Raw genomic sequence first — 72,089 nt, forward strand, 5'->3', positions numbered from 1 at the left:
ATAAACGGTTTGCATACAGCTTGTGCATCCAAACAGCACCCCTTGTGCAGAGGGAAATCGCTATTATCAGATGCACTGATACAGCTGGAAAAACACGCTTTTGAACATGCAGGTCCCTCTCAGATTTAACACGTCACACAAATAAGGTGCCACTTCCTACCCCGATACGCTTCATGTATCTGTTTGCAATACCTCCTCCCGCCCCCTGGGTCTGTCCACGCTCTCTGCCAGTGTTGTCAGCGCAACGCCTGTCGCTGCCGAGCCCGGGTCCTGGCCAGAGCTGCGGTACTGCGAACGTTAACGAACGTCATTAACAAGCAACACGTGGTGCAGGTGTTCATGGGTGAAAAGCTGTTGCAATCTGACCGACCTGGCGGTGTGTTGTGCTGGAACAAGCACAAATCGATTCTAACACACTTTTTAGCTGCACGGAAAAAAACAGACAAGTTGTTTTCTTTTCTTTGATTGCCACTCACACAAATCCTTCTGTCAAGGACTTAAAACCACACTCGTAGCCTTTTTGTAAGAAGTTCCCATTAACCAAGTTACAAACATAAAAGTGCAGAAAAAATTGAACAAGCAGACAGGACAGAAAAGTTGAATGAGCATTGGCTCTTCTTATTTTAATGAAGAAATATTTCAAGTTAATATCAGTGCATATTTAGAAATAGCAAGTGATACTCCCAACGCCAAACACATCAGCAAATTACAGTTTCAAAACTTTATAAATTAATGCCAAGAAAAAAAAATAATTAACATAAAGAATAAGGTTCAAAATAAACATCCTGTTTGTTTGTTGTACTGTAACAATTATATTCCTGGTACCTAAACAGCAAGAGAGATCCAGTATTTTGTGGTAATTAGGCTCTCCCAAATAGCAGTTATTTTTCTACAAATGAATTAAGCAGTTTGCATTATTTTTTGATGTATAATTAAATGTTATTCTCTGCTGTTACAAAGAAATTTAGTCATGTCAGAGTAAAATTTCATTCCATGACTGAAAAGTCACACTAAGACAGGACCGCTGCCTTCTGGTTATACCCACTGGAAACAGTCAGCTGAGAATAGGAAGAACTACATGTGAGCATATTTGGCTGTTACATAAAATGGCTTCTTTTTTTCTGGTTTCGCAGCCTCATAACAATACTGTTTTTCAACATTGTTCCCAGTCATTGTTTTTAAAATGGTTCATCAACATATCCTGAATCAATCACCGATATAAATAACTCCAGTGACAAAATCCATTATGGAAGGACACAGAACTGCAAACTGAAAGTTGTACCGAATGATTTTAAGGTGGAACTGTAATTACTCTATAAAATTCTGTAAAAAAATACACCACACAGGAAAAGCACTATCTTCAATTAACTGGCAATGGTGGAATCTGAAAAACTGAGTTGTAACTTTAAGAGACATTTAACTCACAATGGACTCTAATGCAAGACGTATCGTACTGAAGCTAGAGAGATGCACATTTAAAGCTTGCAAGTGAGATATAAAAATATTCTCTAGTTCTTTCATTTTGATACAGGGAGTCCAGTTCCCTAATGGAAGAAGATAAAATACATCCTCTTTCCTGCCCCACCGCTGTACATATAGACTATTCCCCTGGTATCAGGAAATGGCATTTCCCCAACAAAAATACCAGCCATGGGAATCGCAGACTTTCTGGCAGTAAGGGTTTGTGGATTTTGCTATTCAAAGTGTATTTTCAAGCAGGTGAAGTACTGATAGGATACGCATTTCTTTCACTATTAGTCGACCGTGCAAATTGTATACATCAACCCTGTACCTTCAATCCAGCTGCAGTCTGCATCGCCTAGAATGACTGGAGAATCGACTGTGATGCTACAGCACAGAGACGACGGCCAGATTATGAAACATGAGGCTAAGTCAGACTAGTAGGAAAAGGCACATGCTTCGGATTTAGCAGGAACATCTGAAGGTTCCTCGTTACCGTACCCTTACGCTCCTGAAGTCACAGTAATTCTGTGTGTTACCCAAACGGCAGAGTTTGCTTCACAGAATCACAGAACGGTTGGGGTCGGAAGGGACCTCTGGAGATCATCCAGTCCAACCCCCCTGCCAGAGCAGGTTTGCCCAGAGCAGGTTGCACAGGACTGCGTCCAGGAGGAGGGTTTTGAATATCTCCAGGGCAGGAGACTCCACAACCTCTCTGGGCAGCCTTTTCCAGTGCTCTCAGTGCTTCCAGAAAATTGTGAGGTAACAGGAAACTTCTGCTTATGGCACACGTACACATGAAGGGTCTGTGAGCTCAGCTGAAACTCTCGAGGTGCTCGGGACAACGCAGACACAAGGTAGGCTACAGTCTAGTTAGGCCAGAAACAAAAACTTAACATTTCATTATACTGCATACATTCCTTTTATGCACAAATACAGGGTGCGTGAAATAAGCCGTTTGCTCAGTAAAATTTAATGTTTTGTGTATGTAAAATAATCAGCTAATACTGTGATATAATAAAAAATCATGCACTAGATAAACAGAGCTTCTTCCCCATGAACAGTAGTTCTCAGGAACGTTTTATTCTGCTTCAGGTAACATTTCATGATTTGCCAGCTTACATAGTCCCTTTTAAAGAATACAGGATTTAGCTAAAACTGAAAAGCAAAATTAAAAAGGAAAGAAAGAAAAGTTTTGATTTTAGTTGCGATATAGCTGGGATAGACGCAACTGAGCTGCTGCAATGCACCACAGAGTAACGAAAATTCAACATGAATATCAGAAGAATAAATATATACCCTAAATTAATCTCTGTAAATACATTCACAGGTCCACTTAAGACACCCTTATGCATAACTCATACTTCATCGAATCTGCAGATAAAGATGGATGTTAGTTCATGGGGAAAGCAATTTATCCTATGACTCAGTTTATCTGTCATTATTCCAGCAAAAATCAGTAGCAAATTGGAAAAATCTACATTTATTTTCCCCAGACCAACCACACAGAGGCTTAAGTCACAAATTCTATTATTTCCAATGTTCGATCAATAAGGCTTTTATTTACACTTACTATAAAGTCAGGAAAAAGTTTGGTGCAATGTGCAAGAAAAGACTGCACATTTCACTGATTGGAGACTATCATCTGCTTACGGTTTAATGCTAACCCACAGGCAGCCAATTAAAGTCCCATATATCCATGTTTTTACATAAAGTTTCCTTCCAGATTCTGTCAGAAGCATACTAGCAGTCAGGCCACCTAAAAACAGCAAAGATGGCAAAGTTTTCTTGAGGCTTAGCTTGGAATGAACGCTTTTCCCAGGGAACTTATTTCTTCTTTTGGAATCCTTCGCATCGTAAAACTCTATTAGTAACCTACAAGCAGACAAAAGGAGATGGTAGAAGTTATACATTAGCCTAAATAGTTTTAAGCAACTTACTTTCATCCAATGCCTACTTCTAATCACACATTATTTAACAAATTATTTCAACAATATGTACCAGCTCGTCTGTCACAAGTTGAAACAATCAGTATGCCTTAAGAACACGATGCATTCAAAGTAACACCGAGTACTCCGCCTGAACCCTTGTAAGCCGTAAGAGCAGATTTTCCTTGGGGACCAATTTTAACATTGAATATAAAAGTTGAAAAGAATCCTTTTCATTCAGCATTTGGCAGATAATCCCACAGTACTGGGCAACACCGTTGGACAAAATATCACACAGTTAATCACTGAACACCAAAGGAGGGAGAAATAGTATCTTCATCAAATAAACTAATAAATAACGAGGGCTCATGAGACACTAAATATTTTGAAAGCCCAATGTGCAAGAGTAAAATGCTACACTGCTGGTTTAGTAGTATAATTTCTCCTCCTATTTTTGAAAACCAGTATTAAATGGACTTGAAAATTCTGGGGTTTTGTTTTAAGCATCTCTAAATTCGCCTGACAGATGCCTTTGGTCACAGGAAAGATGTTCCAGTCCACAGGAGTCTACAGTGACACATAGATCATCGGGGTTCAGTTTTGCTGGCCTTCACCAGAAGACTACTTAGGGGACACTGGACAGCCTTTTATTTTATGTATCAGTTCTTTGTCTATAAAATGAAATTCAGACTTTCTTCCTCTCAAAGGTGAAGAAAAGAAAAATTACTTAATGATCCTAAACTTTAAAGAGACTTTAATAACAGTGCCATGTTTACAGACAGTCATGTTAACTTTTAGATGGATTCAAAGATCACGGGACAAATTAATTTGTTTTTTACTTCTATGGAGTGTGAGACTGGCAGAACAATTTTAAAGCAGAACATACCTGAAGAAGCAGAGAAATTTCTCTCCCACACAATGCATTCAAGGATTTAGAAAGTAAAGAGATCCGGCTCCCTTAAGCTGGACTTCAGACGTGGCAAATTAAACCATCATCTCTCAAACAATACCTAAATCCCACATTTAGGCACAAAGTCCTTCCAGAGCACAAGGCTCTCCAGGATCTCTGGCAAACGCCCCCTAGTGACCTTATCTGGAGGTGCTGGAGGGAGCCAGGCGCTTTAGTTCTGCCACGATTCAAAGATGGACAGACACAACTTCCACTTCACCCAATTTCCCCAGTGAAGGCAGGGTCTCAGGTTACTTGTGGTTTTATCCCACAGCTGTCTGATGGAAGATGCATAAACAATTTTGGCAGAAGAGGTTAGATAAAGGCCTGCCCCTTTCTAACTCTAACCTAACACTGGTTACGAGGCCAGAATCAAACTGCTTTTTGCTTGCTTGCCTGCTGCAGGCATCTTACATTCCCGGCTGTGCATGACTCGGCTATGAGAAGATACATGGAGAGTATTCAGACGAACGTGAGTCTTGCTTGGAACACAGACTCACAGCACTTCAGTCTAAAGCAGGTCTAAAACTCAGGAATCCCAGCCTCCTGAGAAAAAGGTTTAACCACAAGGTTATTATACAAAGCATGCACAGGAGCACCAACACCACCTCTTCAAACAAAGTTCTGCATATTGCTACTCACTTATCCTTTATTTCAAAACGTTCATGAAGCCACCTTCTCATATACATCTGCTCTTCTGGAATGTCCTTCAGTTCAATTCGATCAATGAAAATATGAACTCTTGGGCATTCCTTGCAAAGAAACTCTACAAAGAGAGCAAAACAACAGGACTGAGTTACAAACCACTGTAGGGCATTTGTCTAAAACACACTGAAAATCTGACCTTGTAGCTGTTAAGCGCCTTGGAAGCCTAACTGCTCGAAAGCCTCCCGTCTTTATGTTTGATCCTGGGCACTTCACTTAGAAGCCATCTGGCCTACACACTTTTGAAATGGTGGCCCATTTCCATCACGTGCAGCATGGAAAAACTGTTCTAAAATGCACCCTGCTAACTGTAAAATGCTGTGATTGAAAATGTTACACTTCTACCTCAGCAGCAATCTACTCGTTCTGTAGTGCAGGGATGCAGTTAACTTTGATGTCATCAAGTTATCCAGCCTGCAGTTTTGATTAAAGTTTGTAATCCTCTTTGCTTGTCCTTTTTGCTGCTGGATGACAAATCAGAATTACAGTGATCTCTCAAAGTACCTCCAGGAGGAAGTGGGCTTCAGTTTAAGTAATAACCTATAATTAAAAAGTGTAACAGGGCAAAAGACTCAGAACAAAATCCTGCTTTTCGTTTTGCATCCCTTAATTTTTCTTCCGTCTTACAAAGCTTGAGACAAACCTACTGCAACCCTCCTTCCCCATTTCCTCTATTTGTCCCTAGAAAAATTTAGCAAGCAAGCGTTAATTACACACAGAACTCCATTACTCAAACAGCCTTGTGGGATTTCTTGCAACTAACAAGTGGCAAAAATACTGCACATGGGATGAAAAGCCCACCGGTATCTATGTATTAGTAATCATTTGCATTTATCAGTGGCAAGGGGTATTGCAGTAACCGTAGTAACCCTGTAGAGATATGCACGATGTGAGGATGGAAGTCCTTAGAAATTTGGACAATCTTCATATTTTGAAAAGGGACCAGAGCTGCCTTCCTACAACACAGACAGGCAACAAATGTAACAGACTGGGCGGTCCCTTTAGGTTGTTGACATTTTTTGGACAGCAGCGGAGATGTACAGAAGACTTCGCCCCATAACTATTAGGGGTATCTTGAGGAATGACTGTCCAAAATAATTGTTACTGCATGTACAACTTTATTATTGTTTCCCAAAGCAGATATCCTCCAATTTGTTTTCCTTCTTTACAGGATTATTGATTTTTAGGGACTTTGCTATAAAAGCAATCCTTACCATAAACTAGCAATTGCCCTAAGGCATCTTAAAAGCCTGCTCATGCAAATGTGTTTGTGTGCTTGCAGAGGGGGAGGGAAGGAGAAGAGACAACGAGATCAGTAAAGTCTTGCAGCATTTTGATGCAGAAATTTCCAAGGTGCTGGGTGCAGCTTTATCTAGTCCTCAGGCAAAGACGGCCCTTCACCGAACCGCACGGTAGCGTAAAGGGAGCTACACGGCCCACACATCATCAACTGAAGAAATGGCCGAGGGCTCCATCCAGAAACAAACCCAGCTCCTGGCCATGGGGCAGCAAACACAACTGTTGCTTAAAACTTTCTGGTAAAACTGTCTCCTAGCTACAGCTATTAAATGGCAGGCAAGTCCAGAGTGATGGTACGTATAGACGTTGTCTTCAGGTTTTTATGTGCAATGCTTTTACTAACCACAAAGAAATCAGTGTTCAGGTATCTGAAAGCAGGTTTTTCCTCTTGCTTTTAATGGGAAGAAAAGATTTTCCAGGTCTGTTTCTCTGAGGACACTATCCAGGCCACTGTACGAAGGTCATTCACTATATGACCACCTAAAAGCACACTATTAACATTTTACAATGACAGACATATTATCCATGTCTTAAATGCTTATAATGTTCACTGATGTACAAATCCTCTTTTTGAGCGGCATTAACAGTCTAAAAATATGCAAAACTCTAGGAAACAAATGCCTGGAAGCCAGATGATACAGTCTTTTTTGTACTCAACTCCTGTAAAAAGCATCTATGCTATGCATATTCAGCTAGGGCTGAAGATCTAGCTTTAAAAGATATTTCAAACAGTCTGTGCATTGTACAGCGTAGGTTTCTTTTGCTTCATAGCACACAGGTGGTTCTGTATAGGAACAAACAACTCTTTCTGATGTTATTCATAGTCTCCGTTATAAATTATTAAGGAAAATTATAAACCAAGCAAAATTCTAATACATATATAATGTTATGCTACTTTTAAAAATATTGATATTTGGTCATTTAAAGACAGCAACAGAGTACATTATCAACAATAAGCACTAGTTAACAAAACAGGAATAAGACGTAAGTATTTCAAAAGAAACACCTTCCCCCACCAAAGCTGAAATGTAGCAACTCTACAAATCCGCTTAGAAACCAAAAGACCCTCCACAAATATCTAGGTGTTGCTGCTGCTTTTCTACCTTATGCCCAAGTTCCAGTGCAAGTTGTTTCTTGCTACTTCCCACACCGGTCTTCTTCAACCAGTCTAAATTCAGGCCCCATATGTGAAGATCCTAAAACTTTGTCTTAATTTCCCGCCTTTGTAAATCCTAATGCTCGTATCTCCACAGCCTTCCTGCCCCTTGCAGTCTGAGACTTAGTACAGCCTCACCAAAGGCCATGTGATGTGCAGCTCAGGTGCTCCCCTAGAAAAGATCACAATTCCCACCCACTGATTCCAGGCCATTTTATCCAAAGCCTGGGCATCCAGGACATCTGCAGATGACATTGTAATGCACATGATCAAGCTAGTCAGGGAATCTGACTAGTCTTTAATTCTGCAATTCACGTCAGGGTTTAATGCAACTAATCCTTTTTTTTTTTTTTTTTTTTTCAGATGCACAACATCACTGCAATCACACAAGAACACTAGTGGATAAGAACAATATATTGAGAGGTTGTTTTTGAGAAGAAACAGCTGGATTTTATAACCACAACCTCTAAAGGTTTGTGGTGGTCCCATGACCCTTAATTTCACATTAGCTTAACTCCCAAAAGACTTATGTAATTAAGCTGAGAAACAAAATCTTCTTGAAGCCATTTATTATGTGCAAATTACATCCAACTTCAGGGACACTACCCCTTAAGGCCAACATCTGACAGGCTTTTCAGATCCCTAAACTTGCCAGAATTTGTTGTAATTAACAGCAGGAACAAACAAACCTGAACTTCTGTTCAAAAGACAAAACCTAAGTGCAAATCATGCACTATAATCAAACATTATATTGGGGACAGCATTAGTCAATCAAGAACTGAATATGATTTGGGTTAAATGAACATTAGCAACTTGTATGGGAGCCAAGTGGACCGACTTTTGTGTGGGAGATAATTTCCTAATAGAACTGTCTATCTGGCTAAATAACAGATAAAAGAGCAGAATGTTTATAACACTTCTAGTGACCAACCACAGCAGAAGGAAGGAACTGAAAATAAGGTGGACTGAGCATTTTTTTCTTCTTAAATTGTGACACTGTGGCCCTCCTGCTGCGGCACAGGGTTACAGTAACACAGGACTGAAGGATTCTGTGTAGAATGAGGATTAATGAACAGGATGCAATAGCCTACAAGCAAGGAATTGGATCCACAGAGTTTTTAATTGCAAATGAATGTTTTGGAAGGGTGTTTTGCTCTCTAAGGCTTCCACTTTCAACTCCTCACCTTCAAAAGCCAATTAATTCTGTTCTGAATTATCAGCATTATCAGGGAAAGTGAGGGAAGGAGAGAAGCTCCAAAGCACAGACATACCTGTAACTGAGAAGGAACATGCAAATGGCCTCAGACCACCTTCCCCTTAATGCTACCATGGAAGTTCATTGCACCACTCCAAATTATTGCCTTGCCCCTTAAGAAAGTTCTGGCCTTACACTTCTGGCGTTACACTTAAAACAGATATTCCAGTTTTCAATTACTAATGAAGTCTATTTTTATACGCACTTTAAATACAACAGCAATAAAGTAGCTCAGATTTCAACCTCCTACATTGGCTCTTTTACTGCAATGTAATTATTGCCAAAGTCCTTCAAAATTAAGAAAGGACAAACTCAAGTGTCCACTTAAAGTGCCCCGAATTCTCTGCTGTTTTAACAGACTGCAGTCATGTTTGTGATAAATTGAAAGTGATATCACAGGAAACTGAAATCTGAATAATGTGTATTTGTTCTATGTAACTAAGTATTTCAAATGTGGATGAATACGTCTCTTCAGCAACAGAACAGTACGTGTTGTGGTGCGTATAGTTTTACAGGCAAAACCATGCTAGCAAAGACATTCCTCTCTACTGTGGATGGTTTCTCCACTTTTTAAATTCTCACTAGTCTGTACTTCAGTGTTCAGCTACCAAAGCAGTTTGTAAACTATCTCCCTCCTCCTCAAAGAAAGAGATCCCAACTCTTCACTTTCATTTGCTTCACACACCAAATTAACAATCGATTGGCAAAACAAACCTAAATTTAAGTGCTGTGCTGTTTCTTGGCTTCGCGCTTTCCATCACCTCAAGCTGAGCTGACAGGCAACTATTTCACAGCTTGCTCTAACAAAGTAAGGCAGTGGTACAGCAAAGCAGTGCTAGACGGGAAAGGAAACATCCAGGGAACAGCGAAGGTTGTTCAGATGGGTTAACGTGGGGAGCAGTGGAGGAGCGGGCAGGGCCAGTACCTGCTGGTACTGCTGATGTAGGGGAGCACGGAGGGGATGTGCAGACTGAAGCTTCCAGCCAGGAGACAAGCCCGGGACCTGAGGAACAGGCGCTGTCAGAAATACTGCCAATCCCCTGCGCAAGGCCCGAGATGCACACAGAGATCAGAGCCTCCACGCGTGCACGGGGAGCACAGCGTGGGGAATAAGCACCTTAGGAGCTGGGGGACCTTTGGAGAGGAGAAATGGGATGCACCTGAATCATTATCAAGCCAGCATGCTGGCAATGGAAACTGAAAAAGTTGAGAGAGCATTTCAACTGCCAATCAGGGAAAGCTGAAGGTCAGCAAAAGCAACCTATTCAGATGGATGAGGTGGATGGGGCTAAAATTCAATGTGAGGGCAAAACTCAGAAATGCCTCCGTACCAACATGAGGAGCCTCAACATGAACACAGGAGAACAAGAATTACTGGCACCAAGAGACTACCCCTGTAAGGCAGGTATCCTGGTGGCCCTGAAGGAGCATGCCGTGTTACCAGGCTACCAGGTTTATGGGAACGACAGAACAGGTTGTACAAGTGAGGGAATGGCAGTGTGCGTGGAGGATTATATAAAGTATCATAGCTTTACACAGTAAGGAGAGAGAAGCACAATGAAATCCTCGTGGATGGAAATCCCAGGCTCTAATAATAAAATATATATTAGAAAGACACATTAAATGACTTCCTGATAAGTTTGGTAACAGTGACCACAAACTGTGAAGCCAGACTGAGAGCTGCAAGTTCAGGACTGATAGCAGGAGTGTGAGATTCCAGATACCTTTATCAAGCTGCATCGATGCTTCATCAGGATGACATGTAAAGGGGGAAAAAAAACCCAAAGAAACCCAAACCAACCAAACACCCAAAAACACCAGAGAAGAAAAGAGAGATTGTTTCCTAGAACAACTAGTAGGAAAACCCACAAGAAAAGAAAAGATGCCATTCCTGATGTGGTCACACAGTGTTAGTGAGAAGAGCTCTGCAACCACAATACAATTAATTCAGCACTGTAGAGAAAGAGTGTTAATGAATCCAGCACATAAATGCAGAATAAACGAACTATATAATGGGGGGGGGGGGGGCAAAGTGTAAAAACACCCTAAAAGAAAAAGTCCAAAACAAGGCAGCCCAGAGGCTGTTAACAAAAAAAAAACCCAACCTAAATACCAAACCCAAAAAAACCCTTGTATTAGAAACCCACATAAAAGATGGATAACACTGCAAAAGTCTGTGTGGGTCTGAAAAGCCACCTGTGTGGGAAAATTAAGGAGGCTACCACTATATTCCTACCTTCTTCTCTGAGGAATGGAAAGATTGTCCAAATAAGGAAAAGCCACAAAACCACTCATGCCAAATACAAACATAAAATTAAGAGGACTAAAAAGAACTTGAAAAACACAAAGGATACTCTCAACAATTTTAACTTTTTGGAAAATATTAAAAGCAGTAAGCCAGCGAAGGCATTGGTGGGACTGCTGGATGGCAAAGGTGTGAAGAGCAGCACTCATGATAAAGTATAAGCCCTTGCAAGAGAAGCTCAAATATTTGTTTGCATTATTCTTTCTTGTGGAAAATAATTCCTACACCCCTTGCATTCTTTGTACCAGATTGCTCAAAGGAACTAGATCAATAAGTAAACAGACAGAAAGTATTAGACTAAATAAACAAGTTAGATGTCAGGAAGTCACCAAGACCAGACAGCATTCATCCAAAAGCTCTCAAATGTGGAATTTAAAAACAAAGATGTGTAACCTATCATCACAAACAGCCATTGTGCCAGAAAAATGGGGAGTTTCCCTTCTACAAATGAGGGCTTTAGAGCTGATGCTGGGAAATACAAACCAAAGAGTCTTACATCCCTGGGTAAGATAGCAGGGTCTATATTAAGATCACTAAGCACAGAGATAATCACAGTCTGTTGGAAAAGAGCTGGCGTGGATTCTGTAAAGGGAAATCCTGTCTCACCAATTCGCTTGATTTCTACAACAGTGTCAAGGAGCAGGCGGATAAAGGGGATTCACTGGACATGATATATTTGAATTTTCACAAAGCTTCTGACAAGATTCCACACTGAAGGCTATTAAAGAAATTAAGCTGCCATGGGATTAGAGGAAATGATGTTTTATAGACCGAAAGCCGCTTAAAGGAGAGGAAGCAAATGGAGGGACTTAATGATCACTTTTCAGGATGGAAAAGACCCAGCAATTTGGGTCCTCCAGGGATCAACACCAGGGCTGGTTTTATTCTGTGTCATGACCAATGAGCTGAAGAAGGGAGCAAACAGTGAACCCTCCAGTTTTTCGTATCTTTTTCAGAAGATCGTAAGCTCTTTTGGGTAGCCAAACACTGGCTATACTCCAAAAGGACCTCAAAGCTGAGCAAACAGGGTGAAAATCTGGCAGCTGAGCTTCAGTGTAAACAAACATGGGGAAAAATAATGGAAACACTGATTGATTATATGATGCTTAACTTGGAGTTGGAGTCATTGACCCTTCTGTGAAACCATCCTCTCAATTGTGCAGCAGCAGCCCCAAGTCCCCCCAAACACTGGGCAGCATCAGCAAGGACACTGAGAACAAGACACATGAGTCACTTTGCAGATACATAAAAAGATTGTGAACCCCCATTTTAAATACCATGTGCAGTTCTGGTCTCTGTTATCTGAAGGAGGACGTAGTGGACTCCAAGCAGGCCACAGAAAAGGCTGACTAAAACATTTAAGGAGAAAAAGCACCTGCATTACAAATAAGGAGAGATTAAAAGGGCTGAATTTTCAATTTGGAGAAGGGAAGCAGAGGGAAGGCTATGACAGCTTAAAAAAAAAAATAAAGAAGCCCTGAAGATAGCATGTAAGAAACAAATCCTGTAAATTCAAGAGTAAATAATCACATTTTTGTACCGTCCTGAAGATGCCCAGATCTAAAGAATCTTTAAAAATTATTATTAGAAAACAGTATATAATTATTAGAAAACGGTACATAATTATTAGAAAATGGTACATAGAGTTTTCTACACTGGTATTAGCACTGAGAGCAATGGAGTGTCATTGAAAGCTGTCTTGCTGAAAACAAGATGGTATTTGATGAAGACCCATAGTATTTGCACGTTGTAGTTCACCAAAACAATCTTCGAGTGCCTTTAATCTGTTATTCTAACAGATGCACTATAGCCTTTGTACTGCTCTATAACAATTTGTTAATACTGTATATTGGCCAAGCTAGCAGGAGGTTTCCTACAGAAGCACAACAGTTTTGATCCACAGGCTGCCAGCAACAGAACCTGATCAGGTTAGGTCTGTGGACTACATCTAACGGGTATCCCACCACTGGTATCTGAAAAGGAGCAAATTTAGGAGATACCTGTGTCTTCCTTGGAACATTTTTGAAGTTTCAGTAGTGGAAAAAAAAAGAAAGTTGAACTACGGAATTAAAAAAAAAAAGAGGCAAGAAAATGTACAAGGACTGGACCAGTTCAAAACAATGTACTCTCTAGCAAATAAACAGGATCTTTAGGAACTAGGCCAGTGCTGCTAGTATTGATGTGTTTGCCTTTCTTTCAGCCAGTCTGTTTTGATAAACAGAGAACAGTAACAACACACAGAGTAGAAGAAAATGACTCTGATGCACAAAGCAAGCAAAAAAACCCAACCCCACAGGCTCTCAAAGCAGCAACCTGTTTCTGGCCAAACCCAACAGTGTGAAGAAATTAGAGTTGTTTTTGTTATCCTCAGGGCTTAGATACACTTTTGCTTAAAGATCAGGAGTTCCTTGAGCTGTTGTACACAAATGCTGCCTGGGGAGCCGAATCCTTCCTCTCACATGTGCATGAAGCCCAGGGCGCAGGGTAATTTTGTGAATCTCCAGTGTAAATGCTTTCAAAATCCTCTTTGCGTAGCAGAGGTTTTCTGATGACCACGTGCTTTCTGACCACAAATTCCCAATGGGAAGCTACAGATACCTACCTTCAGCAGGAGCTGCTTGAGAACAACCGAGATACACAAGGTCCTAGTTTATACACTCTGGGCTCAAAGGGATGCTGAAGGGCTTTATGACCCCCATCGAGTGGATGTTATAACACACAGACACAGCACCCACAAGTGTTTGTGATTTGGGAAAAGAAAGAATCATTTACGCTTGTCTTATTCTTATGCTCCTCCTTAGGCATCCAAATTTGGTGGCTGGTGGAGACAAGAAACAGGGCTACAGGGATTCCACATTCAGTAATCTTTATGTCCTTGTTTTGAGACAGTTAAAGCAGAAGAGGTGCTACTCGTGCTCAGACTGACCTCCATTTTCTCCAATTTTTTGGAGTCCTGTGAAGAACTACATGCATACATTCCCATAAACTGATGCTGCTCCTCAGTGAAATGTTGTTATTTTTGAGCAGAAATAAATGTTTAATCATTAAAGTATCAAAATACTTCTCATTTACCCAGACCGTCCTTATCTGCAGAATATTGATGCACATGTCCACATCGGTGTTCGAAGTGCAATTTCAAATAAGTCATCCACAAGCTAACAGATAAGCTTTTATGTTACTCAGACTACTTTTAATAGGAAATTACAGGGGTTCTAAAATGACAGATCTAGTCCTACAGAGAACAAGTGAAAACACATTCAGTTTAAAACCGAATGATAGTTTACTTACTTTGTGGTACCTGGTGAAGTCATGTTATTAGAAAAGTTCTACTTTAATATTTTACACAAAATAAACCCAGGGTTTTCCTTTAAAGGAAAAATGTATGATAGAATATTACAGAACTATGTTGCCAACTAGTGTTGTTATCCAAGTTCCTCCAAATATTCCAATGTAAAAATCTTATGTTGTGAAATATGAAAGGTAGTTACTTAAAATTTGCTTGAACAGATGCAGAACGACAAGTTACTGATGTGAGGTTTACTACACATGTTAAAACGCCATCCTACACTTCATGCAAATTTCACCAATGCTGATGTCCAGCCTCAGTTCTGATCTACATCCTTTTTTCAGTTGCTCTAAAATAATTGCCATTTACTTTTCAATATTCTTTCATGCAGTAAGAACGTGACAGCTAGCTGAGATCTGGACAGATTATTAGTCATTTCATCACTATAAATCTTACTTTGGACTGTTTCACATTCCTGTTACTGTTTATCAGTTTATTAATTTAGTTTTTTAATTCTTTCAACATATATAACCATGTGCTTGTTATCATTCTTTGGACCTTGAAAGACAACGGATGTGATCAAATTTGGGCCACAGTCCAGACAAAGACGGGTTTCTATTGCTCCAGATTCTTTTCTATTGTCCTCTACTTCACTGTCTAATTGGATCCTAACAAAAGTGCAAGCATTTGGAAAAGTGTAATTTCCCCTAGGGAAGGTAGGCCAGTCTGACCTCCTCAAATTATACCGATCAAAGTGATGTACGGATTTTCAGAAATGCACACATACACAGGCTTTTGAAGTGTTTGTTCTGGAGCTGATATACAGCAGAGTCAGTAATTCTCAGGAATTCCTCTGACTTCTTTAAGACAGTCTACATGTACTTACTATTTTTATTCAGTGTTTATCATTGTCACATGCTGCTATTTCACACACTCTTTCATCTACAATGGCCAGATAAATACCATCTGGTTATGTTAAAGCCTTCAGGCAGAATAATAAAGATGTAGATGTGTACATAATGCTCTTTCAGGTGCAAGAATGACAACAGTTCCCACATCCCATGAGACCTGCCCCTTAACACCAGGCAAGACTGGATGTGAACACTTAGGTCATTAATTCAGAAGTGGGAAAACCAGGTTCTCATTCTCTCTTCCCAAGCTTACTTCTACTTTTTACCTAATGACATTGTAGTAAAACAGTATCAACAAATCCAGCACAAGAGTTTCTCCCTCTCTTTTTCCCTTCTAAACAGTTCTTCGAGAATTCAGTCCTGAGATGCACTTCAGCTGTGCCACAGTGCCCAGATTGATTATTTGCATCTTATTCTAATGACCACAAATAAACACTGCCTAGCAGCACGGTCCTCCCTAAGTAGGACCATCACATTCTGTCATTAATGATCTGGACAAACCATCTCCAGTAGTGAGAGGGGAGAGGTCTGCGGGAAATTGCTATTCTTTGGAAAGGCTGCGATGTCCAGGACAAGCTTCTACTGGAAACATACCAAGATCCAAACTTGTTGGAATGAAAAGGAATGAATAATTAATAAATGCTATTTATTGCATCCATTGCAATGGATGTGAAGCAACAGCAGAAAGCAACATCCTCATCTAAAGCTAATCTAATCTTAGTCCCTGTCTAAGACTATTCGAATTTGATGTCTTCTAAAACAAACAACTTGCAGCTGGCAAGTGCCAACGAAACGTTAAAATGCATAAATAGCAACAAACAGTTCAACACATTTGAAAGGATATACTACAACGATTTGCCTGATCTCAAAAGGTATCATGTTATTAGGTATGCCTGGCATTCACTGTTCTTCTCAAAGCACTAATGCAGAAAGGATGGTGAATGTCTATCTTCCAGTTGCTAGTATACTATGTTTTTTTTTTTCTGTTGAACAAGTCAACGTTATTATATTTAAGCTCGCTGGACTGAAAAAAAAATATCTAATTTTGCTAAGAAAGTCTATTTACACGAAGAGTTCCGTATTACAAAATTTAAAATGAGATTCATTTTTTCTTCAGAATTTTTTTTCCTATTTACAGTTTACTAACACAGTTTCTCAGATAAATGTGTGGTATTACTACTCAGTCACTGAAATGTTCCTTTTAACCTGCTCTGTTTACTACTGGAGACAGCAGCCACGAGCTGACCATATCCCTGGGCAAGTATGTAAGTGGCACAGGCTCTTCTGAAGAATTGAGATTTATAGAACTGAAAGTAAAATGCATTTCAAGGAACACATTATATCTGTGTGGAATTCAGATTTCATTCACATGGGAAATGTCCTACTATGAGAAATACAGTCCTCAAGTAAAGTTGTGTTTATCATAAGTTTGTTTTCCATGCAATAAATTTCAATCAGAGTTGCTAGATTTAAAAAGACATGTCAACCTTATCTTTTAAAAATTACCAGGATTGCACTGCCATTTTATTCCGATGAGAATGAAAAACAGAATTCTCATTCAGCACTGACACAAATATGAGAAGTTCGTATGACATGCACACATGAAAATGACATTTTAGTACTCTAAAAGAGCAATAAGGCTAAAAAATCTCAAATGCCTAACAACACGTAACTCAATTCTTGTTATATTATATTCCTGAACAGATCAGTTGTTGGACTTCTGCATAACAAATAGTGAAATGATCTTGACCTCTTAGAACAGAAATTGCTTTTCTTCCACTTTATGTCTGGAGGGCCTAAAAGAATGACAACTATGTTCCACACTGTAATTTGTAAGTGTCCTTAATCTACATAATTTATATTATAGGGAATACATGTGACTGCCACAATAGCGTGGAATGCCCTGGATGGATATTTCATTTATCTACTCTGCAACGGGTTAACAACTGGTTGGTTGCACTTCATTCTGTGTTACTGCCTTTATTCTTACCCAAGCCCTGACAGTTAAGGGTGGCTGAAAGATACACCTGGACTGCCTGCTGTGGAGGCCCCAAAAGGCTGGATGTGGAGTAGCCACCCCAAACCATCCGATTACCACTTGACAATGGAAACAGCCAACAGGGAAATTCAGTTTGTTGGGTCCCTTCCCGTAATCATATCACGCTTCATGCAATGTGGAAGGTTCAATAGGTGAAGAGGTCTTACAAGGAATTTGAACGTTTGCCATCTTATCATTAGGTAATGACATTTTAATAGTTTAATTAACCATCAGGCAGCAAGATGTCCAGCATGAGAATGGTGGAAACTGCCTAATAATTAAGTCACGAAACAAGATACGCTGCAGGGAAGGGGAAACAATTGTATTTGTTTTGAAGGGGGCCTTGAAAAGGGTTGGGTGACAGGACAAGAGGGAGGCTGCCCAGTCTTCAAAGGAGCCTGTAAGAAGGTCATAAGGTATTAAAAAAAAAAATTTAAAACTTTTAAATAATACAATCTGTAAAATCAAGTTCAAAAGAAAATTATAAATAAAAATGTTAAATCCTAAAAAGCAATTTTGATATTTAGCCATAAAAAAGTGTCTGTTGGGAACAAAATTTACATAAAATAAAACTATCCTAAGACCTTACTATACAACACAAGTGTTGAGTTAATACACAGTGTTAACAGTTTTGTTGCTCAGCTATCCAGAAGAGTTTTAAACAACATGAAAATGTAAAAATAGACAACTCCAGAACTTCTAAGCAACTACCACCTGGAAGGAGTTCATGTGAACTTCACACCACCTCAAGGAGTTACACCTGCTAAGGAAGTGACATGGGAACAGCCACACTACAAACTATTTTTAGCAGAAGGAACAAGTCCCACCAACACTGGGCCAGCTGAGGAACAGGGAGTTAGCTAAGAAGCTCCCTGCAGGTCCCTCAGCCAAAACAGATCCCTGGCCCAAAAGTCGGAACAGCTCTGCAGAACTCTTGTGGCTTTTTTTTCCACTTGGTATCAGCAGTGTGAAAGACTCAAAAGCACCACTTTGAGACAACAAGCAACAGGCAGTTGTGCACAGATGTGGCCAAGTAACACATCAACTACAACTGGAAAGAAAGATGACGTATGGTCTCCCAGTGACAGTGCCAGTAAATGAATTATTTAATAAAATAAAATTAAAAAAATCATCAATCCACCACACAGCATAATCATACAACAGCAAACCCTGAAGCTCTCTGTCCCAGAGTTTTCCTCCAACAGAAACCCCAGATCTTATTTTCTGGTTAGATTACTTCAGGAACATACAACTAATTTACCCCATTCTCTGCAGAGATACTTTCTACAGCATTCTCTGTAGAAATACTGTGCTGTAGGTAGTTTGAAATACTACCGCAAGTGAAGCCCATGTGTTTAAACTGCTGTTGAGTGTTTGTAAGGTTACTGGGTATGTGTAGCAATTTGAAAAATTGCCAATAAAATACTAGTACACATTTTCCATTTAAAATATGTGCATTTCAGCAATTAGATCACATGTACATGTATGCAGCTCAGCAGAGGGAAAGAGAAAAGAGAATTTATGATGATGACAAATCCGAGTGCTAGAAGAAACATGAAGGTAAATGGCACCTGCCTATGGCCCCAAGTGTGCACTACAGCCTCCAAAGAGCACTTGTGTGCAGAATTTGGCTACAGAAATATTCTCTGTGTGGAATAGGGAAGGGGAGGGCAGGAATGTCACAGGTAACTATTGTAAAGCCTAGGCACCGATGACTGATGCCCTACCAAGGTGTGGCAAGATGGCTGAAGCACCGTGGAGATTATCTTCAGAGCATGACAAAGCACCCAAAGTTGGTTCTGTATATTAACAAGCATATGGCCGTAGCATGTCTAGTATACATCAACTCACCTGTCATAGATGGTGCCAGTTTTCTTTGCCCTTTGTGGTCCACAGTACCTTCATAAGCTACGGTCACATCATACACTGCATCCAGATAGTCTTTCATTGTGTCAATGGCTACATGAGTTGCCTTCACGCGTGGCGTTAGCACATGCTTTAATATAGCGAGTCCTGGGGGGCGAAATAACAATTACAGTGTTTGAAAACAAACTGGACTACATTCACAAAAGGAACATCATGCCAAGGAACTTCAGCACCCCCAAACAAAATCACAAAAGGTTTATTTTTAATCTCAATTCTCAGTGGAGAGCAAGTGAGCTCTACTGAACTCACGTAGAAAATGAAACAGACATTCTAAAGGATATCAATGACAAAAAAGCTGCTCAACAAAAGAGTCCTTTTCACAGCTCCTGCTCTAGAAGCAGTGATGGTTTTAGTGTGGCTCATATGTGATGAAATAGCACTTCTCTTAAGTCCAACAAAAAAAAAAAAAGAGCGAATTAACTGAGAAATACTAAATGCACAGGGCATCGCCTCCTGAAATTCTGTATCAGAAACAGATTTGGTAGGTGAGGCGTAAGCACAGATAGTTTTAAGCACATCTAATGATCATCTGGTATTTTACTTCCAAAGGACAAATGAATTTTGTCAACATACTGAATCCTAATGCTGCACCACAGTAACAAAAAAGTGGGTGTCTTAAACTACACATGCTTAAACAGGATGCTCTATTTCTCCAAAACTACCACGCTATCAAATTTCAATTATGTTTTGTTATTTTCTGCTATACACTCTAGATTTCCCTGCTTTTGCTTCCTTCTAATGGCACAATCTGGGACGTTAGACAGCGATACTCTGAAGGTCCTCACTTTGGGGAAGGACAGGGGAAAGCAGTTAGACTCAAGACAGCGTCAGCCCGCTGCAGTGATTTGCTGCTACAGAAAATGGGACATTCCACTTTATCCTTGCAGTTGTTTCCCTTACTACACTTTTCTGCATCCTTGCTCCTGCTGCTAACCTTGTATTGGGCACCTCGCTCCCACCATATTGAACTCACCATCCCAGCAGGAAACTAAGCAGAGAGGGGGAAAACATAGCACTAAGAACCCACAGCAAGGAGGAAATCTCTCCCTGTGAACAACCTATTACAAATGACTTGGCTACTAACAAATCCATAGTCACAGAAATCAACTGTTGTCTTTAACCACTCAGGCCAAGACACAGAGATTGTTACGTCAAGGACACCAGCACGTCAGGTTGAACAGCACTCTATAAGCCAGTATTTCATGTTTGCTTCAGCTGACCACTTCCATAAAGTGGTCAAAAGTACAAACTTTATTTCCCAAATTCTAATATACAAAGACTTTCAAAATAAAAACAAACAAACAAAACCCCAAACCTTTTCATGATCTGAACACAGCTCTTCCACACTTGAAAGTGCTTCTAGGAAAAAAAAGCGTATTATGCAACAATTTTCACTATTCTGCTATAAGACATCTATCTTTCTCAAAGAGAAATATCAGAATAAAATTGCAATTATTCCCTTCTAGTCTTATTTTTCATTGGTTTACTCTTCAGTCCATTTCTAAAGAACCATCTGTTGGTGCTATTCGTTCCTGATAGATGAAGCAGAAATTTTGCTTTTGGTATCTTTCTGCTTGCAAAATCAACTCAAAATATACTATATTATGTCCTGATTTTGTACCGAACTTCTCTCCCTTGTTGGGCAAAACATACTTTGATCTAAAATTATGAAAATGTCTACTGAACACTGTAAGATAATGCTAGTTTCTAAACCGCTCTAGTATTCTTAGATTTTAAAATTTCAGTATAAATAATTACCTTGATTTCTTAACAATCCCCTTGTCTGGACCCAGAGATAAAAGGTTATTTACTAGCACTCCTGCTGAAGTCATTGTTCTAAGCTTTACCGGCAATAGCGATAACTGTCTATGCAAAATGTTATATGGATCATGTAAATATTTTGCAGCGTAACACCACGGTAGTGTTTTCTTAGCTTGTGAACTGTCACATCAAACAGCTAATTATGTTATGTTTCCAAATGTTTACTCTGTAAATGAAGCACTGAATATTCTAGTGTTGTGTCAGCAATGATATTAGTGTGGACATTACACTCCACACAACTCTTGCTGAGCCAAATTCCCAAACATATTCTAAAAACACTGCCAATCCTTTCCTGCCCAACTCACCTTCCCCTTAATCAAACTATTACTGAAGGGAAGAAAAAGGGAAAACGGGTTTCAGTGAGAACTGAACCCTCTAGACAAATTAATTTAGGTATCCAAGACTATTCAGCGCTGAGTTTTCTGAATCCATGTCCAGTTTTGGTGATGAAGATGGTCAGTGACAATCTGTGAAGTGCAACTGTAGAATAAGACCCTCTAACTCCACGTGCTACCAGTGAACTCCTGAAGGTTTAAGTACAGAATAAGTATGCAGCTAACTAAAATCAATAAAGTCAGTCCATAATTCATTATTCAGAAACACTCCAGCACATGACAAACATGCAGCCACACCAGGAGTTCAGCACATCCTTTTAAAGAATCTGTTTTATAAAAACAATAACCACACATTCTTGCAATTACTTGGTGATCTTTGCTAAAATCAACATAACAGAATTTAAACCCAAGTAGTTACAGTATAGTTACCTTGGCAAGCTGCCTGCATCCAAATCACAAAACACACTGTGCTTAAACTGTTTTTAATGTTGTGCAATACTAAGTTAGGACTCTCTGTCAATGTATTTGAGGTCATGAGATTTTATTTTAAATGCCAAAGAAAATGAACTAGATGTCTACTAATGTACCCTACCTTAAAATGCTATAGCTTTGCTCTTCTATGTTAGCTAACTTTTAAAAGATAAAACAGACACTAAAAAAAAAAAAAAGGTCAAAATCTGAAGCAATGGTACTTCAAATATCATCCATTTACTAGACTATAATAAAATGCAGAATTACTTAAGAAAGTCTGCAGGAAAACTGAATGAAATAAAGTAAGGTTTTAGTTCGGGAAGTACAAAGGCCCAAATAATTTATGTCTATAGTATTGACTTTCTCATCTAAACACAAAAGAACAAAAGATACTAAACAAAATATCATTTATCTAACCTCTATAGATAATAGCTGAGTACAACACTATGGAGAAGATCGCTCTTCCTCTTCCCTTCATCCAGGCCAAAAACTCACAGAGCTGTTCAGTGCAGGCAAGCCATCTACATTTTCAGACTTGGACTCCATTAGTCATATTTGCACCCCTGATGTGCACACACCACATTTTAAAATGAAAACAATAAAGAAACCAGCTCTATATTAAGAATACCCCGTGTGTATTAGATTAGCATTACCACATTTCATCCACAAAAGTTGCGTGCTCACTGAAAGTGGATGTCAGAATTAGTTTGAGATTTTCCCCCCCATAAAACCATGTTAATTGACAGCATATGTATTAACAAAAACTGAAAGCAGGGTGAAAAACAATTAATTGATTTCAATACCAATTAGTTCTTTCTTTCCTTATTTCTCCTTTTTTTTTTGGTGTGTGTGTGTATGTGTGTACAGCAGCGATACTAGCCTGAAAGCTTTGCAGTTACATGGTATGCCCCAAGTACTCGCCCAACACTGAGTTCCCACCAGCCTCTGGAATGGCCCCAGTGATCAAAGCCTTACTCAGTGAAACCAGAGTCCAGAGTTAGACTTACAAAATGACCTATGGTGGGAGGGCTAATCCATTTGTATGCGGGTATTCCATCAACTTACATAAACAGGACTCAGCTGACGATAGTATTAAAAAAAATGCATGCTCTTTTAAAAGTGTTTTCTCTTACCGTGATCTAAAGTACAAGAAATGCGAGTAAGACCATCCTATAGCAAAACACGGGAGACACCACACTTTGGTACGCTTTCTTCTGTGATGGTATCTACAGAAATACAAGGTAGCTTCTTGCTTTCCTAAACTTAATTTCCTAAGGATGACTTTTAATAACAGAAATCCTGTCTTCATCCTAATGGTACATCTCTCAAATGCTACTCAAGGTCCACACTCCACTCTTTTTAAAAATTGTATTCTCCTTTCCACATGTCACTGTGCACTTTCAAGTCAAGCTTACTTACATGAAAGTGTGTGGAAAAAATATCACCAAAAGCTATTTTCTTTAGAGAAACTTCCAAATAACATTTATGGATATTAAATACTTCAGATTGCTTTAAAATACAATCTAAAACCAATGCCAAGATCTAGAAGGGAAACATTTTCGATTAGCTCAGTTGAAATACCTCTTTTTCACATGACCTGTAAAAGCAATTTTGAGATAAGCATATCCTGCACGTACAAACATCTTAGCAGAAAGCACGATACTAGTCAAGATAAACTTAGCATTAAAAAACATTTTCATTTGTAACTTTTCTGCATAAAAACAAGGGAGATAATAAATGAATACCTGAAATGTTTGCTTGATTAAATGACCTTTGTTAGGAATCAGACACTAATACAAAATTCCATAAATGCCTTTCACCAGGGAAGATTGTTTTGTCTTCATTCAGCAAAAGCAAGCCAAGTTAAATTTAACAAGCCTGTTATGCCTTTCCCTTTGGCTTTTCGGAGTTAGTAACAGTAGGAGTAGGAGGGCTTTGGAGTATTCCTATTTATTTTCAAATTCGTAAAATGTCATTTCTTAACATTTGGATAAAACTCATTCTATTAAACCAAAGAAATTTCTGGTTGTCTGGAACATTATAGAGGTCTTAACTACTAGAAAATGATCAGAAATCTATACATATATATTTTAACAACATACAAATGGAACAAATTTTATACCAGAAGCTGGTACAAAAATTAATCGTAAGGTATTTTGTGGGGCTTATATAATTTTTTTCCATAGTCCAGTACCATTAGAAAGACACAGACCTAAAAGATGTACAGTTTGAAAGAAATACATAAAATAAAAATTACCACTTTAATATTATGACAAGATTAGAGTTAAATCCTTATGAAAATATGAGTGTCACCTACATATTATAACTCCCTGGACTCGGCAACTTGAGCCCACTGACTAGTGTGGAAGAATCACCGCACTTTTAAGATGGCTAAACCAATAGATTGGAGCCTAAAAGGGGTCACCAATATGGAAGTCAACTGAACACGTCAGATTTTGAAGACAGGAATCACGTTAGCTGACTACTCCCCTACAATGGAAAACTAAAACGAACTCTAAGCTAAGATCACTGACTATATACTTAAATATTGGAAACTGGAAGGCAAAAGCTCAGGAGACAAGGGGGGAAAAAACCCACATGCTGTCACATTATTAGATCTTTGAGAGCGTAGAGGAAGGAATATGTAATTTGATCACAAGAATCTTCCAAAATGTCCCATTAGAAACACATGAGTCACCAACCATGCTGAAAACACGGCGAAAGAGAGAGCCCGTCCTGGTAGCAATTGCTGGAATCATCTCACACAGCCACCTGCTTTCCATCAGGAGAGGACAACTAGGTGTATGAAATCCAGCCACATGGCACATATCCCTATCAGCTTGGAAGTGAGGGGTTTCATTTGCCTCTGACAGAACCTGACACATGTCTTCATTTGATACTCCGGCAAAATTGCTTCTGTGGTTTGCGGCTGCTGTGAAACTCCAAGAAATACTGCTATTTTGGCCAACGAAGATAAATACCGGATTAATTTTCTCAACTCCACAGATTTTAACTTGTTCTATGAATAACCCCTACATTAATCCAACCACAAATAACCAAACAACTTAGCCTTAGAGAGGTAATTTCTGCTTTTGTTTTTAAACCTCAGGAAGCGCATTTTCTTCCTTCCCCAATGCAATCAAACAAATGTATTTTGAGTTTAAAATGCTTCCTGTTCTATCCTGGGTAAGAGTCTAATCTGACTGGAATTTTCTGCTGCTTGTAAAATGGGTAGAATGAGTAATCTTCAGTTTCTGAGGGTACTAGCATTACCCTTAGATGATAACATTCTGAGTTGATCACCATAAAAAACAGTATTCTTGGAAGTAAGCAACTTTCTTTATCTCGCCGAATACAATTGTGGACAGAACTTACAACAGAGTTCAAATTAATTAGAATAGAGTTTTGCTGTGTCAAATCTATCAGTGCTGAAGGCGGATACACATGTGTCAGTCTCGAACATGAAAACAATGAATATCAGGGTCTCAATTTTATGAATTTTACCTCTAGATGTCTTTGGCATTCTTTGGTTTTAATAAACAAAAACCTGACAGTACATTCAACTTGAACTTGGCAAGGTAGTTTATGACAAATTTGAAAAACCAGTCCATGGATTTAATTTTTTACTGTATTATATCCTTTATTTCTTTCTAAAAATGGTAAGAAAATACACAGTCCTACTCCTTCCCTAGAAGTTTCTCTGTGGTTTATACCTTTCAGTCTCGACTTACTCATACCTAGACCTACCCAGATCTACTGGATCTACCCTGTGTGTTTGATTTGCCTGTGTTTCAGAAAAAGGAAAACCATCTGCTCTTGTTAGGAGTCAAGCTATTGTGTAGAATCCAAGTCCTATGGCAGAACAAACTGTAACATGAAGTACTATCGTATTTTAAAAAGTTGCCTCTCTTTCAAGGCAATCTCAATCACCTTTAAATTCTTTCACTGTCTGAAATCCTTCCATCCTGTTCATAGACAGTGAAGATTTATTTATATATTCATATCAATTAGGAAAAACACAATAATTGAAAGTAGCAATGTGAAAATACTCCTTTGGATGTCAACCTAAGCCCTTTTTATTTTATTTATTTATTTATTTTTAAAACTTTCATTTTGTTGAACTGGTCCTAGGACCAGTTGTGAAGAGGCAATAACTGTGTCCAACACTGGTATTTACTTAAAAAGAACATCAAGATATGAGATGCAGATCATCAGCTGGTCACACTAAGACCAGGTAATTAAGTTCAGCCCAATAATTCTGCTTAAACCAACGAACCTTCTCTAGAAGAGAAATCCAGTCTATGGGGAGTTAAAAGTAAATACAAACCCCACAAAACGTTTTCAGACTTCCTCTGCAAAACTACTAGAACATACACACACACATGTCAAAACCAGTATTTCACACAGCATTATAAACATGAGTTATGCTTGTGCTCTAGGAATAGCTTTGTTATCTTTGCATGTACTATCTCTGGTCCTAACATGAATTTGAAGTTTAATTCTTCTTAATTAAATTCCTTTTCCAATATTACACTTGCACCATTTTCTCATCATAAAGCTACAAAAATGTAGGGAAAAAATAATTACAAAACTTACATTTCAAGGTACGGACCAAACAAAAAAATTCCCCTACATGTCTGTAAAGCCAACATTGAAGCACTGTGCTCTGTAACAAATACACTAAGATGGCAAGACCAAATTATCAGACTCCTTTGCATCCCCATGAGGAATGAAATGCAAAATTAAAACTATAAGTTACAGCACGTCCTCATTCCTCTGACTCGCAGAACTACCGGGAATTACCACCTTTCCTGAAACTGTAGGAAAGAGAAGCCTCCAGGATCTTTTAAACAAGCATGGAATTGTGTGGGTTTAGTGCAGCTCAGCAGCGCTCAGCGGCGCCAGTTAACAGCCCCCACGCGCTTCCAAGAAGCGTGGCCAGCACTGAATCTGCACGTGACCGACTGGTGAGGCGTCTGGTCACGGCTCCCATGCTGCAGCCCCAGCACATGGCCAGCAGCCAGGACTGTGGTGGCACTGGGCTTGCTGGGTGGAAGCTGCAAAGCCAGGTCCAGCACTGCTGCACAGTGGCGTGGCAGGACCCCGGGGAGTCATTGTCGTCTCCTGCTGGCGGCCATGCAGAGTTCCCTGTCCTCGCAGCTCCCCGCTGCACTGCTATGTGCCTTGTACTGGTACGTGCCTTGTGGCTCTCAGCTGTCAAAATAGCTCGGTATACAACTTGTGGTGGCAGCCACCCCTGCTTCTCAGCACGCTTCTATGAGGGATGCTTAATTCAAGTATCAGTCTTTGCAGGAACATGCAGAGGAGCAGGGTCCCATGCAGACTGCTTCTCATTCTCTCCATACAAAAAGTTGAAGAGCGACCAACAAAAGAATTTAGAAGTGGGGAAAAACAGATCAAGAGGATTCTGCACTAGAATTGGAGATGCTTCACGTTTAATTTTTGTCTTGAGAGGAGACCAATACCAGAGGGAAAAGCACTAGAAGAAACAAACAGGTGCTCTGAAAGCACAAAAGCAGTGTTTTACTGTTTTGCAGACTGTAGAGATACAATTAAGAGACTTATTAAAATAATAATAATGACAATGAGAGCCCTTTTTTTTCCCTGAAAAAGGAGGAGAAAAACCCACCCCTATTAAACACCCTCTCTGAACTCTCAAAGAACCACCAACCTAAATGAAACACTTGACTTTCATTTCCAACAGGAAACTGAAGCAATGAATAAATACATTATGACTTAAGTTCTCCTGCTCGTACACGCAAACAAATTCCATTCTTCCCAAGGAGGAGAAGAAAAGCATATATCCTTTTGGACAAGAGTTAACAATACTTAATAGCTTGATGATATCAACAGGCTGATTCACAGACTTGTGAATTCATTTCAGTGTGTCACAGAAATGAATTTACCAGACCTATTTGTTATTCTTTGTTTACCTTCAGAGTGAATTATTTCACTTTTGGTCAACAGGAAAAAACAAAACCAGGAAACGTGTTCGCTGAACTGTTGGACTTAAAAGTTTACATGTATTGTGCATATGATGTGAGAAAAAATGAAAAAGCTTGGGGCTCTTAGATTTTTTTGCAAGCCTTTCCAAAGATAAAGTAATTGCATCTGTGGTTATAGAGACGGCGCCAACAATCAAAGCAACTACAGAGTAAAGTTCAACCACAGAAGGGTGAGACTGGAAGGTGAGAGAGACCACCACCAAAAAGCATGGTAGTACTTAACGGTAATTAAAAATGAAGTGATGGAAGACTTTTTCTTTTAAGGCACAACAATCTCTATGCCAAACATTCTTCATATCAAGTAACAACTGTAACTGGAGTTATAATGTCAACTGAGATACAATGGTGCCCTGATCTAGTGTAGGAAATTCTTATATCCATGAAGGAGCAAGAAAAGAAGCGTCCACAAAAACACAGATACAGACAGAAACTAGAGAGAGCTTTCTTGAGAATTAGTACTCTTGCACAATGTGAAATGCATGAAAAGTCTATAGATAAGCTATTCTCATCTTACTCTGTGGTAACAGAAACACCGGTTTATGTTATTCTAACCCTTAAGTATCAATCAGGCAGGCTTAATAGTCCAGTTAAGTTGAGGTCATCTTCATATTATATAACAATTTTATATAACATATGTTAGCACTGTAACAAAAGAATGATTTCAGAACCTTTTTAGCTTACCTTCCTTTTCAGCAAATGATTGACTATCTGCAATGACTTTTGGTATTTCTGGATTGTAACGAGTCCCCTCTGGAAAAATCACTAAATACATCTGTGGGATTAAAAAGAAACAAAACAGACAAGTTCTTATAATGAATGCAAGCTGATTCCTTTATCAGAAATTATCATCGCTTGATAGGTCCATACCGTATTTCGTTCACACCGCTGATTACTGTAAGGATCCAAAGAAAATCAGAATACTGGAGCCAAAATTTCTTAGCTCTAAGAACTAAGGTTCAAAATAATTTTCTTTGAACGTACACCAGAGAAAGTTGCCCAGGTGATTTAGGAAGGGAGGCAGCATGCGTTAACAAAAGTGAGCACATCAGGAGCAGCCGATATCAACAAGAGTATTGGTTTTGTTAAGTGAGTAGGAGGAGATTTTGAAGAGACAGTCAAATATGTCACAGATGACCTAAATTATGTTTTTTTTTCTATAATACTGATCTTGCATCTAGTCTTTCCTTATACTGAAACATACATTTAATTCCATTCATAATCAGAAATACTATTAATTGAAATTATGACAGATCAGCCACCTTATGTGTCTTTACGCATCTCACTGTATTTCTATTATGAACTTAAACTCATAGTTTAGCATAATTTGAACTTTAAAGTCACATTCCTTTATGCCTGCATGTCTGCAAGGCTAGATTTCCCAAGTAAATTAGTTTGCTTGCCTATTCAGCAACAGCTGTCTATGGGTTCTCAAATCATTACACAGGTAAAGGCTGCCTAAGTATCTGCATATCTGAGTGTAAAATTATGTACCCAAATAGAAGCAGTCAAATTTGATGACTTTTCCATTTGCTTTTGAAACAGAACAGAGATTTCCATCTCCCTCTTTTTTTTTGCGTGTGCGTGTATATCTTGCATGATCTCCTACAAATAAAGTTGATGGCAAACATCACTTAAGCAGTGAGAATTTCATATTGGGGGCTCATCTGCAGAAGAAAAGGCTACAGCCACAAATGGTAACTAGCATGGAGTTGAACATGACACATCCACAGCAAAATCATGCCTGCTGTGCCTAGACTAACTACTTAATTTGTTACCTTTGCAGAAATGAGTCTCAAGAAATATTTGAAAGAAGAACAGATAGTGGATTTACAAAACAGTCCAAGGAGGATTATCAGTGAGTACAGGAAGACACTGACAAGTGGGAGTGTACATCATGAAAAGAAGCAAAGTTAAATAAATCTCAGAAAGAGACACACAAGAATATAACTTTGTGCTTATGGCCCACAAAACATCAGAGCGTGCTGGTATTTGCACTTAATGACTGCAGAACAGCTAGAGAAAAGGCTGAATGAAGAAAGACAGGACCCAGCAAGCAAACTCTCCAGAATCACCACACAGTGAGGAAGGTTGAAAGGTGCACTAAAATGCAGAGGAGGAAAGAAATCTAGGAACTGTGCCAATCAGTGAGCCAGCAGGAGGATCAAGAAAGAGAACTGAGTACATAGCCTTGAATCTGGCAGGGGAAAAAGAAAAAAAAAAGGAAGAATGGCAAAACCAATGTCAGTAGAGTGGAGTAAAGAGAGCTAAGGAAAGGCTGTACTGGTCATGGCATGCTTGGAGAGGAGGAGAACTGGCAGATTGCAGAGGCAGGTGAAGTCCAAAAATGTTCAAGGACTGGCAGAAAGCCAACATGTATACAGATTTGGTGGGGAAAGAACAAAAGAAAATGGGTTTAAGAGGCAAGGTGCTTACATTTTTGTAACGTGACAGTAGCATGAACGCAGGGAGGAGTACAGGAATCCTGAGACCCAGCTGCAGTCCACACTTCCCCCAGTCACGTATACATTTAATCTATGAAGTACACTGTTGAGATACTTCAGTGACTAAGACGTAGCTAGAAAGGGCATAATATTCAATTCCAGGCGCATTTTTTTTTTTCATAAATGTGCCTATATTCAAACCACATAATTTGGATCCTTAAAATGGTACTTCAAGATGAGGTTGATCCCCCCCTTAGAGACTGAAATGCTCAGCTCTAAAGGGTAATACAGCGGCTGTAACAGGTAGTAATTGACAGAGCAAAGAAAGTGAAGCACACAGGATAGGAACACCATTCCTGGTACAGAGGTCAGCGCTTTAAAAGCATGCAAAATTACTGGTCTTCAAAGCAGATAATCAGCCAGCAAAAGCTGATTACACAACAGACAACAGTATCTACTTACTCTAGTCCTACGTGCGCAATACAAAGCAGGGGCTGAAATTATACTTTAATTATTCTTGCAAACCTCAAACACACGCAGCTGAACAGGTTTGTTGACCAGAATCTGAGTATCTCTGGATTGAAAGCATACCAACAAGACAGAGAAGTAGCCTTTGCTTTAAATTCAGCACATATAAACCTAATATGTAGCTCTTTAGGATTACTTTACCTGAGTAAAATTAATGAATGTAAACAGATATCCTACTTATACTCACATACTTGTGTCCTGCACAAGACAAAGATATTCCGCAGGTGCAACTTAGCTTACCAAATCTACTTGTATGACTAGCTTTTCTCTTCTCCCACCACAGGCAGCAGAAGCTAAATCCTTAAGCACTATTTCCAAAGATTGTAACAACTACAAATCTCTAAGATTTTAATAACTAAATAAGCTCCCCTGAACTTGGATTAAGAACCATTGAGCTTTAGCAGCATTTTAATCGCCTAGAAACACGAGCTGCAGCTAAGGCAATTTTTTATATAGGATTTTTCATTTAGGGCAATTAGCTACATAAAAGTTATGCACTTTATCACAGTGACTGCATAATACAGTGCTCGTGTTCAAAATGGCACAGAGAATTTTGCATTACCATAGTCTCTCATTCATTGATATAGCAATTTTAACCCAAGCAGAGTAGGTCCCTGTGTTCAGTTACATGGTACTTTCATGCCCATTTCTGGGTAATGGGTGGGTGTCAAGGCACTCGCTATCTCTCATCAACTTGAAAGCTTCAAGGAGTGGATCAGGATTCATTTAGTAGAACCCGACTGATTCTTCATGGAGCCAGAAAACCAGAAAAAAGGCACGGGTTACCCGCAGAGTCCCCAGTGTAATGTCAGTGAACTTGCCACAATCCACAAATGAAATGAATGGATAATGATAACTGCTTTCACCCAAATAGCAATTCTATTCACTTCCCCACTGTTGTCAAGGTCCCCTAGGCAAAAAGAAATAGCAATGGCACCAAGAGGGGCCATGCTTCCAGAAGAAGTGTAGAAGAGATGTTTCAGGCGAACTGGACGAAAAACACTAACACTCAGATCAGTAACTGAGAAAGATACGGTATGAGAAAGATATCTGGTATAAGTGGAATGAAACAAAAGGTGATGTGTGGAAAGTGGGCAAGGACATCCAGAATCTACAAAGCAGCTGTCAGGGATTTGCAAATTAGTGACTATACGACAAAATAACTTGTATTAATGTATCTGTCCCCTCCAGGTTCTTACTGTTTGATTAGCACTGCTTCACACGACAAAGATTTATTCTGTGACTGAATGAATGACAAAACCAAAACACATAGTAACCAGCTAAATATTGGCTGTACTAGGTCAAATCCCACATCTCAGAATGCAGATTTCCTACTCTCGATGCATGACAAAAGGAAATGTAAGTTACATTTTCAGTGACCTGCTGTTCAGAAGAGGTAACTTTCTTATAAAACAAGCAGATTTTTTGTGTGTATCAAGTGTCAACTGGATATACCATTACATTGAGAAATGCATTTATGTTGTTACAGCTTACATTAACATTAACACAAACATGTCCTTCAAACTGTGTGACAGTCTCTCCTCTCACAGGACATAAGACTGAAATTTGTTAGCAATCAGCCAGATTTTAAGGAATTTTAAACAAAATGGCATTGTTTCCAGTGAGTTTTGCCAAAAAAAGGCCCAATACCGAACAATTTGAATGTATACTTCAATGACAGTTTGAGGCAAAGTAATTTCCAGAAATAAATACGAAAATGTATTAGTTCAAGATCTCCACTAAGAAAACACAGGTGCACCAGCGTTTCAGTCTAGCATCAGTTTTGTGCATGTCTAATACTGCTGCACTGTACTGGGGAAGAAGGGCGGCCAACCACGAAGAGCAGGACAGGAAAAGGGGCTGTTTAAGGCAGGCAGGTGGGTAGAAGTTGTAAGACAAGGTGAGCAAGGAGCATCATGCAGTCCCCTGTCCTGACACAAAATGAGGCATACCAGATCACTAATCTGGTTCCACTGTGAATATAAGAGGCCAAGAGGCAGCCTTATTTTTGCTGTCATGTTCCACCTTCATTTTAGTCTTCAGTTAAAAAAAAAAAATAAAGAAAAAAGAAGAAAGAAAAAAAATAAGGACACAGTAAAACAGTAAATGTCTTAGCTTGCTCACTACTGAGAACAGAAGACTGGTTCTGCCTTCTTACATGTCTTCAGTTTCTTAATGGGAACAGGGATAGCTCCAAACAGGCTGAACATTAATCATTAGGATTCTTTTGTTTAAACTGTATGTGGAGAGAAACTGTAAATAACAAAGTGACCCTTAACACAGATTCCCGTCCATCTCCTCTCTATTGGCACATAATTCTTTCCTTAGCAGCTGAAAGGCAAGCTTTTCTCTAACAGTACATTAAAGAAAGAACGCCACCACGTACAAGCAGAATGACTAAGCAACAACAGCTGCTCACTCAACTGAGGAAAAGCCCACCCTGAGCTGTAGCATCCAATGCATAAATTTTAATAAAAATTCCATAGCAAATTAATGATTTACACATGAAGCTGATGAGTTCAGGGTGTACTTGCTTTACTGATTAAAATGTCTTCATTTTAAAAGCAATATGGTTGCTTGTGAATGTCATGCTAAGCTGCAGAACTGCAAAGTTTCTTCATGAATAATGCAGTAAGGACACAGGTTATCACATTCTTCTCTCAGCAGTAATTGTAGGTTAAAGGGCAATTACAGTATCTACATTTACATTCTCAGATAAAGTGGATTATAGAAAGTTTAGTCTTCCCTCAAAGGACAACTCAATGGTCTGTGTCTTTTACCCCAGCAGATGCAAACATTTGTCTCAGTTAATAGGCTTTTGACAGCTTTGGTTTTGTAAAATTCAAGTGTCACTCCCTACATGGTCTGACCGCAGGAGATTTAAAACAGTATGCATCTCTGCAGCAGTTACACTTATTTCTCTTCTATACTGCTACCCTACAAATACAAAGAAAATGGCAACAACTGGACGTGGTAGGCATGTCCAGGTTCTGTCCCCATTTCCAACACCACCAAACTTCCAGATAGGCAAATCACATCAAAAAATAAATGTACCCAAGTGGTCCCAAATTAATTTGGCATTAGCTTAGATACGTTAGGTACAGGCTTTCGATCCACACACAACTGAGGAAGGAGAAGAAACACGATTCCAGAAACAAAGCCTTCTGGATTTGTTTCATTTACTAATCCCATACAGACATACACCATGGAAAACAGAACCCACAGCAGATGTAGCTTTAAAGAAAAGCTTTGTGTTTAAACCTCCCCACATATTCCAGGTGGGCTAAAATCACACACTAGTCTGTCCAGTCAATTTATAGCAGTGCAGCAAGACTGAACATCACTTGCAGATTTCCAAAGACATGCAGAATTAGATGAGATGTATCTTCCTCAGATGATTTAAAAAAAAAAATTAAAAAAAATCCATGTTTCTATAAAGGAGACTAATCCAATGCAGGGTTCAAATCAAGACTCTTACCACAATCAAAAACTTATTATTACAACAAACCCCTGTATTTTAGGGGGTGCACAGGGAAGCCAGAAAGCCAGACTCAACCAGAAGCTGCCTCTTCGGCTAGCAAGAAATCCATGGACCTATGCAGGAAAACACCCTGCCGGGACATTTCACTCCCACTAAAGCAAACTTAACCAGCACTCTGCAGGGGGAGCAATTGCTTAGGGGGATGACTACAAGTATGCTTCATACATCCTGCAATTTGTCTTTACTTATTCTATTACACCGCAAATTTTACAGAAATTAGAATTGTTGCTACTGACATACAGAAAATAACTTGACACAATGCAACCTTTTCACATCCCAGGACTCTCTCTGGTAATGCAGGCACAAGTTACTACACTGAATATTACCACTTTCTCCATATGGTCATCGTTAGGTTAGACACTGGATAGCAAAAGTTTAGTGGTCATAATGTATTTCTGGCCTTTCTAACTTATATGCTAAAAACTTTATCTTAATCAAAACACCCAACACCCCCACCCCCACCCCCCCCCCGTTCATGCTAAATCTTAGTCCGAGAGAAAATTAGTTTGAGCACTGTCTTAAACAGGGACACTCTACTCATTTAAGCCTCTCAAGTAAGCTTAAGGCCAGTTTACGTTCTCAACACATGCACAAACATAAACACACCATCTCCAAAAAAGAAAAAAAAACAACAAACCAACCACAGCCAAAACCCCCCAACTATTATGAAGGTCAAAACAATGTATGCACTCCTTTTAGTCAAGCCTCAGCTTATAAAATATTTGCCACTCGGTATTTGGAGTGGCAAGTCCTAATCACATCATCTTAAAATGAAAGTGTAACTGTTCTATATCAAGGCTTGCTGAGTTGGTTTTCTTAAGCCTAGCCCAAAAGGCAGAAAACATTTGAAGTCACAGCAAGTAACTGAAGCGAAGCACAGTGATTCTAACCACTGAGCCACAAACCATACAGGGAGTCATGAGAAAAGTCACTTGGCACTAACAATCATTCTTCAAATAGAAAATTATCATGAGTTCGGGCTTGCCTTTTTTTTTACTCCTCGAGGCGTAGCAGACAACGTTACTCAGCTCTAGGACACCACTGCTATTAAAAATGATTGATCACTGGGATGACTAATTAAGATTTGGTAAGAATGGTTCTTGATATTCAGAAGTCAAGAATACCAGTCTCTGACAAGCATACAGTAGTCAAAATGGTGTCTTTTGAAACACTGGGAACACTGACAGGAGTTTCTCAAGGAATGTACTATAGCTTATGTTCTAAGATTTAGTCCAGATCCCCCCTGCCCTCTATGGACAGAATCATCAAGTTCATAAAGGAATAGCCAAATTTTCTAAGTTTAATTAGCGGTATCACTCTAATCACAGAGAGTAACTGTAAAAATACAGAAAGAAAACAAATCCATGATTATCGTCTTGTAGTTGTAGGTACTAGGCATGGCTCATTTCTCCAATAAGCATTTGCCACTAAAAAAGTCAAGAAATGAGGAGAAGAAAGGTATAATCTTACCGGAGTCTCAGCTTTCATCTGGGCCCGTAACTTCTCTCTCATTTCTTTTTCATTAAATTTGGCACTTCTTTTTACATAGACTCCTCCATGCTAACAGAGAAAAAAAAAAAGAAAAGTATTAAATATTTAAGTCATTTAATGTAGAACAGTTGATAGAAGAACAAACAAGACAACAACGACAAGTCACCTTCATGACTCATGCTGCAAATTCCCACAAGACATTTTATCCTAGGATGAAAGGATAAAAACTGAAACTACTTTTACATTTGCATGTACTTAAGTTCACAAAATCTGTTTAAATAAAGATCAGATCTAAAAAAAAAAAGAAAAGCAAGAGACACTTGAAGTGTCTTATTTAAAGGTGTTAAATAATTAACTGGAAGATGGCATTGGAACCAACCCCAGGGATCTATCTATTCCCAACAACATTGACAAGCAGCTTAACTTGTATATCAAGGCAAAATCAGACAACTGAAGTAACTCACGTACAAGTACTTATAGGTCAATGTTTTCAATTTTACGTGCCTGCTCTTAAATAGTGACTAATGCAAATACTGGAATTACAAGTACCGTACCTCCACATACAAAATTAATCAACAGCACAAAAGTAACTAGCATAGGTCTTGAAAACCTCCATACACTTTATTAGAGAATCAAACTTTTAATAAAGAAGTTATAGACCGAGATAATAATTGAATAAGTAACACAAAATCTTTAGAAGGCAAAGTATTTTATAAAGGTATCTTCACTGAAAACCATTATAAAACATTAGATCATTTCCCTGAAAAAGATTCATTTTATAACTTGCTCCACACAATTCATCACAAAACCTTCAGTAAAAGGACTATGGCAAAGTACACGCAAAGAAAGAGGGTTATAAAGAAATAAAATTTGCCTCATCATTTCCCTCTTCCATCACTCTGTTTTAGCTACAGTGTAGCTACAAGAGGATGTAAACAAACATGCTCCAAAATGAACTACTGATACAACAAATTTTTCCAAATAACAGAATTTTGGTTTAACGTACATTGTTTTCATGGGTTTTCTAACTGATTCCCCAACTTGGTAGTACTCTCTTCTGCCCACCATGACTCTTGGCATTAGGATTGTCAGATAATTTTTGCCCATTTATGGTTTTACATGCTCTTAACAGAAAGGTGACAGTAAGATTAAAACTACTAAGAGCTGAATCTCATTGAAATGTCTTATCTCAGGAAAAGATACAGTACATTGTAGAACAGGGGTGGTGGCGTGTGTGTGAGGAGCTGTTATTTTATTTGCATGGCACGGACAGGAATAAAGTTTGAGGGGTTAGGAGGCAGGCAGAGGAGGCAGCTATGCAAAACGCTTTCAGCCTCTGTTTTTCATGGCGTGCAGAGATGGCCATGCAGCTGCTTAGCTAGTGGTATCTGATGTGTCTTAAGTTGTTCTCCAAAAACTGCAGTGAAAAGGAACAGAAAATCAATGGTACATTAACTCCATATTAAATATTCTGTCTTAACATTACTGTCTGTTGTTCCCTTACAAGGTGAAGTAGCCAGCTGCAACACTCAGCTGTGCTGCTGTGGCTGGCAGGACACCAAAACCAAGTACAGAATCCCCCAGTCCACTGAGCTCGGCCTTTAGCAGGCTGGAGCATATCAGCATCATCCCACAAGCAGTTTACCAGTCCCAGACAGATAACAGCATGAACAGAAAAATGTTCCATCAGCTGTGCAGCAAACACAGAACCATGCGTTATCTACACACTCCACATGTAAGACCGTTTTAAGGATCTGACACCATTAAAGGGAAGTGTAAGTCTTGTTCTGTACAGTGACACCACAACCACCACTTTCAGGAAGGGCAAACTCAGTTTGGTATAAAGAAATAATGCACCTACTATACAAAACTTCCATGTAATTGGTAATTCATCATTCTGTGTTGGCTCAACTAGGTCAAGCTTTGATAAATGAAGGAAGGCTGGGATCAAAGTCTTCACTTATTTGTCAAATTACTAACCAGCTACAGTAAATTCGAAAAATACTGAACCACCTTTTCCTTGTGTAATTTGTGAACTTGGAGAAATTAAGTTGTACAGTTTGCTTAGGGACACCACAAGACAGGTTTGGTTTCCCACCTCAGACTTCTTAATGCCCAGAAATAGATTTGTACTTCTCAAGTCAATACGAGTATACAGTCACATAATTTAGGAACAGACAAATTACGTACTTTAAGATCACCATTTGCTGCATACAACCCAACTACATAAGTATGTCAGCTTCCCTATGGTGCAGGGTTACAAAGCTAAAGAGAAGCAAGGTGCCATACTAGCTATATATTTACACAATTCAGTAATAACCAAAAGGGAGCACAACCTGATGCCGAATAACAGAAAAGACAAAGACATACTTCCTATGTTAAAAAGTCAAGCAAACTCTGGGACATCAAAAATATTTATCAAAATTACATCCCAGCCTCACCAGGTGGTATAAGATCAATAGGAGCTAGCTGCATTTTGGTGGAGAAAGATAGGACAAAACAAAATTTCAGATCCACCCAAAAATAATAAAGCCAGTTTTATGAAAAGAAATAGCTCTACATAATAAATCAAAGCCAGAACATAAGAGGTTAATTTAAGTCGTTCTTTTCTTTTCTTGCTATTAGATAGCTGCCTCCAAAGAAGAATGCTAGTTATGCAATTGTATATAGCTGAAATTCCCCAATTTGTATTGCATTTCCTTTTCAGTAACAGATCAAATATATGAACGCTTTTCAAAACAGGTTTCTGGAAGTACTGTTTTTAAGGTTTTAATTTTTTTCCGCTGTACTTTAAAAGCCCCTCTCACAGTCAACAATGGATTATGTTTACAAATATACTTCCTTTGTGCCTGAATTTCGCTCTCCTGGACATCCAGACCACGTTTATTTCCAAACAGGATGTTTACCTGAGGTAGGGAATATGAATTCCGTGAGCATGGCGTAATTACGTGGCTCTGGAAACTTTTAGTGGAGTGTAAGTGACATCACTAACAGAACATCAACAGGAAGGGCAGGAAGTGTTTTATGTTTTTGCACTGTTTGGTGTGATAAAAACAATAAAAATACCTATTAGCTTGCACTGCAGTCCTGCTGCATCCCGTCTCAGTCATTTAAACTCACATGCATGACCACTGTTAGTAAGCTGCCCTTCATTCGTGTCACTGAATTAAATATATATATATATATATATATATATAAATATAATCATCCCCCACTAAATCTTGTAGAATTTTTATATTTTCAGGAATCCAAAGCTGAACTGACTTTATTTAATATCTATGTTTTCATTAAAAATGCAGGCTACGTTCAGATTAATTTCCACAGGAACCTCCTTTTAACAGTCAATATAGCAGTCAGGAAACTGAGCACCGGATATTCCAGATAGCAGTAGTAATTTTCCAAAATCTTGAAAAAGAGAGTCACTTCTGGACACCTAGTGATAGCGGATGGAATATATATCCTGTCTGTATTTTAATTAAAGCAGACTTAAAACACCACCAATGTAATGACTATAGGCAAGGACAAAGAGCAAAATATTTCCATGCAGCAGACTGGTCACTTTAGTGGAAGAAAAACATAGAGAACCAGAGTCATTACTGGGAATAAGCATTAGACAACAGAGAAGTCCATTTTCTCCCAATGGGTAACCTCAGTGAGGTATGACAGGGTGTGACAGTCCGTACTTATCTAGGGGACTGGGACAGCAAACCCACAAAGAAAAAGAAATTATGAACAGTTTTCTTGTTTTCTCTGCAGCATATTATTTTCTAAATATAGCAATTTTAGAAGAATGGATGGCAACTACCCATGCTCCAGCCTAGACTTACAGCCTACTCACTGTCTAAGGCGCTCAACCAGAAGACAACAAACATTTTCAACCATCAAGCTGAAAAAATTGGACCTGGATCTCCCAATATCTTGGGGAACGCTTTAACCTCTTGCAGACTGAACAGGCAGTAGGAACCTCAACCACTACCTGTACTCTAAGATAAGATGGTGAGACAGTTCACACCCCAGAAATGGGCGTCTTTTGTGACATGATCCAAGACTGTTAGGTACCTACACCCAAGCTCGAAGGCAACATCTGATCGCTGGGAAAGGTCACTCTTTAAGGCACTGCCACTGCCAATATTAATTAGGCAGTTCGTGGATCTGTACCTCCCCTTGCCCGACACTCTCTAAACCCAATCCAACTTACATTAGCTTCTTGGAGTCAAAGTTTTAGTGCCGACAGCCACATAAGGGCTATCCTGCCTCCTCCCCTTTTCCCAACCATGGCATACTTTCCCCCTTTTGCTGGTTCTACCAATCAACTGATCTGACTTGACTTACAGATGCAAAGTGCAAGCAGTGAGAGAGAAAGGAATGTGCAGCCAAGGATGGGGAGAGAGTAAAGCCTCCTATTCAGACACAGGTCTGTAGTTGCCTATTCCTTTACAAACAAATACATAGTTCAAATCATACCCAGCATAGTATTTCTCTCAATATCCCCCATCCTCTTGGACAGGGCTGACAGTCAATGCAATCAAACTGTCTAATTCGATTAGAAGTATTTTTCCAAGTGTCTTTTGCTTTTCTTTGTCTGGGCGGGGAGTTGGGGGTGCAGAAAGCAGATTAATGTTTAGGGAACAGGTAAAGATCAAAGACAGAAACCAAAGGAGAAAAATCTTACTGAACAGGCACTTTGTAATAGTTATCCAAAACTTAATCCATTTCTATTCTAATGACTAAGCACCCATCTAAATCCTGAGATAAATACTGTGAAGCCATTTCTGATCACCTAGCAAAACATACCAATGCTTCCAAAAACATTCCCCTCTACATTTTATTTCATTTGTATATAGAAACAGTCCTGCTTTCAGAAAAAGCAAAGAGCAGGCATAACAAATTCAGAGAGGATTTTAGGGAGGTAAAGCCATCTATAGACTGTTCTCTACCATTTTAGATTGAAGACCACATCCACCCAGTATGTTGGCTGTACAGTGACCATGGCCCGCTGTTTCTTCAGTAACTGTACAATTTTGAGTTACATCAGGTTGAGCTCTAAAACTAAAAGGAACACGAGGAGCATTATGCAGGAAGAGGAGAAAGTAAATTAGTAATAGGAATACTGTTAGACTCAGGTTTTTGCTTAACTGAAGTCCAACGCAAAACCATCAACGCTGTCATGGAGACTGGGATCTGCTCTTCCTCCACACTATACTAAAGTCCAATTTTCCTCTTTTATATTGTGCTAAGACCAAATGATTAAAAAATAAGTAAGTACACCACAGCAATGACAATTCAATCCCAATTTGTAGCATGAGAAAAAAAATCCCATATACAGGAAAAAAGGTCTGGTTACAGCTAACTGCTAAGTGGGGTTTTGGACTGTAAAAAGAACGAAGTTCTAGAATTTTCAGAAATTCTTCTAACAGACTCTACAGTTTGAATTCTAGTAATAAACACCATCCATAAGACGTATTCATTCAGAAAAGTAAACTGATTATTTAATAACTGTCTTTCAACTAAGATACACATCTAACTACAATGAGTGAAACCGTCTATTTTCATGTTCAAATAAACAACTGCCAGCTCAGAATTCGCAGCATGTATGATAAATGGAGGGGAAGTATATCTTAGGTATTTGACCCACAAACAGCAAGGAAAAAAAGTGAATGGGCTTACCTGTGAAAAATACCACCCGTAGAGGGGAAGCCATTTTAACCCATCTTTCAAGACATACCGGACATGCCCGAGAGCATTCTGTCTAATTGCCAGCATGTCCGCAATAATCCAATCAACTGCAAAGACAAAAGTCCAAAATGTTTGGGTAAATGAGGTTTTAATTGCCACTGATGAAACAGAAAGCACATGTTGTACATATAAATATAATTAAATGTTTCTGAACTAGAAGTTCTTGCTCATTAGGGCAAGGTTGGAAAGAGACACAGTAAAGAGACAAGTCTATTTTTACAATCTATAAAAGTGCCAAGACAAAAAAATTTACAAACCTGTACACTGATGATTTGATAAATATATTACATTTTCTTTATTTTTTGGCAAATCCCCGTAGATTATTACCTAAAAAAAACCAACAAAACAAACCATAATATTACTTTATCATTTATTTTCATTGCATTAGGCAGTGACGATATCCAATGCAGTAATTAGCTATTTACTAGGAAAACCGTCAGCGAGTTAGCACCATTGACAGAAAAACACCCCAACACTGCATCAGTACCCATCACGCATACAATTGACATAACAATGCAGTGAATATTGATTAATGAGGGCTTAAGAAAGCTATTATGTTCTTGTGCCTAAGCCCTACAACTGGATCCACAGAAGCTGACCCGCATCCACCAGATCCCATAGACATGTACAAAACCACTAGTTAACTTTATACATCTCATGAGTAAGGCATGCTTCAGCCAGACACTCGTTATCATTCAATCCAAAATGCTAAGTTTTCCTGGATTAGATCAAGAACAAAATCTCATCTTGCCATGATTTTAACCATCAAGAACAGACAAAAAAGCATGAGGTTGAGGGGTGTCTTTAGATTGGTCTTCAACCTCCAGCCAGCAGGTTTCATTATGATTTTTTTTCTCCGTTATATTAAAGACAGTCTTTAACCTTGTAGTTTCCTGCCTCTGAACGGTAATTGCCTACTAGTGAAATAACCTTCTGAAAGCATGACTACCAAGCAAGATGCTGAAGCAGTAACCCAAGTCATCTTTTAAAATGGATTAATTCAATTACTTTTATTTCAAATACAAAATGAGAAATTTATTAAACAATTTCAATTGCAGACGTTTATCTTTAATAAATATTTTCATTATCTAATGAAGTTTATTTTTTCCAACCAGCACATTCTAGGTAGCATTCCCCCTTGCTGTGCCAATACAAATGGCTGTACTCCCTGTTTCTAGAAGTTAGCTGCATTAAACATACACTCTTCTTTGAAGTGATTCCAAAAACAAAAGTACTATTTGGAACATTTACCCACTGATTATCACCACTTCCCTAGTCTGGGAATTTTATCAGGAAGATCTAAATAATATTCAGATCTCGATTAACATCATTTAGTATGCTGAGTCACTATGAGCATCTCTGGAAAATCTGTCCACCTCTCAGTTAACCTGTTATACTGGATGGGCAACGCCTTGTATCCTAAACCGAGGCAAAAACCCCACATAAAGCTGTACGTTTTACATTCATGATGTTCCTTCTTTGAAAATGCAACTGCACTGTTGATCTAATTTTGCTTTCAAGGCAAGAAACCAGACATCGGCAAACTGAGATATTCAGTAAATATGTGAACAAGAGATAATCCAGCATACTGTAAAGAGAACATTACTTACTTGAATTAATTTTTTTCAAAAAAAAAAAAAAGGCATGCACAATAAATTTTAACTGAACATTATTTGTAACAAGTCAGTTGACAAGTATATTCATAACAGTATCCAAGATACTCAAACTAGACTTCGCTGTAGGAGTTGTTTTCTCATTACAGTTCCAGGAGAATTTATAACCTTACTGCTGACACTCCAGGTACCACACACTGCTTCATGCAAGGTAGCAGTCAGACAGTCTGATCTTACAGTTCAGGTGCAAAAATTCCACTGAAATAAAAAATTATCTTCCTACTCTCATTTGTGGAGTTAAAAGTTTCATTTTCCAAGTGTACACTTTTCCAGCAGTGTTATGCACTAGGTCCATAAACACTGTTTTCTTTAATTTCAAGTGAAGACTCTGCTATGTACTTTCTGGCAAAGACTGTTTCAGAGGAAGGGAAAAGGCCCAACACAACAAATCACTAAACCAGAAGGTCCTGAATGTCATCAGCGCTTTTTTAAAAGGTAAGAAAATAAGAACAAGAGGAAAACAAAATCAGCATTTGACACTGTAAGAGCTGCTCCACACAAGAAACAGGGTTTGAAATACACATTTTATAACCTAAAGCTGTAAAAATTTCCACTTTCATGTACAAAGTCAAAATCCTAGTGTAATCAGACCCACAATTCAAAGCATTCACTTGTGACTATCACATGAGTAAAAACAAATATAAAGGATCATTCTCTTAAAAGAAAATGTATGATTGTGTCTGCCAAATATAGCAGTTAATCTGTATTATTTTTTTATTTCAATAATATTGGATCTAGCCCACTTTTTAATCCCAGAGGAACACCCACTCATTGTTATTGTAAGCAATTTCTATGCACAACATCATGTCTTACCGTAACAGTTGCATGTGTTTACATGAAATGGACCAACATTTTTTTTACTCATGATAAAACACATAGGCATACTGTGCCATACTGTTGTACAGAACTAAAAATAATTTTTTTTTAAAAAAATCTATCTTTTCCAGCTTATAATTAATTCTCATTAAACACAAAAAATGGGTATTTTATTTCAAAGCAAAGGAAGAAGTGAGAAAATCTGGAAACTCTGTTTTGTTTGCTGACATGGCTCAGCCTAAGAGGATGCAAAAGCTTTAACTCCAGCATCATTCATTTCAGCACTGCCCATTTCAGTAATCTCGAGAAAAGGCTTATACAGTTCATGAAAGGCCAGGAAAGAGCTATTCATGTATTAGACATTCACAGCTAGGAACTGAGAGCGAAGAACTTATATTAAAATATAACTCTTATTACAACCAGGTAAGAACAGCAACTTCCAACCTGCATCCTCTAGAGGCTTCTTCAGATTTCACAGGAGACACCTACTCCGTGGGCAGTCACACAGGTCTCCTCGTGTTTCTGAGAACTTTCATAGACCTTGCACAACAGAGGGCTAACAGTTAAGAGCTCTGAATCCTGCAGAAACATTGCCCTTTTCCCTTTGAGATGATGTCTGAAGAATTCACCTGCTTGGGGATAAGCAGGGGAAGAGTCCCCTCAGAGCAAGCCGTCAATTTCTGGCAATCTGATGCTTTTATGTGAACCAGAGCACCTTATATATTGTATATTGTAACTGCAGAATGTAATGATACAGCACTCTTCTTCATCGTCTCCAGAAAACCTCTGACTCCCTGCTGGTTTTTGTAGCTAACTTTTCCAAATTCCCTGTTGCAGAGACTGTGCAGTCCCTGGCTCCTGCTCACTCTGCTGGTGCAGCAGACATCTGAGGACCACAGTGAAGGCAAGCACTTGAGTGATCTACCAGGGCCAGCAATGCAGAAGTAAGTGCCCACAGTGCCAGGTTTTGTGCACGCCCCCTTTCGAAGCAACCTGAAGAGATGACAGTAGCCAAGAGACTCCTAGTCCTCAGAAGAACAGTGCTGTTTCCCAGGGTCTGCAGAGCACCGGAGGAGGTGGTCTTCCCCTCTGCAGGTCACTCACAAGCCAGTGCCAGGGAAGCGATGCAGGACACACCTGGGAGGCAGTTTTCAGTTTCAGAAGCTGATGTACCTAGTGTTTCAGATATTTTATGCACCGCTCTCCAAATGCCACGGTATACATACGTTCTACCAATGTATCAGCTTGAAAGACTGTGAAGATCAACATCCTCTCTGCCACAACGAAGTAAGTGAGGAACCTGTTCATTTGAATAGGTGCTGCTTTGTTAAAAACCAAAAAGCACAATGAGGTGAAGCAAAGAAAACAAGTTAAAAGGAAAAACAACAGAGCAAAACAAAGTAACCAGAGATTTGAGGGAAAATATTTAAAATACAGATTTACAGTCTAACATTGCAAACACCACTTGGGTACAGAACATTAAAATGTGTGCTTTTAGCCATGTTTTGGTTGCTTCACAGCCCAGTTCACAATAATGGGTAATACAGTTACTGTTAATATGAGTCTTCCCCATCTGTTTACATAGCAGTACTGTGAAACTCAGTTCAGTGAGGTCTCAAATAAAGGAAACTGGATGCTGTTAGATTCCCTTCTGTGGGAAGGCTGGTACCCAGCTTCCCTGGATGTCATACAGCAAGAAGTTCACATGCTCAGCAGGCATGAGACACACCTTGAGTGTCATGGCCAGAGGAAGCTCTGAATCACTGGCAGGAGGTTACAAGAAGTTCTCCTGATGGAAGAATTTACTAATTCAGTGAGTTAGTTAGGCTGATCTAGGCATGCAAATGGGAGCTCCTGGGTGATCTGGTGACATCAGTCTCAGCCTCCCTAGCAGCCTCTGCTTCTTCCAGTGCAACACACCTATGGCTGTGCTACCGTGGTAGGTCACATAGCAATCTAAAAGTCCTGCATGGCAGCCACACCTCAGTAACTCATAATTCGCGTAGGTTTCACTGCAGCAAGGTGGACACTCCCAATCTAGAGTTGTATTTCTTCCTTATGAAATGTGCACATACCAAAGAAAATGAAACAGATCATTTAATCACATCCTAGCTACATCAGCTCAGTAAACAAGGCCATGACAAAAATAACTCAAGAGGTAAAAGTAATCACACTATCAGAAGATCTGCTTGCAGGTCAACTGGTGACCACACCAAACTCCTAGCAAAGAGATTACCTTAATATGATAATTGGATGTTGCTGATGATGGGAGCAGTTCAGGAGCTGACCTACAAGCAGATCTGGCACTTCTGCTTCAGTGGCAGTAAGGCAACCCAGATGGTTGCTGGTGGTAAAAACTCAGCCCACCTCATCTGATGTCCTATCACATGCCTGACAGCACACTCACTCTTGGTTCCTCAGACTTCCTAACCCTCCTCCCTTCTCCATTCAACTAGGTATGATTTGCAGAAAGATGCTCCGTTCTTTGCTGTTACTTCAACAAAACTGATGTGCACTGGGGCACTTTGCAGAGAAGGTGAAGCATTCTGATCTGGAAAAACGTCAGCTTCAAGCACAGGCAATAGCAACTGGAAACGGATAAAGTAGTAGAATAGTAGCAGCAGAGCACTCCTTCCCTCTCCTCAAGGAAGAGAGGAGAAACAGAACATTCTAGAACACTTCACTTAACAACCATACAAGCTTCATATACTCAGCTGTGCACTTCATTTTGCTATTTTTCTTCCGGACTACTTTTATAACTGGGACTGCATTGCTCTTTGGGACAAGAGTGTCTTTGTTAGCTGGGCACTACAACAATGTGACTGCTTATTAAATTAAATAGTATCCTAGGATGTATTTCTCATCTGTTTGTTAAAAAGTCTGGATATAATTTTCTGGTGAAAGGGTGGAGCTTGCATCAACAAACCACCAAAAGCAACTACCAGATACAGCTTTCTGAGGTCAATGTGTAACCCTGCGCAAGCTGACTTCTGCAGCACTTCTGCAGGCATCTTATGGGAAGTTGTTTAAATACCCTCTTTAAAAAACCCATCTGATGACACGACCAGTCCTTTGAGCTTCCAGAGAAAGTCCCCCAGATCACAGAATCTATTTACCCTGTTTGACAAGAAGCAGGCTCAAGACAGGATACAAACGGGGAACTTGTATGTGGTGCTGACAAATTTCTCAGGTTTTCAGATGTCCTACTATAAGAATTTCAAATATTTCTTTTTCTTCACAGAAGACAGAGAAGCACTTTTATTTGCATTTAACAGATATGGGTTTCACTTGCCTACAGCATAAGGAATATGAATAGGACAGAAGCAGAAAGGACTTTCATGTTTTAGTTTTTAGTTGCTTTCTCTCTAGATCTAAAAAAAAATACATATGTTTACCTCTAAGCTTTAGGTCACACACAATTTTTAGGTAATGGTCATATTATTGCCACACCTCATAATCTCTTTAGTTAAAGAGACTATCTGCTCAGTACATAATTGCACAAGTCTGAAGTCTGCTTCTCAGGCTCGGCATCAAACCATAAAATCACAATGCAAACCACTTTACTGAAGCAGAGAGTTCACTCAAATATTCTGCAGCTATGTATTTCACTGGAGTTCAGTGAAGAAAACCATTGCCAAGAGACTGACCTCTGGGGAATACTGAGAAGATTCCTATATGTAATTTGATTTTTTTTTTTTTAATAAATCATTCATTTGATTGAACCAGAAAGCAGAGAACTTAAAAAACGACAGTTACTGCCATTTTATTCCCTTTTTGTAAGACGACTCTATTAGCAACCTATACGGATTATGCAGGACTGAATCATACCTGATGTTAAGTATGAAGTCTGTACATTTTTGCTTCATACTAGCTTTTAGTCTTATGGTCTAAACTGACAAACTTACAACCATGAGTGGTTATGTTTCACTCAGTGGCACTAGCTACATGTACAGAAGTCATCTAGTTCTGATGCTGACTGTAAAGGCTTTACAGTTTCTCAGCTGAATTAAAGATAATTGACCTCTGAATTAAGGGAAAGCTCCTTCTGAAAGAATCAGCACCAATAAAATCTTAAAGGAAATGCAATCACCTTCTGAGCCAATGAAAACATATATTAGTATTTATAATAAAAATTATAATATCTGTCAGTAAAAATACAGCTTTAGAGTCTCTCATTCTGTGCATATTTGAATACTTTTTGTATTTCATCGTAAAAAAGACTTGCAAATATTTAGGCTCTAAGAAATTAGTTGCTTAATTTTCTAGAGTTTTACAATGAATCAAATAATTTTCACTGCAGGCAGGCTGTCTGAAGAAAAATCCTGGTAGTTTCACTGCCATCAGCTTACTGAAGGAAATAAAGAGCAATAACTACTACACTTCAAAGCAAAAGCTGGAAGTATTTCACACGGAGAAAAGTTAACTAAAAAGTGCGTACTCGGAACATCTAGTTACGGTAGCAGGTTAAATGATGCCAGCGTTCCTGTTATTCTGAATACTCTTAACAGGGTTACTGCAATTCCAAAAAAAACCCCCAAAACCCCCACAAAGCTGTAAAAGGAACCAGACATTTGTCAACACATGAGCAACATCATGTGTTCAACCAGACTAGTTTTGTTTTTCAATGCCCACCTGCCTGCAGCTTTCACACATGCTGCAGAGAGGACTGAGATGTAAAGGACTCAATCCTACAGCAGCATTACACACCTTTCCTTACAGTCCTTCCCAAAGCCTCAGATGGTGATTTAGAGCAGAACATTACAAACCACTTTATTCAAACCAGTCTAACATTACCTAGAAAGTGATGTGTCTAGTTTTGCAACTTCTCATTCAGAAGATGATTCAGGTGGTGATTGCTGTTTAGAGAAGGGCCACATGTTAGAGCAAAGTAGTTCGGGGAAATATGCATAATAACTAGAATCTCCCATCTGAGCAAAAGGCTAAATAAGTTTCCATAATGCCAAGAATGCTGGGGCAATTTCAGCTAATTTATGCTTATTTAAACAACAGTCCCAGGCTAGATTCAACAAAACCACTCCAGTGGCTACACACGGCACATCAACCAGAAACGGGAGCTCTTGGCTTCTAGGGGAGCTCTGTGCTGCAGAAGGGATTCACAAAATCTGTGATACTGAGCCTGCCAACTTTGAATTGCCAGAATCTAGCCCACTGAAAGCAGATGCAGATCTTAAATCCTATCCCGCCCTAACACACTGTTCACTGCTGTTAGAAGGGACATCTATGGAGCAGGGATTCTCTCTTCTGAAAGCAAACTGCTAAATCATCTTTTACAAAGAAGTGGTGGGCATATGTGCATATAGAGAGAACTGAACTGATGCAGCCTGTAAGCTGAGTTTGTGCTCTAACTCATTAAGTTATAGAGAGGTACCATAATTTATTCCCTTTTAGTTTTCATTCATTTGTTTAAATAGAAAAAAAAAAAAAAAAGGCACTAAAGCTTTTTTTGAGGTCCCCAGTCCTGCCAGCATATGTTAAATATAATTGAACAGTACTTTGTTGATTCAGGAGCTTTGTTTCTGGATTCTGATCAGGGCTATACATGGGTTGGGAACGTTGCTTTACGCACACACAACTACTTCACTCCTGCCTGGACTCCTGAGCTACCTGAGGAATCTTAAAAAAAAAAGGCTTCTATATAACTTAACTGTTTCAGTCTTGGTGATGGAAAAAAGTGGGATTCATCATGAACATAATTTTAAGATTTTTTGGCATCTAAATTCAAATAAAACCTACTTTCAGAGCCCAAATAATTTACTGGATCTTTCTGCAAATAACTTGCTTTTGATTACAGTGCAGTTCCATGGCACGGACCATGGAGCGGCCCACAATTACAATCAGTGACCACTTGGGAAAGTAAAAGTTTGAGCATCCAAGTAACTTTTATCATAAATCACCAGTAACTACCTTTTTTTTAACAAGTACTGCACTTATTTCAAATATATATAGCATATGTGAAAGGAGATTATTTATAAGCTGAGATTTCAACAGGAGGGTTTTTCTGAACATCTGGCATCTTGGAATCATGCAAAACCTGAACATGCCTTCCAGCAGAGGAGTGGAAGGATGTACTCCACCTGTTTCATTAGGAGAGAAACACTCTCCCTTATAAGGCTTTGGCACTTCTCAAGATTTTTTTTCCCCGCAGATTTTTGTAATTTCCTTAAAAGAAAGGAAAAAGTGACCCACATTTAGTGTAGCTATTGTTTACTTTATTACTCCTCTGTAGTGGAAAATACATAACGTCCATGTCCCATTCCGTCCATCCTCCCCAAAATAGCAGCTATGGTGCCTTGGTACATTAAGCACATTCTGGAAATTTTATCCTTTGTGCACCTCACACCAGCAAAAAAGCAGTAAACCTCGTGGCAGTCTGCAGTGTTCCTCTAGCTAGAGCTCTTTATAACAGGAACTTTGCTTCTAAATGCCAAAGACTCCAAGCAGTTGATTGTATCTTTATTTGTAATACTCGCACAAGCACTTGCATCAAGTACAGACAGAACTGCTGTGAAGTTATCAATGAGTTGACACATATGGGAAAGGGGATGATTAAGAAACCTCTACGTCCTCTGCTTGTGATTGTGGAATAAGATTTTTAAAAGCTCCTCCATACATCATTTTCCATAAGTATTTAGAATTTAAGCACTATGGACTTGCAAGGTGAGGCAAAGGAATCATTACACAGCAAAAGAAAGGTATCTGGGAGGAAAGTATATGAGCTAGCTGCAACTAATCTGGCTCCAGACCTGAACACAGTGAACTTGAATCAGCCTGAAAAAAACAGCCACTGTTAAAATGACTCTAACACGTGCACACCACCACAGCGTATGCATGAGCTCACCTGCAGCTTGCTTGGGATTGTGCTCTATGTGCACTTACGCAAAGAGAAACACGTCCTCAGATTCCCAACTAGCATTAGAAAATGAAATGGGGTAACTCTTCAAGTCAGTCCCTAAGTTCCAGAGGAAAATTTATTGCAGCTACCACAATACAGTTCAAAGTCATCCAAAACAATTATTTTTCTTCACATCTAGTTATGTGCTCAAATACAGATTTGACCAAATTATAAGTAGTTAATTTTACATTTAAAAATCAAACTAGCATACACTCTAGGATTTCCTAGTCCCATACCAAGGAGCTAGTTGTAACAGGGAAGATGACAAGTAATATGTGACAGAAATGAAATGAACAAAAGAAGAAATTAATTTCCCTATTTTTTTATCCTAAATCTCTTCATAGCATAAATTAAAATTGACAGAACAAAGATTAAAGACTGTTTTTGCCCTGAGAAGATGCGCTTCCTCATAATAGTAATGTCAAAATCCCTGACATCTGAGCCTACTTTATCTAACACAACTAAAACTGAGAAAAAAAGGATACCCTGCAAGCCTGAGGTAAATAGTTTGAAATAATTGGAGTCAAATGTTAATAGAACTAATAGAATCTTCCCTTAGCAAATGGTAGAGTACCAGTCTCAATTAACAATCATCCTTACATAAAGTATCTGGACATATTATGTAAGCAGAAGGAAAGGGCATGGAAGAGCACTGTAAAGCTCCACAGCCTGGTATCTAGGAAAACACAGTTAAATGCAAAAAGAGAAAAGCGTACAAAACTCATGCAAGTTTAGAAAAAAGGTAGAATGAAAAAAAAGTGATAAATACCTTTTGTATTTTTAAATGTAACAAATTATGCAAAATCAGGACAACTTATATTAAGAACTGAATACACTAAAAATCTTAGGATATTCAAGTTAAAATATATTTAAACAGAAAAATTTAAAATCAAACCACGAAACTGTAAAACTTACTTGCCAAATACTTGGAATTAGAATTTATAAGTGCATTCAGACCTGCCCTTTGACTCCTTAGCTTTTCCTACCTGACAAATACTTGACTTTTTACATTTTTTGTAAATATACGTAGCTACTTTAAAACGTAAACATACACATTAGTTTTAAATGGCAGGCTGCATTAGATAAGGCTGATCTAAAATTCAGATTCAGTTGTGACTTGCCCATTAGAAAACATATGCTAGGCAAACATCCACACAAAGCTTCTAATTTATGAATGCAAACAGTAGTTTTGGTTCAGGTAGCCAATACTTGACTCCTAAAATGCTGACAGACCTCAGCTTTAATTTATTTATTTTATTTTTCATATATCGGGCAGGAGGTGAGGGATGATCAGGACCAGCACCAAATGTGGAATCTCCCCATAGTAAATTCTTTCTAGATTGCCCCAGAGCCAAATCTGCAGCACACCAGAACTCTAGCTGATATCTCGACAAACTGGACTCGTGAAGGGCTTCATTTTCTCCTTCAGAACGACAGCCAAAGGCAGACAGAACAAAAATTAAGATATATGCAAATATATCTTTTGCAATATCTAAAAAAGAAAGAGCACAAAGCTTACATACCTAATGTAGCTATTTCTGCTGCCTCATGCCACAATTGAACGTAAGAGTCTAAAATTAGGCATCCATCTCAATTTGAAAGCCACATCCCTCAGGCTTAGCAGGTACCACTTAATTTCTGCTGCAATAACACACAGGACTTTGTTGTATACTATAAAAGACACACGGGCCTGGAAACAGCTGTGCATTGAAATCTCTAATGAGATGAGGCAGTATCCCAGAAGAAAAACTTCACTGGGCTTCTTTCAGAAGTTTACCACATAAAAGTGATTTGCTTCACTACGTCCTCCTGTTTCTTTTCAATCTTTGCACCGCACCAATCCCCAAATTGCTATCACTCCCTCAAGACCTTTATTTCATTATTTCTATCATCACAAATAAACGACAAGTTAGTCATATCTCAACCTCTCAAAATGCTTCGCAACAGCTAACAGAGCTTTGCAAAGCAGCAACATGAGCGGGTGCTAACAAGGGCTGCTGCTACAAGCTACATGGAATGAACTAGGGAAGTGCAAGCCCTCCGAGGCTGCTCAGCTACCACCTGAGCTTGCAGGTTTGCCTTGCCTGCAGCTCTGCTCCTTCCCACTCAGCTCCCATACCATCCCAGTATTTTCCCACTCCCGGGCTGCCAGACTGGGAGGAGAGCTCAGGGAACTCAAGCGCACAGGTTCATAAAACCAGGCTCTTGCCAAAATGCAATTGCCAGCATTTTCTTTCCAGACACAACTGGAGAAGGATGAAAAGTAATGTCTCCTTTTAACCTTCCAGTTATGGCATTTGCCTGGGAAATGGGTCCTCATCTCGAGAGGAGTCAGACCCTGTCACTCACATCTACTGACAGAAAGCAGTTAGAAGACGAACCTTCACCCTGCCTGGGTGAAGCCTGGTTATGCCTCCCCCACTGTGGAGAGCAAAGAACAGGTTCCCAAGAGACGACCACCCACCTTACCAACAGCAACCAGAAGCACCTCCCTGACATCTGTATGCTGCAACTGGGCCATTAGACTAGCGCTGCCTCCTTTGCGTCCCATCTCCATCTTGGGCCTGCCTGAATTACATGCTGGATGGCTGAACAGCTTCAAAAGGGAAAGCAGGGAGTAAGTAAAGATAACCTCGTCTAGGAAGGCCGCTGTCCTGGGAACAGAGATGGGCACAGACCTCACAACTGTCACTTCTAATGCAAATTGTCAATTCTAATGCAAGCTAGAAGCCCAAGCTTGTCCATCCCAAGCTCAGACACCGAGCTCTCCTCACAGATTTCCTAGGAAGCCAAGACACGAAACACAGCCTGGGCTCTACTCCACTGAAAAGCATCATCAAGAGTTTAGCAGCAGAGTGTCGCCACAAAGTTTTAATTTGCTCTAATCCTAAGTAGTTGCAACCTCGTTGAGACACAGCAAGTTCAAGCTTCAATACCAATCCAGAAAGCACATTGCATTGTTTCATATGGATCTCCTGTATTTTCTAAAATAATTGTTAGAAATACTACAGCTCTGCCAAACAACCCTAAGGTAGCATCTGATTCTCACAGCTCTTCCAGAGCTCCATAATGACAATGAAAACCAGAATTTCATAATGCCTTTAATGAAAGCGCCACTTCCAAAAACTCCTACTCAGCAGGAAGTGGGGGCAGGGAAGAGAGCTGACACAAGCACTGAACAAAATCCATGCACATTAATTCAGTCATGGATTTTATTCAATTGTCAAAACCTTTCAGATGGAAAATGATCCTTTAGGAAGCAATCTGAGTGATGATTTCTTTATTATTTCTTCTCTGCCATTCAATACAAAATATCAAACACAATTACAACAAAAATAAGTTGAAGAACATTTAGTCCTCATCTGATCTGAAACACGTGCACAAACACAATAGGCATTAATTTCATCACCCCAACAGCAACTGGGATAAGATGCTAAGGGTCACAGAGAGATGACAGCATTCATCATATTGAATTACTAGTCCTTTCAGCCCTTCAAATGTCCTAATCACAGGCATATTTGCAGTCATTTTGGTTTTCAAATTCCATGGTAAGATGCAATCATTTATTGTCTGTATGAAATGCAAGAGACCAGACTTCCCTAACACAGTAAAGCAGTAACACAACCACAGTTCACAGGCTATTTGATGATTTAGAAACTTGGGGCCAAGTCAACTATTAGCACAAGCAAATGCAAGTCCTCCAAAGCGCCTGAATTGCACCTGTTTATGTCAGTGACAGCTTTGGCTCATCCCTGATAAAATTAACATCTTTGCTCTCTAAGACCTTCTACTCACTTTATAAGGAGATCAAGCATCTCATATATTCTTCCTAGAAAAGAGTACTGTAGAATCGCTGGAAGGTCAGAAGCAACACAACTGCATTTGCACCAAAAGGGACATAGGGCCGAAGCAGGGCCATTTTCTCTATGCTACTTTCCAACGGACCACATTTACAGATTTTCATTACTATGAGTTTATAATCCTAGAGACTGTTGAAAAACACTGTCACAACGCCACATAAGGATTAATTTTAGATATTTACAGCTACTTGATAAAATTCACAGATATCTGCTAAACTGACAAATTTACACAACCTTACAGGTTATCACTTTGTAGTCATACTGGCGTTGTCCAGTTTACCTCATTTACAGGACTGGTATGTTCTGGGTTGCCTTTTGTACTTTGAAACCTGGTTCTTCAATTTTCTACAGCCAGCTCTTGCAGGACAGTCAGCAAAAGGGCTATTTTTGGCAATTCATTAACAGAATTCTAATATTATTGGAAAATCTACACTGATTCTATCTTAGCTCAAATTCTCTTAAGCTTGGTAAAACAAATTGTTTTGGCAGAAAAAGACAGGTCTGACCCAAAATTTAAAAAGGGAAAGTTTTTACAGTACGAGAAAGAAACTTTTATAGTTACTTCATGATCCACTCACCAGAACATAAATATTTAGAAAAGGTTCACAGCAGTTATAGCTCTAATTATTTTAGATCTCAAGTCAAATACTTAAGAGAAAGGGAATTATTAGTCTTCCAAGATTTTCTGTCATGTAGATCAGGTTATCACCTTATTCAGTTACATTTCACAACTGAAAAGAACTCGCTACAAAGATAAAATGCCTTCCTAGCATGAACTACAGTTTTTGTTTTAATCAAGTTGGCTAAAACCATCCATGTCAAGGAGAACACAAAGAGAACAAAAATACGTTTGTCCACACGGTCATGAGGCGGAGACAGATGCAGATACTTGATGGACTAACAGCAGATGATACAGAGAAACATCACTTCCTGACAGATAAAATAAATAAAAAATTAATACCAACACACACTAGTATTTCACTCAGTCAAAAAATGATCTATATTTATGATCCAAACCAACTTTACTCTATTAAGGCCCCACTCACATTACCTGGAATTTCAGCAAAATTTTTATTTTAAGATCAGACAACTCAAATATTCACAACTGCCTTAGAGTGTTATCATACTGAAACCCCACAAATACTCTTAAGCATAATAAACCAAAGAATGCTCAACAGTACATAATGTTAAAGACTTTTTATATAGGGTAAGACAGCGGCAGTGCTAGGAAAAAGTCGTTTCAGGCTATGATTCTGTAAGCCCCTTAAGCATCTGTATAATCCTAATGACTTCAGTGAGACTACGTAACTAGTTCCAGCATTCTGACAGACGAGGTTGTTGGCCTCCCACTTATACAGTTCCAAAAAAAATCCCAACACACTTCAATTGATTGAATAAATTAATAGACCTGAAAGAGACGCTGAATTCTTCCCTCCCATGGCTATTACGATGCCTTAACGCTGGCAAAGGCCTACAGATGCCTTTATGAAGTCATGCAAGTTACTATTCTTGCATTGTTTTTTGGGATTAAGTTTGATGATGCCACACTTCTGCATCTATTTACATGCCTTAGAACAGCCAATTCACAGTAGCTCTCGGGCTACTATCTCAATCTCAAACACTCAGGCACATGTTTAACTTTGCACGGTGAGTTTCAAGCTAAATGTGTTCAGTGTTCACAAGAGCAGGTGTGAAAGGACAGCCTGTTTCTCCTCCTTAAACAAACTAGGGATATCTTCCAGTTAAACAATACATGTATTTTAAGGATTCTACCTCTTACCTCTCTACTTATGTATCATATTTTCTGAGTTTTTATTTACCTTTCAGTCTCAGTTACTATTTTACTTATCCTATGACACAGGCCTTGTTGGTTTTGTGAGTTTTCTTACTTTTTTCTACTATCCTTTATTTCAGCTTTGCACATATCACCTCCTCTTCTCCTAATATCATGTTGCTCACTGTAACAAAGCATCTCTACTTTAATACCGTCCTAAGCAATTGACTGTACTGTCTCCCACCATTTCTCTGTGTGTATGAAGTTTTATCACTGCAATAAAACAAGAGGTCAACAGATGATAGCTGCCTTTTTGTTTCTTTTGGTTAGCATTTTCCTTTCTGTACCTTTATGTCACAGGCATCCTTTTGATTAAAGTTCTTACCAAAAATTCAAAGTGGTTGCTACTCTTTGCACATTATTTGTAGGAAATTTGAGTAATCTTTCTATTACAATTTATATTGTGATTTTTGTCTCTCATTCTTAGAATGGGTTGAATTAAAACTACTACACTGCTGCTTTCAGCAGCTAATGACCATGGTGTGTTATTGCATATCAAGGTACCTGCCTTAAAGATGTTACATAAAAAAGAAAGTAGTGAGTACTTAATCTGTGAACTAACCTCCCTCTTTCCTTTTCTCTCTCTCTTTTTTTTTTTTTTTCAGAAACAGGTAAGTAAATCACAACACAAGTTAACTAATTTGGACAAGACATAAGGGTGAAGCTACATGAGTTACAAGCTGAATCAAAAACTTATTATCACTAAAATAAGATCTCACTTCTGTTTTGTATCCGTTCTATTTACCCTGACGTCAAATGGTGCAATTCTTGTACCCTCAGCTGGCTTTGGAGGTTTCCATGTGAGTTGGTACAAAGTGAGGCCTACAACTGCAGCTCAAGAGTGGAAATTAGGGGAGACGTAGCCTGATTTTGAAATAAATGCTTCATAAGAGAGTGGACAAATGCTTTAACTTTAAACACAAACAAGAGCTTATTTGTACGAGCCGTTACCTGCCAATCAACCTGTAAGCACTTGTTATTCTTTACTCTCAAGCACCTACACCTGACACTAACTTCAAATACACTTTTCTATGTTCAGACAACTTTGCAAGTCAGGTTTAGGCATAGTAAACACCTGCCATTTACATAATTATTTTTTACATAGAGAAGTCTCCTTATTTACTTTGCAAATTACAGAAAAACATGTAACCTCTCAAACATGTAGTGCTTTGTGAGGTAAGTGAAGTATTATTATTTGAATGCAAATACCCCTTTGGCCACGCAAGAGAGGTCTCCAATTCCAACTCATTAACCTGAAACCTTGGACTTCAGTTTCTGAGATACCGAACACTCACAATCCACAGCTGAGCCAAAATTTAAAGGCCAACAACTGACAGGGCGTAGACTGCATGAAAACTGGAAAGTTGTAATAATTTGAGGTTAAGTAATGTATTTGTTGAAAACTTGTACGTGTGTTAAGTACAATTATAGTGGATTATAGTTTTCTTATCTGCTGCCAATTTAATACTACAGATGTGCAACAGAGGCCACAGGGTTCAAGCGCACAAAGGAGGCTGCCATTCAAGTGCTGACCAAGCACGACCGGTGTCGTATCCCTTCCGTTTTCCCGACCTGCAAAACGAACACAACACCAACACTCCGTGAAAACCATCACCAGAGGAGCAACGGCGGCTGCGAAACAAGGCTGTCCTCGGCGGGCCCGCGGCCCCCGCCGGTGCCACGGAAAGGCCACGGCCACGGCCCGCACCTGCTGGCGGCGGCGAGGGCCGCTTCCTCCCCGCGGTCCTGACACGGCGGCGGGCGGGCCCTGCCAGGCGAGATGCGTCCTGCCCGTCGGAGCGGCCTGAGGAGAGGCAAAGCGGGACGGCGCCGGCCGGGAGGCCAGCCGAGAGCCGCGGGCCCGTGGCCGACAGCACCGACGGCTGCTGGCTCCCGGGGGGACGCCAGGCCGGAGCCCCCCTCCCCTCCCCGCCCGGCTCACCTGCACGCCCGTGTAGTTCTCGAAGAAGAAGAGCACCATGCTCTGGTAGATCGTGTAGAGGCGGTCGTCCACCTCGCGGTAGAAGCGGGCGGGCAGCACGGCGGAGAGCAGGCGCCAGGCGCCCCAGGCCAGCACGTAGGTGGGCGCCGTGCCCATCATGACGGCGGCGGGCAGGACGTAGCGCATGGAGTAGGTGTGCAGCACCAGCGACAGCAGCATCTTCCCGCTGCCCTCCCGGCCTCACCGGGACACCCACATGGGCAGCGCGCTCACACACAGCCCGGCAGCCCCGCCGACCGCATCGCCCGCCGCGCCGGGCAGACACGCCGGGCGGGCGGGAAAGCAGCAGCAGCAGCAGCGGTGGCCGTCACCGGCAAGGAGGGAGCAGGTACCGGCTCACGGTTCCCCCCGCGCCGCCTCCGCCACCATACTGCCCGGCCGGAGGAGGAGCCGCGCCGGCAGGAAGGCGGCCCCTCGGCGGCTGCGGGGGGACTTCCGGGACGGGCGGGCCGCGGCGTGGCTCCGCCTCGGCTGCCGCCGGAGGGGGCGGGCCCCACCGCCGAAGGTGGCCGGGCGCCGCTGCACCGGCAGGCCGGGCCTCCCGTGGGGCTCCCCACGAGCAGGCCCGGGGCTGGGTCCCCATCCCCCTCGCTGCCCGCTCGGGCCTGGCCCGCAGAAGTGGCTACAGCAGCCCTCCGGGGTGGGGGTGCCGGGCTGCTCCTCGTGGCGTGGTGGAGGCCGCTCGCTCGGCGCCGTGCGAAATGCAGCACCCGCGCTTGTAATTGATCAGCTGTAATTAGCACTAATTTTAACCTACTATAGGTTAGAAGAAAATTTACTTCCCCCCGACACTTTCTGCCATGAGTCCAAAGTGGAGCACTGAAGACAACTGTACTGCTGGCTTTTGCCAGCTATAACCACAGTGGTGGTCAGGGGTTTGTCCACTTTTTGTGCTTAACAGTTTGAGTTCTGACTCCCCCAGGTTCTCACAAAAGCAGGCAGATGCCTTCCTCGCATCCCCTCCTCTCTGGCTCCCAATAACCTGGTGACAGCAGCAGCCAGGTGCACCAGCTGCTTTTGAAGAGAATGCAAGAGGTCTTGTAGAAAACAGCAGCGTAGTAACCTTCCCAGAGGGAGTTTCTTATTAAGCTCTAGCCCGTAGTGAAGTATTTATTCCTTGTTTTTAAAAAGGAAGTTTTATCGTGAAGCTTGTGAAGATCTCATTGTTTTAAAAGAAGTGGATGCTCAATGCCTTCTGTTAAGATCTGTTTCCTCTGTCAGGCTCTAACAGGGACAAGCTTTGTCCTTTGCTGTTGTTTACTTCATACTAGCTGTTTTTAACGTGTGTTGAAAATTGTATCTTGAATAGTTCAGCAAAATAAGACTGGGGAAATGATACTAGGTTGAAGTACTGCAGTGGTGTTCTCTTCACACCACCTCAGGGGTCCTGAGCTCTGCCGTGAGAACTCATATTTGACATACATCATAGCTTCTGTGTCCCTAACGAGACTAAATGGTCTCTATTCCCCCCCCCCCCCCCCCAAAAAAAAAAGGGGGGGCAGTAGAGGTCATAGCATCTTTTCTGTCAGGGTTCCTCGTCCTCATGAATGTATGCATTTCCGTCCTCACTGAGTAACTGCATATGCTACCCTCGCCTTGGGGCTACCAGGATAGAGGCGCTTTCCCCATCCATCATGGCCACTTTCAGCAGGGAATTTTTCTGCTCTAAACCAAGCAAAGCTAGGTTGGACAGAAAATTGAGGAGGATGCTTCTGTTTTGTGAGGCCTATGATGGCCACATGGAAGAGAAAGTACTTCACCAGGATACAGGGAGGAGAAAGTAATCCAACACAACGCTGAGAAGGTAAAGCTGATGACAGCAGAGCAGAGCCAGGTATGCAGGAATGAGTGCTCTTGTGTGTCTGGAACAGCAGGAAGGGTTGGACAGTGCATCCAGACCTGCTGCTTCACAAAGGTGACCGCAGAGAGAGACTAGGATTCAGAGCAACTAGGTGTGTTTGGCTAATGAGACTCCAGTCAGGAGTGAAAAATGTGGATTGTCAGTCTGTAAAATGCACAGTGAACTGGGATTGGGAAATGGTGGAGGATTGGCAAAAATATGGCAAAATTAAGCAAAAATAAGCTTAAAGGCAGAGGATGAGCTTATGAGAAGAGAGAGAAGAGAGTAAAGGCTTAGTGAACAGCCTGAGGAGGTAAGTAGCAGTGAAAAAAATGCGAAGAGAATAAAAATAATCTTCATATTAAGCAATGAACTTGAGGCCTCTGATTTCATGTATATAAAATCATACCTTTCCTTACAGGGCTATATATTCACTCATACTTCTGAAGAACATGCATATTATATGATTACAAAATCTGCAGAAAAGAACAATTCTGCCTCTGGAGGATGGCTTGACTATCATGTAATAAATAAAAACTGAAGACACACCTTGAACAAAAAGGAAAATAAAATACCAAGCTCGTAAAGAAATAACGCACATTCTATGCACCAAATGCAATAGCAGTCTAGTGGAAAAGTAGTACCTACTCTCGGAGCTGAATTCAAACAGTCTTACTCTGGCATTTTTTTTATATATAATTAAGTGCTAGGCTTTGCAGTCTTAATAATACTCTTTCAGTTTAGGATAGGCGAGCACTTTTGTATATGTAGTTATATGCATGGCTATTTTTCCTGTCTTGAATCTGACTCAGTCGTTTGCCCCAGTGATAAGAATGAGCACTGAGATCCTTCAGTTCATTAGGCTTATATATAAAGGAGATGTCTTCACTAGTCTTACAATGTTAGCCTCTCAATTCCTTTGAATGTTTTTTTTTTCCTCCTGTATTACTGATGAGTAAATAAGACTGCCTTTCTTGTCTTTGCTGTATTTTACCTTCCACATGTTTTTAACATGCTCCTCTTTTTTCTTTTTTGTTACACTAATGTTTGAATTTTATTTTTTTCTTCCATTTGATGCTTTTTCATATTCTTAATATGTCATGATCCCACACCACACACATTCACGCACTTTGTTTCTGCTTCTGATAATTTGATATTTTCAACAAGTTCTTTTATTACATTTCCTCTCTTTATCAAGTATATGTTATCAAATGTATAGATACTGTTTTAGTTTTTAGTCACATGAAAGTTACAGAGTCTCCTGTACTATGGCTTAGGGCTTGCTTAATTTACTAGTATAATTATATCAATGTGATATGGTAATATGGTGTTGAAATGTCTGCAACTGAATGAAACTCAAGCTTTTCAGTTCAAGACATGAGTATGCCACAGTGGTTAGGTCTGGGACACTGCCATCAAGTCCTCGCTTCTCTTGGTTCATAGGCAGTTTTTATCCTAGATCATTCTGAATTGTGCTGCAGAAATTTAAATACTGGTCTTTCACATTCTAGACTACAGAGGCAAAATAAGAAAAATGTTCTGATCTTTGCTACAATTTGTAATTTCTAGTCCTATGAAAGCATAGGCCCAAATTACACCTCCTTTAACCAAAATATCATCAGAATGACTTCCTAGGCATTTTACTTTCAGCTGGAAGAAGCAAAATCACTTCATTTAGGGTGATTAGGACTCCATTTAGGAAATTAAGACTTCAAATCTGTTAAGGTATTATTTTCTTCTGTAGAACAACCTTAACATTTAAAAGAATAAGCAAGCCTGCAATTTTGGAAAAAATCATCAGTCTGCCATGCGTAAGGAGCTCAGTCTGTTTGGTGTGAGCATAATTACTTGGTGTGAACCTGATTATTCTAGTGTTAGGTTCTTCTGCTAGTAGTTGTCACCTCTGCAGTGGCCAAACTCAGCAACCTCTGGAAAAATACCAGATTTTCATCCTATAGTGAAAAATACCACTGACTGTACGTCTAGAAGGAACCACAAACTGTGTTGCTAAGCACCAACTCTGAATATTAAGGAATTTTCTCATACTGCTAGTCACAAAATGGTGTTTCACAATTTTGTCACCCGCTCACTGTCATTATCAGTTAGACTAAGCAAAGCCAGATAACATTAGATACAAATAAAACTGCCTTGAGGTTTAGAATTTAAACCTTTACAGATGGTCTTGTCTTCAGCAATATCCTGGGAGATGATTTATTGGTATTACCTCTGTGTATATATGTTGAGAAGTGAGGCACAGATATTAAGGCCAAAGAAGGGCTTAAGCACCTGGATTCCTGGAGTCCAGGACTCTGAGTGGGTGCCTAGGCTTTCTGTGTAGTGCATGTCATGCAGAGAGCTCAGCAGCACGGAATAGAATCCACAGCAATCATCAGTCTGAGCGGAAGTTGATTAAAATTAGCAGGCTCGATGTGTGTTTGGGTAAGGTCAGGTAAAAGGAAATGCGGAGGACAGCGTTGTCACCTGAGCGTGGTCTCGCAGGACCTCATTCTGGATTTCAGAAACACATCTGTCAACTTGGGATCCACAAGCCACAGATCTCTCTCAAAGAGTTTAGTAACACATATTTTAAAATGTGGCCAGAAAAGACACCAACATCACCTCCTACTTCAAAGAACTGGATTAGACATGGATTCAGTTGATTCCATGGATTCTACTGAATTCCATGGATTCAGTAGATTCATGGATTTCAAACTCATACCTCCCATCGCCAAGGTGAGTGGCCTGCAGGGTAAGAATAATGAGCATCTCTCTTGTTGAAGATGTTTAATGTAACATATAAAAATAATTAGATTAGATTGAAGATGTTTAATGTTACATATAAAAATAATTAGATTAGATTACTGGTAGACTAGTTTAGGTTAGAGATAGACTAGTTTAGACAAGTAGACTAGTTTAGATTACAGGTCCTCTGGCTGTGTGTCTTTTCTCTAACAGTGGCCATAACCTTCTGCATCTCTCTGTGTTTGCTCTAGGAGATGAAGGCTTCCTTGAATCCTGCAATCCTGTTCAGCCTTAGTAAGACCTGTAGTAGTTCCTGTCCATCCTTGACTCTGGCCTTGCAGGGTGCTTTCTTGTGTCCCATGGAACTCCTTGGCTGTCTCTCACACAGAACATGATAAGGCTGTACAACATCTAGCTGGTCCACCTTAGAAACACATCTGCATGCCTGTGCTCTGCTCGTTCCATTCCTCACCCTTATGTCCTGCCCAGAGACTATGTCTCTCACCACCAGAAAATGGTGAGGATCTACAGGGGGCCAGCTTGTGTTCTGAGCTAATTCCATGGCCAATGAGAGGATTTTTTGTCTTATGTCTGTGGGTGACACTGGGTGTGGTTGTGTTCATGGTGTGATTTACACAGTCTTTTGTGGCTGTGATTTACACAGTCTTCTTTCTTCTATTCCTGGAAAGGTGATAGAACAGCTCATTCTGGGTGTCATCTCTTAAGCACATGGTGGAAAAGAAGGTTATCAGGAGTGGTTGGCATGGATTCACCAGGCATAGAAATCATGCTTGACCTAACTGATAGCCTTCTATGATGGCATGACTGGCTGGGTGGATGAGGGGAGAGCAGTGGATGGTGTCTATCTTGACTTCAGCAAGGCTTTTGACACTGTCTCCCATCACATCCTCGTAGGTAAGCTTAGGAAGTATGCGTTAGGTGACTGGCCAGTGAAGTGGATTGAGAACTGACTGAAGGACAGAGCTCAGAGCATCGTGATCAGTAGCACAGAGTCCAGCTGGAGGCCTGTAACTAGTGGTGTTCCCCAGGGGTCAGTACTGAGTCTGGTCTTGTTCAACATATTCATCAGTGACCTGGATGAAGGGATAGAGTGCACCCTCAGCAAGTTTGCTGGTGATACTAAACTGGGAGAAGTGGCCGACACACCAGAAGGCTGTGCTGCCCTTTAGCGAGACCTGGACAGCCTAGAAAGCTGGGCAGGGAGGAACCTAATGAGGTTCAATAAGGGCAAGTGTAGGGTCCTGCACCTGGGGAGGAATAACCTCATGCACCAGTACAGGCTGGGGATTGACCTGCTGGAGAGCAGCTCTGCGGAGAAGGATCTGGGAGTCCTGGTGGACAGCAAGTTAACCATGAGGCAGCAATGTGCCCTTGTGGCCAAGAAGGCCGATGGTATCCTGAGGAGTATTAAGAAGAGTGTGGCCAGCAGGTCGAGGGAGGTTATCCTCTCCTTCTGTTCTGCCCTGGTGAGGCCACATCTATAGTGCTGTGTCCAGTTCTGGGCTCCTCAGTTCAAGAGGGACAGGGAACTACTGGAGAGAGTCCAGTGGAGGGCTACGAAGATGATGAGGGGACTGGAGCACCTCTCCAACAAGAAAAGGCTAAGAGACCTGGGGCTCTTTAGCCTGGAGAAGACTGAGAGGGGACCTTATCAATGCTTACAAATATCTAAAGGGCAGGAGTCAAGAGGATGGGGCCAGGCTCTTTTCAGTGGTGCCCAGCAACAGGACAAGGGGCAACGGGCACAAACTGGAGCACAGGAAGTTCCACCTGAACATGAGGAAAAACTTCTTGACTTTGAGGGTGACAGAGTGCTGGAACAGGCTGCCCAGAGAGGCTGTGGAGTCTCCTTCTCTGGAGATACTCAAAACCCATCTGGACGTGATCTTGTGCAACCTGCTCTAGGTGCTTTGTCAGAGAGGTTAGACTAAGTGATTTCCAGAGGTTTCTTCCAACCCCTACCATTCTGTGATTCTGTGATTCTGCATCATGCCCTTGCAGTGAAAGGGAAAGTTCAGCTGTACATTAATTGAGGCAGATTTCAGTTCTTCTCTGTCTCCTATGAAATTTCTTCTTGAGGATTTGGCTATACTTTTAATCTCTGCAAGTCAATAAGAATGGCAGATACAGAAGAAGTAAGGATGGGGTTAACTTCTCCCATGCCCTCCCAGTCTTCTCCAACCCTCCCATTTGTGGTTCGGGATCTAGAGCTAGGTATGATTTCTATATATACAGCAGTAACCACCAACAGATTTATCCTATCTGTACCTGTCCATTCTTCCTTTTAGCCATATTGGCTTTTACCCTCCATGACATCCTTTGGCAAGCAGTAGAATCGTCTCCTTTTGCCTCATTGTATTTTAATTTTATGTACCTTAGAGCTTGTATTGAAAGAGACAGAAAATTCCTTTCCACTCTTTCATTTGTGCCACTTAGGATTTTTACAGATCTCTATAATATCCCTTCTAGGCTGTCTGTTTTCCAGACTGAATTGTACTCAGTTTTGCCCCATATAAAAGCTGTTCTATAACTTCTCTCTTGCAAGCATAGCCAGCATTACCTATGGCATTTGCTAACTTCTGAAGTTTCACTTTAGAATCACACAAGTGATTCTTCTTTCACCAAAAATAAATCCCAAAATTTCATGTAAAGCATTACGTTCACTCTCATAGGATTTGTTCATAAAAATAACTTTCGGTTTCTCTGATACACGTCTAGTATAATATGTAACCATTTAATAAACCAAACTAGTAAAGGAGGAGAAAAACACTTTGCCAATTGTTCTAAAACGTATTTGGTGACCCTAGAGAAATGGTGATTCTCAAGACCCTTTACAGATCATGGAGGAAGGAGTGTTTTAATGAACACAGGCTCTTTTGCATCAAGCTGGATCCCTATCACCTTTCATCTGCCTCCAAGTTTTCCCCTTCCCCTGGTTTCCAGGCCTTCACCCATCAAACTCTCAGTCTCCCTTCCAAACTGCATCCTTTGTTCTCAGCTCTGCTCTGTCTCTACATGTTTTTTCCCACTCTCCTTCCCAGGCAAACCTAGCTAATTCTACTCCCATGACTCCTGTGCATCCCATTCACATTTCTCACACAATGTCAGTCTTTTTTTTTTCCTAGTGAATCCTAGTTTCCTCCTAATTTCCCTTGAGAGCTCCCAATCCTGTTATCCACTCTTCTGTATGTCAAAGTCTCCTTGCTCGAGCAATTCTGTTTTTTACTTCCTGCTTACTTGGTCACAGTCCAGTCTTTCCTCAACAATTCTTAGCCACAGCTTTACCCTCGACCAGCAGTTCTAGCTCAGCCTTTTTCCCCTCCTTTGGTCAAGCTCTCATTCCCTTTGTATGTAACTCAGGTGGCCTCTTCCTCCGTGGCACTCGGGCACAGGCAAGGAGAGCACTGAGAAAACAGCTGAAATAAGGTACCGTGGCCCTCCAGCTTGTCCCGAAGGGGATAAAGCATGTTGTGGCTCAGAAAGACAGCATCTATACAGCCTGTTCAGTGAGAACAGGATTTGTGCATTTTAGTTGGTAAACTCCGAGTTCTCTGTTACGCAGTTGCAAACAGACTCATCAAAGGTCTGTGACTTTGCAAAATTTGAGCCGATTTTCACAGTAGCAGCAAAAGATGTGTCCATAGCTTAAATGCTACTCACTACCTTATCAAATTTCAAATTCCTGTTCAAAGGCCAGAAGTAGTAGAAAAGAAGAAGGTTATGAGAATAGTAATACCATCAGAATAGCATATTTTCCATAGCTATGTTCCCTAAAAGGATGCAGTTTAGGAAATTTCAACCCCAAAACAGGCAAAGACAAGACAACAAAGAAAGGCCCTCTGACATTTGAAAAGAAAAATCTATTAATAAAGACTGAACTGACTTTAATACCAGGTGATGCTACAGTTCTTGCCTACAATTAGGGCTGTGTTCAAAGTAGAAATCCAGCTGAAAGAAGAGTTAATATTTACATACAGAAGCCTGAGAAACCTGGGATCATAAAAGACTTGGGAAAAGAGCTTATGTGCTGTGCCCAGCTATAGCTATAGCTGCTCGTGTTTAGCAGAACCAGGAAAGCCAGTTGAACTCTATATATGAGCGTTTAGGAAAGCATTAGTTACCTCCTTCTATCTAAAGTTTTAGTTCTGTGCTACCCACAACCACATACGAGGGCTTTATTCATAGTACAACAGCATCTTTGTATGGACAGTATGGCTTCAGTGTAACAAGACTGTAGCATAGAAGTATTTTGCTGAGGGAATCTATACTGTTACTGCTATTAGTATGGTTAGGTAAGTAAGGTCACCCAAGACCGACTGTATCTTGTCTGTGTACCTTGTCCATGAAAGAAACAGGTAGGCTTGTTAGCAGCTTTAGGAACATTGGGTTCAAGCCCTGGCTCAGATACAGGCTTCCTATCTGCTGTTGTACAAGTTATTTTCGTTTCCCGTTTATAAAATGAAAGTAATACTTATCTCACAAGGTCACTGTAATGGCAAATTAATTAAGTTTAGAGGAAGGATATTCTTGTGATTAAGGGACGGCATGGAATCTAAGTTTACCTCCTGGCTGCGGACTTTCTATAGCACCTGGCATAAGCTACTTGATATCTCTGTGCCTCAGTCCCTCTGGTGTAAAGTAAGGACAGTATTTCCTCCCCACACCCTTTATTTGTTTAGATTGTGAGTAGAGCTGGTTGGAAAAATTCTGACATGTTTTTAATTGAGCATTTGCTGACTCATCAAAATCTAGTGTTTCAATGAGAACCCTACCCAGCTTCCTGAGAGCTGGCTGACCTGGTTCCTTGGCAGAGATCTGGGAAGTGCTGGGAGCCATGGCTCTCAGGGCTTCCAGGCTTATTCTTCCTTGATAGCTGGAGCTTTCTGTCCACAGCTGTGGGGCAGCCTGCTGCGTGGGGACTCCCATTGCTCCTGGCTCTGGGGCAGCTCACCTCCAGTTCCCTGGAGCTGCAGTTTCACGCCTTTTTTTCACAGAGAGAAACCATATTCTGAAATAACACAGTCTTTCTCAAAAAAACGTTACGCTTCTCTGTTTGGTTTTCAGAGCAGGACTGTCTTTAATGCTGGTATGTTACATAAGATGAGAAGTATAGCCCTCTGTTTAAGAAGCAATAAACCATGTGGAAAGAAGACTGACACAGTAGTTACAGTTGGTCCTTGCAGTGCCTCCCACAATACTTTTGTCACAGTTTCCAGTCTCAGAACGCTAGACACATAGCTCAAGCCATTCGCCTACAGATGGGACCCTGGTGTAAGAACAGAGCTGGAAGTAGATGGTTGATCTTCACTCTACCTACTGCCTCCTCCTATAAAGGGCAGGTGATACCCTTACCCTGTAAAGGGAGGGTGATATCTGTACCTGACATTGTAACACCAAAGAAAAAGAATAATATACATAATGTTTTAATAATACATCCAGCGTCAGCAAAACTATTCTCTGTTCATCTCCAAAGGAATAATCCAGGACACACAGCAGTCAAAGACTTCATAGAAGTACATATGTGAAGTCACAGTTCTGTGTATGTTCACCTGTAATTTGTGCATGAATAGATGTAATAGGGTAGAGGGTTGCCCCCTCTTTAGTCTATGTCATTTTTATATCTGTATCCTCAAGAAACTCAAGAAAAGAAACAGTTTATATACAGAGATATGCATGAAAACTACCATCTCAATGCTAAAGGCACTGATGGTGAAATCGCCAGGCCCAAAATGTCTGTCAGTGACATTGCTAGTGACTTTCTGTCTTGAGATGAAAGCATAGAAATGCAAAAATGACACATCTCAGGAGATTATCAGCTTCAGGCCCCTTGCATTAAGAAAAGCTTAAACATTCCCAGTTAGTCTTTTGTATCTTTTATGAAGGTTATTACCAGACTTCTTCCCTGAAGTCTCTTCAGTATTCTTTATCCTGGAGCAAACAAATTTAATTTCTTCAATCTTTTCTTTCTATGACATGTTTCTTTCTTGACTCTCCCTGTCGTGTAAACTTCTTAAAGCCCAAGTTTGAAACCTCCCCTAAACAGAATGGAAAAGAACAGAATAATTATTTCATGTTTTACAAATGCTTTTGTTTGGAGAGATAAGAACCAAGCAGCCAGAAAGGGAGAATCAAAATGACAAACCATGCGTGAACACCCAGGAACACTGGTATTCTATCTGAGAAGACGTTCTGAAAGGAACAATATGTAAAAAAAAAAAAAAAAAAAGAAAAGGAAGAGCAGTATTATTCTCTCAAAGGTGGCTGCAGTACGATAAGGAAAGACAATCTCCCATATATACTGTGGACTATAAAACCGAGGACATAATATGCTGTAGACCTGCTCTCTGTGAATTACACCCAGCTCCTCCTCTCAGACATAATAATTTCAAGTATCTGTTCAAAGCTTTGGAGGAGGGAAGTTAGAAACATAGCTGGGAATCAGCATCACAGACTGCAGAAATTATGTTCTTGCTCCGCAGGGGCCTGCAGGGATCTTGCCACACTGGTAGAACAGGGATTGCTAATATAATCCAGAGTAAATGCAAATACATTATCCAATTCTACTTTGGGCAATATAAAATTCATTCATTTCTCATTAACTTACATGAAATGCCTGATGGAGGAATTTATTGACTTTTTAAATTACCGCTCATCTACCAGCAGTGCTTTCATGGTCTACTGAGGGTAGGCAGAATGTGCTGCAGGCATGAAGAAAACAGATAACATTGATTATGCAGCTTGCAAGGTTTCAATTATATCAATACATGGTGCTGTATTTAGGAAGAGTATTCTGGATAGTCTTACAGTGTGACTTCACAGGACTTAAAAACCTATTTTTGATGTAAAAATTACTAAAGAGACTGAAGTTGCTGTAAAAGAGGATAAAATGCAAATTGCATTTGGCAGCAGTAGTCCACGCCAGACAAACTTGGTTTCTTACTTTAATAAGGTAACCAAAAAAATGCAATAGAGTTGTCAGCTTCTGTAGAGGACCTGATACCATGGCAAATGGAAAATGATTATTTAAGGTGGAGATCCTGAAGATTAGTGTTAGAACTGTAGGCAAGGTGAGGAACTGGTTAAAGAGAAAAGAGAACTAGTGTGAAAGCAGAGCTCCTTAAAGACTGGTCTTGAGCCTGATACTGTTAAATGCTTTCTGTAATGACTTTGCCACAAAACATAGGTCTGTTCTATTGTTATTTCTTAACGGCACAAAGCTGAGTAGCTGGGTTAGGACAGAGGAGGTAGGAACATCTGCCTGTAGTGGCAATGGCCCATCAGACTAGCGCCTGGGGTGTGCTGGTTCACGTGTGGACACAATGAAGTTGCTATCAAAGCTACAGGCCTGCTTAAAGAGAAAGTTATCTTTCCTGGTTTTCTGAGTTGCTTATCTTGTTCATTTTGACATGGCTGACAGTTAAGCTAGAGGCAGACTTTCCAGAAACACGGCTGAGGGAAAGCTGCAGAAAATTAGCCTTACTTATGTTTTTATCTGTTACCTGCTTTGCCGGTTCTTTTTCTAAGAGATCTAACCATACTGATTCTTACATTAATATATTAAGTTATAATTATATTGGTTAATATAGTAGAATTCTTTTTGGCTGCACAATTACATTTGTGAAAATTATCTCAACACTCCATTTGTAATCCTGTGGTGACGTATTACTGCAAGTTAACATTGCACTTCACTTCTAGCAGAAGATGCTGGCACACTTAGTTAATGGCAAGAGAGTGCATATTTTCCTTTCTGAATTAACAAGCAAGGTCACTGTAACATTGCTTGGATAGTAGAGCTTTTTCTATTTATCAGCAGAATGATAATGCAGTTCTTGTGTATCAAATAAACTTCTTAAACTTACATCCTTCCCAATGCAACTCTGTAAAGGCAAAACACCAAAGGTGAACAGGGTAGATGAGAACTGGAGAAATGGAAGCTGGATAAAATGTAGTTATGCAAAACGCAAGTTGGTGCACTGAAAGATTAATACTAGGTATTTCTGTTAGACAATAGAAGCTTATCTCTTGGAAATGAGAGCTTCCCAACAGGTGTAAAGAGGCAACAAAGCCTAAGTAGTTTTAAGATGGAGCTTGATAACTTTCTAAATGGGTTATATATTGTGGTCCTGAGATGGCAGACAACTGGGATTTGATGACCCAAGTAGTCCTTTTCTAGTCTGTGTTCCTTTTTTGGTAGTGGTGCTGCTGGGGGAAGAGCCAGTTGTCTCCAGCAGGATGGAGAGGTGGGTATGAGAAGCTGTGAATTACATCAGTGAATACAAGTCTCACATGTTTTTCTAAAGGACTGGGGACTACTCGAAACCCCAAAGAAACCAAGTTTTCAGACATACGCAAAAGAAAAGGTTTCCAGTCTTGTAAGTTAAGTCTGTGTTGTCCTTGTGACCCATGTCAAGGAGTGGATCTCAGTCCCTAGGCCAAAATATCTGGGAAAGCAAATTAGGGATCCCTGGTGGTGAGCACCTGGTGTGGTGCCTGGTTTGGTGCTGGCTACAGGAAAGCTCAGTAGGTAGTGGGAGAAAGGTGTTCTGCATCTGTGTGGGGTAGTGTTGTGTACACTAAAAGGTTGTTCTAAATCAAGTTTTTGCAAAATCAGGCTCTCCTTAGGTATAAGGGATAGTCAGATCAGAGAGCTTATTTCCAGAGATTCACAGGTTGTTGAAAAATGTCTGGCTGATAACCAAGGGATCAAAATATCTGAGTCGCAGGGATGGGATTTGTATGTGGTGCATATATAAGCTCTTAAAAGCCCAGAAATGTAATC

At 40.0% G+C, this 72,089-nt stretch overlaps 1 protein-coding gene across 1 annotated transcript; it reads right to left on the bottom strand.

Annotated features, from left to right (window-relative positions):
* Positions 1–591: 591 nt before the first annotated feature.
* Positions 592–58,866, bottom strand: AGPAT5 (1-acylglycerol-3-phosphate O-acyltransferase 5). Its single transcript, XM_086461526.1, has 8 exons — positions 58,648–58,866; positions 41,867–41,936; positions 41,541–41,656; positions 35,853–35,942; positions 28,554–28,644; positions 19,145–19,306; positions 4,981–5,104; positions 592–3,336 (listed from the first exon to the last, which is right to left on the bottom strand). The coding sequence occupies exons 1-8, from the start codon at positions 58,864–58,866 to the stop codon at positions 3,111–3,113; spliced, it is 1,098 nt and encodes a 365-aa protein (XP_086317652.1). The 3' UTR covers positions 592–3,110.
* Positions 58,867–72,089: the final 13,223 nt, after the last annotated feature.

The sequence above is a fragment of the Leptosomus discolor genome, chromosome 2 (assembly GCF_034619465.1).
Source record: "Leptosomus discolor isolate bLepDis1 chromosome 2, bLepDis1.hap2, whole genome shotgun sequence".
In the NCBI taxonomy this organism is placed as follows: Eukaryota; Metazoa; Chordata; class Aves; order Leptosomiformes; family Leptosomidae; genus Leptosomus; species Leptosomus discolor.

What these genes read in the sequence shown, in the direction of transcription:
- AGPAT5 (XM_086461526.1), bottom strand. Translation starts at nt 58,866, where the DNA reads ATGCTGCTGTCGCTGGTGCTGCACACCTACTCCATGCGCTACGTCCTG. An exon ending in AGATGAAAGCTGAGACTCCG is followed by an intron (nt 28,645 to 35,852) that starts GTAAGATTATAC and finishes TTAATCCCACAG; the next exon opens with ATGTATTTAGTGATTTTTCC. An exon ending in ACTGGCACCATCTATGACAG is followed by an intron (nt 5,105 to 19,144) that starts GTGAGTTGATGT and finishes CTCTCTTTGTAG; the next exon opens with AGTTTCTTTGCAAGGAATGC.